We start from the raw sequence: 72,089 nt of genomic DNA on the forward strand, positions 1-72,089 counted from the left end.
TCATGTTACAAATTGAAAGGTGATTCCCCTGTATGTTGGGAAGCAGTCAGCGAGGGAACAATCCAGTACTGAATCCAGAACCTCTGCCACCACAGGAACGTCATACTTCTGTCAATTATTACGTAGGTCATAATAAAGTCTTTCTCGTCTTTCTGGGCTGGACACTGGTAGAAAGTGTAATCAGATATATTAAGCAGCCTACTATATATTGTGCATGCTGAGAGAAAAAAGTCCCGAGCATTTGAGGTCCATCAGCATTCTGATTAGTACACAGCACAGTATCTTAAAAAAAAGTGCATGTCTTCATCTACGTGTTAATTTTCATTGTGTGTCCTGTGAACTCCAACAGGTGTGATTCTCTAGAAGGGAGAATAGCTTCTGATTGCTATTCTCCTGTCAGGTCTGTTGGGTTCTGTACGTCAGTGAACAGCTCATCACGACCAGTGTTCAAAGCTGTCAGTGGGCCTACGAATAATAGTCAGGGTATTTATTTTCTACTTGTAGGCTTGAACAATACGCGACTCAGTAACCTAATGGGTAAGGGGACTAAAAGTTTTTGTGGCCACTTTACTTAGTGAAGTTTATTTGCGGATTTGATGTAAGGTATTTAAGGGATTACCAACAAGTAATAGTTTCTTGAGCAAAGGATAGATCACAGTATGTATAAATAAGGTTGGCAGTTTGCCCTTCTGGAAGAAGGCTTTAACAAGATTAAAAATCTAATAAACAGTAAAAGTACATATGGAGTCAGTACAGGCAAGACAATATGTCGTACCCTTAGGCCTTGTCCACACACAAAAGCTGCACCGGTTTAACAGAACTCACATTTAAATAAATCAATTTAGCTACAGTCCTGAAGGCCTCATATAGCTACTCTTAAATTGTTTTACAAAAGGCTTATATTGATTTACCTTAAGTAGATTTCTTAGTGACTTAAGCTAAATCAAAAGAAGCCTGTTGCAGACCAGCTTAAGAGTGTTCACAAGGGTTTGTACTGTTTAATTAAATTGACCTGCAAAATAATTTTAGTTAGAACAATGCAATTTTTGTGGTTAGACTTGTCCTAAGTAACTGCCAAATTTCATACGCTTTTACTTGCTTTTGGCCTTTAACATCAAGGATTTCTTTTTGTCATTGCAGTGTCATATATTTGCAAATGTTTGCCTTTCTACGCTCTACACTTACACACCTAATATTAAACCTCTTTGCTACTAATCTATAGTTGTTTCTGTATGTGCAATTCATACAATCAAACATTGTGTTCATTAGAAAAACCAATAACCTAAATGTCTTTTAATATTGAAACTAGCATATCATGATCCTAAAATTATAACAATCCTAAATCTGTATTGCATAATAGTTTGACTCTAAAATACACTAGCAAGCCAGGAGAAGCACACACGTGCACAGCAAAAAAAATAGGCTGCATAATTTAAGGTCACAACCTTTCTTCCTTAATCCACAGCCACAAATTTTCTTCCTTACTCCTCATTTATGGTTCAAGGTTGTGTCCTCTAAACTTGAGTATGTTTCATGACATCCATGGAAACTGGTGCTTTTGAATAGCCCCTGGGTTAGATTTCCACCTTGGTAAATTTTTGCTTGGAATCCTCTTGATGGCTTTATTTAGTGTAGTGGGTCACTTCATAAAGTAAAGGTCAGAGGCTGGCATGTGAAACTGTGCTGCACACTTTGTCGCTCCTTCAAACCCAGAGCTTACCCACAGAAATATGGGAAAGATGTCACTGAAGGGAATGTGCTAGCAGACAAATAGGCAAGGGACGTCTGTATCCTCCCTTAGTTTGTGACATCTAGTGCCCTGTAAGGTCATTCATTTTAGTTCCTAGGCTTCTTTTTGAGAGTGTGTTGTAGATGTGTTTTGACAATCAGAACTGAGAATTGTGAACTGTAAAATTTTCTGGATAGAAAAATGAAGGAAAGGATTATGCAAGTTTTGTGAACTGTACGGTTTTTGTAGGTTTTCAGAATGAGTAGGCTGCTCAGACTGGATCAGCAGATATTGCCTAATTCATTCATACCAGGTTGAATAAAAGTGCCATTTCAGAGGTTGGTACTGGAGCATTGAGTGGTATAATGGTTATTTCCTATGTAATTTCGCATTGGTGAAGGAATACTTTGTTTTTATTTGGAAGCAAATAGCTAGTTTGCTGTGATGTAAGTAGCAATACCTGCACAAATTCCATTTTTGTAATGGACAGTCTTCTAACGAGTGTTTCGCATTTCACAGACTCTTCACTTTATGGAGTGAATAGAACCAGCTGTTTTTAAACACAGAGTTCAAGTTATAGCTTTTATATCAATTGGGTACCTGGGCAATTAAATATAAGAAAAGCTGTTTCTTTTATATAATGAAACAAAAGGAACTAAACAAAGGAATACAATGTCAATGAAATTTCAAAGTGCAGCATGATTTTTAGACTGAATATAATTTTTGCGACTGAACAATTGGTAGAAATTTAAAACCTCTTTTACTTTTAGGTGTGTTTATCAGTTTTGTTCCAAAAGAAGAGATGCAATGTTTACTAGTAATGGAAATACATCTGTTAATACATTCACTATAGATAGCTAGAGAGTGGATAGAAAATATTTTACCCATACCACAAAGAATTGTAAAATTCACATCTTTTCCACTTCTTGAATGAGGATGTATTAGAGATACTTCCCTCCTCTCCCAGTGAATCATAGGCTTAGTATGCCACTCAGTGATTAGGCAATTGCTGCACCAGAAAAATGGGGGAAAAAGTATCAAAACATTCCTGCTTGCCATCTCTTCTGAAACAGATGCTTGAATTCAGGCCTTCTAGGTGAGTGCCATAGCCACCAGACCATGTAGCACTGGGTCTCTGTTGTCAAAATTATACATTTATTTACATAAAGTAGAACCAGATCCAAAATGAGAGCTTGATAAAAGGGGACCACAGAGGCTAATGTCCAGAAGGAAGACCTGGGGTATGGAAGACTTGGAATCAAATCCCTTCTTCAGACTTATTTATACAACTGGAACAGCAGACAGTGAGAAAGAACCATCCCAGAATAATTAATAGTTTTCTTCTGAGACGTGCTCCAGACTGAACACAGAAAGGATGACTGGAATCCCATTTTCCTACCAAGCACTGAATGCAATTGCTCCAGTACTGGAGAACCGGTGCTGTAATCTTGGCCTCCCTTCTCCTATTGGTGTTAGTCCAATATTATAAATATTTATTATAAATATTCTTTGGACTACAGGCAGGCTATTCCTCCAACTTACAGTTAGAATAATCACCTGGAAGGATTTGGACTGTATCTGGAGAGAAGTGTTTTGTTCTCCCTGTTCTTTCTGTTTTTCTCATTTGTTTTGACCAGCAATTACACTGTAGACCTGAAGAGTCCTTCTGGAGAAAATATTTGTTGAAGCTGGGATGTTTCTATGAACAGTTTTGTTTTCAATGGATAGAGAGGGGAAATAAAATCTCATTTTTCAGGGTTACAATTATTTGACTTATAATTAGCTGGGCCACAAAATCACTGGCAGATAATCTGAAGGTTTTTTATTAGCATTTGATGGTACTTAATGGAAGATCCTGGTATATTTCTGAATTCTGAAATTCAAAGGCTGTATATCTTGGTGGCTGATGGAGACTACATTATTTCCAACCATTTCTCATTTCTCAAAAGGATAGAACTCAAAACTGTGAGCAAGTCTGCAGAGGTGAGTCACGTTTTTAAATCTCTGCACTGTAATATCTGTTCTTGTAATGAAGGAAGGGCATTAAACCTGAGATTATAAGATTTAGGCCCTGGCGAAATATGACAGTGATGGGCTTTCTTATTATACAATTCCTTACATAGATACAACAAGCTACATTAAAAAATATGCATGTGACATAAGTTCATAGAAAAATTAAAGAACTGAGTACAAATCATTATTCTGGGTTGTTAAAGTACTACATGAAATAGGTAGCAAAAGGAGCAACAATGATCAATTCATTTTGCAGCTGAAGTGAGCAGAATAGCAAAGAGACAGCAGGGCCACTGGAAGGATAAAACTTTGAAACAACTGAGGGCCAAAATGAATTCTTCACCCTAATGACTGTGAACTGTAGAGGTAGTAACATTCCAGGAACAAAGACTGATTTTGCTCATGTTTTTTCCCCTTTGTCTTTCCTAGTACATGAAACATTAAAAGACTTTATCACTGTATGAGAGCAGATGATAATAAGGCAATTAGAACAATCAAAGCTGTCAAAGAAGCAGGCTTAGAAAAATCATGTCTCAAGATTCAAAAATTAGTAGAAATAGATAACAAAAAGTCTTTTGCCAAGAAGGCTAGTAGATGTAGTCAGCAGGAGGAGAGAGAAAGGTGTTTGTGTACAGTAGGCATAACTAAAGGAATGCATTAAATTACCTTGGGAAGATACAGAAAATACTGGCAAAATTACAGGATATTCAGACACAAAACATGCCATTTAGTGAGAGGTGTCTTGGCATTGATTCATGAAGAGGACGCAAAAACTGATAAATGTGTTTGGTTTGAACATTACTAAATTAGTAGATAACAGTGGAACAGCTACAAGGCAAAATTTACTGGGGTTTTAGAAAAACATTTTATGCTTAGATGGATTTACAAAGTCAGAAAACATCATATCAGCCAAACCTGTTGAAACAGAACAAAGAGTAGTGTGGCCTGAGCAAGCATTCATTAATAAAGAGCAGCATAGAATAGAAAATGCTAATGATCTGCATATGCTCTTTACGATTACGTTCATGGGATTACTAGTAATTTTGTTTTTGTTTTTTACTGTTTAAGTTTACTGGTTTGTGAGAGGGATGATAGAAGACCAGCAGAATAGCTCAGATTTTGAAAAAAAAAAAAGCATTGTCTTATTGGAGAATTAAAAATTGCAGATCATTTGCTATCTGATTTGTCTATGTGCTAGTGACACACACACTTGCCTTCATTTCCTGTATATCTTGCAACATCTCATAAGCCTCTTAGAAACTATTGATCATGGTGAATGGGAGAAGCAGCCAAGGAAGTATCTGCTGGAATCTAAAACAGTTAGGAATAACAATATAAACAAGCTCAGCTAAACAAATATAAATTGAATTGCTTCACTTATTCCAGCTCTCTATTTTATATACTACCACCTCAAGATGATTCATACGCTCCTGGTATGGTCTTATTACTTCATTAAAGCATTTCTAGTTTGTCAAAATCTATACAGAATGGCATCACATACAAAAAGTATTATCTCCTTGTTGGAGAGAAGTGAAGGTAACATTACTGTGATTCATTTTTAGTGCTGGGTAATGCTTGGAGATGCATCATGAATACATTTACTATTGTAGCAGAATAAACCACGCTGTGCAAAGACCTTCTTGAAGAATGGTGTAACATGTAGAGAATAGTACAGTACATTACAACTCTGCTGCTACTGTTAGGGCTCAGCTGACACTTCCATTATCCTCTCCTGATTTATTACTACTGTTCATATTACAGAAGCATCTAGAAGTCCCAACAGAGATCGTGCCTGCATCTCTCTGCAGAGCTTTTACTCTCAGTGGGTGAGATGTGAGAAGTGGGAGGGGAAACAAAAAGATGAATTGGCTTGCCCAAGTCTGAGAACCAGTTCACATAAGTGGTGAAAAAGGAGAGGGATAGAGTCTGAAAGCTGAACAACCACGTAAGCCAAGACCTGTACTTGTAGGAACTTGCTTTAGTTCTCTGTAGGCTTGTTAGCTCAGGTCTCTGGTAATAGAGTTGCATAGTTTTCAGCAGAGCACAAAGCTACCAGCAAGCAGGATGAGTTTGCACCTACCTATTTTACAACAAATTTTACACCATATTCTCATTGGCAGCATCCAGTTTAGAACTTAGATTTCCTGATTCTCATTCCAGCCATCTAACTGTATCACACACCCCATTTGGATGGATTTTGTGTTGGTCATTGTGGCCCATTTATTCCAACTGGATATGTGCCTAAAAACCAGGTCTCTTTGTTTTAAAATATTTTATTTAGATCAAGTGCTTATTTCCGAAGAAACAAATACTGCTAACATGAACTATTTATAGTAATCATTGTTTACAATGAGATTGGATTGCTATGGAGAAAAGTACTGAACAACGTATTGCTCAGTGAAAGAATAGGGTTCTGTAGATATGATAATGTGATTTTTCTCTGTCTGTTTGCAGAACATGTTACCTAATGCTATCTAGTTTAGTTTTTATATTAATCAAAGATATATTTATAAGTATCGATTTTAATCTACATGCCCAGAGAAGGCCTTTATCCTTATATGAATTATTAATACATAAAAATGCTCTATAGTCTTTTCAGAGATGCAAGGGATAATCAGTCTTAGAGCTTGCAATGAATGTAACTATCGATTTACTAATATGAAGTAATTTGTGTGATCTAAATATGGTGCATACAATGTGTGCAAATTGATTCCAGTTAATCATTTTTGACTGTTCTCCTAAATCTTAGTAAGTCAAAGCCCTGGCTTTCCCTACTCAGGTTTCTTGGTGGCTTTCAGAGGATCGATTTTCCTTTAAATCTTTGGGCCCTGATCCAGTACACCACTTAATGGCCTGCTTAGATTTAATCATGTAAGTATCCATAATGACTTCAATGAAAAAAACTTGCATGCTCAAATTCAAATCTGTCTTGACATATTTTGCTGGATGAAGGTCTAAGCTTGCATCTTATTTGATTTTTATTTGACAGTAATTATTGGACAATAATATTGTCAGCTTCATGTTGGGCAATACTGGATTAGTTTAAAAAAAAGAGTAAAATGGAATAAAATAAATTCATCCACTATACTGCACTTTTAATATGAAAGGTTTTGCAAAATTAATTATTCTGACCAACTCATAAAATTGTTGATAGATAGTTTTGATGAGAAAAAATGTCTTGTTAATCTTACATTTATCAACTTGAAAATATGAGAGAAGTATATATGTTTTTAAGGCATGCTAACAGTTAATACATCCTTTGATTATAATTTCTATAAAATATTTTTATTAAGCTATTTTAAATAGAACGGTCATTTCTGAAACATGCATAGGTAGTATGTCATAAAAAGACAAACCTGTAGATGGAATAAATTCATACATTATTGAAAGAAATGTTAAAAGTGATTATTAGCTGCACTATCCTAGTATCCTGGGACATTCCAAATTGACTTAGCAAGTTATAGTTTGCCTATCTAAAGTCTCCACTACAACTGAACTTGAGTAAGAGAATACCTCTTTGTTACCTGTTTCAAGCTACTCTTTTGTGTTCCATTGACTTTAAAGCAGACAGTTATCTTGGGGCTGTCTACATTTCAGCAATATATTAAATGGCAAGTTACCATATACCATTTTTTCTGTACCCTGATTGGGTGGAGCATAATCCTGCAGAAAGCTTTCAAAATACACACAAACACATCTAATATATGGACTTATGCCACTGCATGGCAATGTGATTACTCACATAACTTTTTCTTTTCACTTTTCAATGCATATTTGTGTGTGAATGTTTATGGAAAGTGACTGAAATAAGTCACAAATGCATATGGTACACTTACAACTGAACGCACATTTGCAAATGCTTTTGCTTTTGCCTGGTGGTGTTGGTGGTGTTCAATTTGTGATCCTATATTAAGAACTGGTTTCTATGTACACTTTCAGTCTTTAATATTACCACAAGGAACATGAAAGTAATAGAGTATTTTTACAGATTTTTGCAACTCTATGAAGCCAATAAGGTTTTGATGTTTTAGGGTCTTGGGCAAAGTTAAAATGGAAATCGTGAAAAGGGGGTTATTTTTGGTAGTTCTGAAGAGTTCAGCTCCTCTTGAAGTTAATTAATGGGATCTTTAACTCCAGTGGGATTTTGTTCCTGATACTTGTAATGCCAGTACTTTGATGATTCAGAACACCTAAACACATTCAGGTGAATAAGTAAAGACAAGAGGCAACTGTAAAGCATCATGCATTGACATCTGTCATCTCCTGCCTCTCAGGAGATGACCACCTGAAAGCAGTTCTAGAGGCTAATATGTTAGCAAGAATGGTTCTAATTTTCAAATGGAGAAGCATTAATAGAAACACAAACAAATTCTGAAATGATGTTATTTCATAATTGTGTGGAAAGGAACAAAAATTAATGTGTATTTTTAACAATTGATTGTCACTAAGTAGTAACTTTCATATAAAAAGTGCATTAATTAAGTCAGAGCATTATGGTTTTCTTTTCTGATATTGCTATGTGCATACAGTACTCTGAGAAAAGATTTTATCCCTTCCAATAGAAGGCTTCGGACCAGAATACGAAAACAATTTCCTCTGTATATAATATAGAGGGACAAGATACCAAATTCCATTTGTCATCTATTTACCCATAAAAGCTTGTTGGCTTATACCGTATCCTAAGCACAAACAGATTCTAGTCCCCTTTAATTCCCTAGGATGTTCTCTATGTTCTGGAATACTCATATATAAGTTAAACCAGCAAAGGCCCTGTTGTTGATGCAGATATACAATACAAGTGTTTATGCACTATTGGCTTTTCTGGCCTCAGAAGTCCAGATTCTTACTGAACTTGATTTGGGACAGATTTTGTCTCAAGTAATTCTTAGTACTTCTTAAATCTAATCCGTCTCCCCCTAAGATACTTCTGTTTCCAGAATGTTGGAAGGTAAATAAACAAATAAGTGTGTGCATGAGGAGGAAGAAGGAAAAGAATCAAGAAGTTAAATGAGGAGTTTGGTAAAGTTCCACTGAACTTTCTTTTGTGACAGCATCTTCTGGTTTAGGATTGCAGTGAGTTTTGGTTAAAAGTGCATGAGTAGTAAAGGACATATCCGTAATATGTCCATGCATCTCAACATCCTTCATTGTTTCTAATTTTCCAAAAAAATGCTGCATTGCCGAGCTTCATAAAATGAATGAATGGACTTAATTAATGCCTTTTCATTAACTATGCTTAATCTAACATTTTTAAAAATCTGCAACTAATACTGAAGAGAATTATATGAGGTCTGGTGGGGATTAAAATTATCTTTGATAATGCTGGAGAGTTTTTCTATATAAATACTTAGAAACTGTGCTCATATTATAGTATGATGGACACCTGAATTATTTAGAACAGAGCTTGTTTGTGTTTCTTGCTGGAGGACAAACACTCCGTTGCTCTTCCAGCATAGAGTATGTTTTCTTGTTAGTAACAACTGCTAGCCTGGGCATATATACCTATACAATTAATTATCATCTGTCAACAACAAGCAGGCACTAAAAGTTTTGTGTATGTGTGACGATTCTGCAGCAAGTGTTGTGCAAGGGTGCCAGAGTAGGGGGTGCCTTTCTAAGATATATGGGTTGTAGAATGGAGATTTATCTGAATGGAGGGCTATTGTGGTACCATTGCTGCTGGTTGGAATTCTTGCCAGCAGACCAAACATTTCCACCTACGTTCTTTAGACACGTGTTTGTCTATGTGTTTCCCAATATATCTTGTTCCCTTTTCAGCCAACACTATTGAATTGCCCTGGCCTCTGTTGTGCCCTCTGGCCTAAGAGGCCTTTAGGTTCCCTCAGCCTACTGCAGCAGCTGCTCAGAAAAGGGATGCCATTGAAATAATGTAACATTTTCTCAATTGTGTTTAGCTCAGTAAAACTCTAAGAACATTTCACTGCAAAGGCAGAAAGAAAGGTATCTTTGTCGATATGTGGCTTTTCACCTCACCTTTAGCTCTGAGTTTTCTACTGACAAGTATAAAATGATAGATGCACGTTTCAAGATTTTTTATGTCTTGTAAATGACAGTACATATCTTATCACTTTCTTATTTTTGATGGTTATTTCTTTTTAAGTTTCCTGTTGTGTATTAGTGCCAGAACACAACCTTTGGAACTCTTGCGAAGCACATACTTAGGGTAACCTGAAAGTGTGACTTGGTAACTTTTATCTTTACTCATAGCTATGGCACAGCAGAAAGTATCTGTGGTCTTTGCGGCTGAATGATCAAAGAAAGGGGCTGATCTTTCTAGAAGAAATTCTGGCAAGCCTTCTTAGCCTTTACCTCATTCCTTCAATAATAACTGAACAGTTTTAAGGTTGAAGAATGAAGCAAAAAGCGCTCGTCCGACTGACCTACAATCTCTGGTACTCTGATGATCCTGGTCATGGTTCATCTTCTAAAAAATTCTTATGCCTTGTAACCCACACAAGTTTCCATAATTCCTTGGGTACAGGGGCTCCCATTAATGCACTTTAGATGGAAGAGGGCTCATGCTAGACTAGTTCATGAAACAGAAATAACCTTAGCGTGCGTATTTTTCAAGCACATGAAAGTGGGCTCCTACCTAATTTAACCTCATTGTGCTGTGGGTTCTGAAATACTGAGCTTTGCTTTAGGAGAGAAAGGTATCTTCAGAGTCTCTGACTCCCTTCTTTTTCTTGTTTAAATACTGTAGCAGTTTTTTTAGCTTGAGAGATCTTTCAGTTTGCAACATTCTTAAAGTCCTCTTCAGCTGACTGAAACATCAGCCAGAAGCTTAATAATTCAAGTGGCAAGTAAACAGCCATAGCTTCCCTAAATGGAGGAGATGTTAGGGAAAGCATTCTCCAGCTATACTTATGCAGCAGCTATGGCATCCTATGCCATGAGTTGCAAAACCTTGAGAGACTGCCTACCTAATTGGTCACGTACAGCTGCACAGAACTGTAGGGGAAAGTGTCTGAGAAATGAAGTGGGTCAACTTGACACCAAATCTGAAATAATTTTATTCAGAAAGAAATGAGTGTTCTGTATCTAACCAGACACTACTGCTTACCCAAATAAGAGGAAAATGAACTTCGTTACATAAAAACATAGTTTTAAATCCTAAAACAAAGTTGGGTTGTTGACTCTATACAATGATCAGAATTTGTTAAATTCAAATCCAACTGTGTTCTTTCACTTAGGTTAAGGATTTCATGGAGAATGCTCTGTGGATTGCTTACATTCAGCAGCAATGCTCCATAGTTGACTGTGCAAGAACCACTGTTGTAAAACAGACATAATTACTTTGAAAGTATAATCAGTGTGTAATTCCCCTGTATGAGGATAACTAATTCCAATTTTACTTTGTCTCACTTTTAAGGCTTTACTCAGCTTAACAGTAGTCTATTTTTCTCAGCTTCCTTCTGTTTTCTTTGGAAGAACTTTTGGGCAGAGACTGCCTTCATTTGGAGTAGCCTCCACAGGTTGTCAGGTATTCACAAGTACATACAATGTATTCCTTTGCACTGCTATTCCAACATTTGGAAAACACAAAGTGCATTTTACTGCGTAGCTTTGTTCTCTTTAATGTCAGGAACAATTTGTTTGTACCCTTGCAACTCTCTGTGACTTTATCTCTACCTGAAAAAAAGGGTATTTCCATAAATGATGATGGTTTAAGCTTAGCCATCTTCTCTTAAAGACATTATTTCAGCAAAGCTAAAGCATTACTTTAGCAAAGCTATTTTTATACCTAAAATTAACCTGAATTCTTCTTTTTCTTCCTTTCATGCCTTAAAATGAAAGGAATTTCTTAAAAATACATTGTATGTTAGGAATATTTTCAGCTCCTGAATGGACTTATGTATTTTTCTAATAATCACAGAGATTGGAAGCTGAAAAAAACCTACAGAGGCCTGTTTGTAAAGCATTCAGGATACAGAACTGCACTTTTACACTGATACTTGAAATTGAAAGCATACCCTGTTTTGTTTGTTTTCTTTCCTTGAAGAGTGCACACAGGAACATAAAAGTGGAAAATATAAAGAACGCCTGGTAGAAAATGAGTGACAGTATTCTTTGCTAAATCTAATACCTGATCTTTCCTACCAGATTAGACCATCCACTCAATTTATTTAATCAGCTGAAGCCAAAATAACCAGGAAACATTAAAAATACATTCCTCAAGAGGTATCAACTTCTGAATAGGAAATTCTGCTGCAATCCTGCTTTGATCCACAGAAGCATGCGTGAGATGAGATAGTTTACTTAGGGGTGGACAGAACTGTAAAAGCCTGTCTGTGTTCCATTGACCTGAATCTCCAAGTAAACTGGCACATCCTACATAATATGGTGATTCTTTTCTTTCCATTCTTTTGCTAGATTTGCTGCTACTTCCATGGTTAAAGAGAAGCTATGCCTTAAAATGAACTGGGTTTGCTACTGGGGATTTGTACAAGATAACTTGATTTTGTCAGCAGTGATCTAACTATGTATGCAGATCTTTCACATGTTTCTCTAATGTTCATCTTAGAGTGCCATTATTACAGTTTGTGAGCAGTCAGAACAAGACATGAAAGAACTTTGCAGGTTAGCCAGCATATTTAGTTGTAACAGTCAACAGATATATTCACTACTGTAGCAGGGATACAAATAGTGAACAAATATTGGGAATAATTAAAGCATTGGAATATGGCATTCCTCTTAGCATAGATGTTTATCTGTATGTGATTAAGCATTGTTCTTTGAGGGTCTGTGTCTTTATTTTGCTTTGTCTTGCTCAGTAAGTTGCAATGCTGTCATTTGCATATCACGTTATCACGAGGAAGCTGGGCAGTAGGTCACTGTTTCTCTCAGAAAGTGGCATTGGGCTCTGAAAGGTTTCATTGTCTGCTTGAAAGCCATGGGTTTATTCTGCCAGAGTGTATAAAACATATCTCCTGTATGTTAATGAAGCTTGCTCATTAAGTGAATTCTCAATTTCACTGCAGTCAGTGGAAGTCCTGGTTTTGCAATGCAGTGCACCAGAATTTTGCTTATTCTTGCTTGGTGTTAGAACAGTGCTGTGTGTTTCCATGAAGTCACATCATTCACAGCATCTCTGGTTCTGGCCTTTGTTCTTTGCCTTTCCAGTACTAAAAAGGGTAACTGGCTAAACACAGTGCACTGTCTGATAGCTCCTTCAAAAACAGTAACAGCAAAAAAGAATATGTATTGTTTTTGTTAAAAATTGTTCATCTGTCAAAAGAATCTTTGTGCTTTTTGCATAGTTTTCCTTCAGCCCTCCATTATTTCTCATACTCACTGTGATTTCTTTGGAAAATGGGAAATTTATTTTTCCTACCATGGATGCAACTGAACTTCATAGACTTGAAGGTTCAGCTCAAATGCTATTGGATTTTTTTTTGCGTAAAGAAAAAGGAGATCAAGAGACTGAGTTTGGGTGGAAGGAAAGGAGAAAAGAACAGTGAAAAAGAAACAATGTTACACAACTAAATACACTCATATAAAAAAATCAGTATTTTTAGTTGACAGTAGGAGTCCCAAAGGCTTTTGGATTAGGGAGTGCTTGAATACTTGCTCTGTCATAGACCATCAGCCTTTAGTTCTGCTCAGCTGTCTCTCCGGGATGAACCTTTCGCTAACATAGAAAAAATCACGACTGACTGGCTAAGTATGATGACAATCTAAATAAGGACCCAATAGAGCAGCTACAGAAAGTGCAGGTGAGCAGTGTAGTTTGTTTCTGGTCTCCTATTGTCATGTGTTTGTCTTGTCTGACGATTTTGTGTAAGGACGAGATGAAAACATATAATTAATTACACTCACTTAAAATTATTATCACCTAAAGGGCTTTTGTGGACATGCTTAGAATATCTGCTATTCCTGATCAAAACAGTTCCATTAGTTAGCTGAATTTAAACACAAAGGTTATAAAGAATAGGTGAAGTAGAACTTTCTTTTGTTAATGCTACAAAATATGCCATAGAAAAATTATCACATGGGCCATTACTGCAAGGAAGATGTTTTAGGGCCATTAGTGCAAGGAAGATGTTTTAAGAATTTCCAGTGGAGAAAAAAGTAGAATTTCTATATAGTTGGCAAAAAGATATTTGGGTTTTCTAAGCTCTGTCAGCACTGTTGTATAGTGGAAATAAAACTTCTGAATTTATTTGAAGTAAAAGCCTTACAGCAGATAAATAATGAACAGATAAACACAAGATCTTAGTTTTAAGACAAAAGATAGAATTGAATTTGTAAAAAGAATTAATTCTTCAGAAGTATTCTGTTGATAAATGAAAAGTGAAAGGAGACATTTTACATGCAAACATCTGGAGACTTATGCTTTCTCAAGAATTTTTCATTCAAATCAAAGATATTTATGCCTTTTAAAAGAAACAACTCTCTTATAGGGTCCGAACAGACAAACCCTTTGGTGCCATGACAATGTTATCTGTCTCTAAAAAGATATAGAATGGAGACACACAAATTTAGTAGCTGTCTTGTATTGTACTTGAAATGTGGAGTAGTGCTAGGTCTGAAGGCAGGGGAGAGGAGATAGTGTCAGGATGTCCAGACTTCTTTTTTTTCTGCTTATTACACAAGTGAACTTCACCACTCTTGTAGTTGAAGCAGGTGATGTCTATTAAAAAGTTTGGACCCCCCCCCCCCCCCCTTAGAGAATACAATTATGCTATCTTAAGGGTTTTTTTTTTTTTGATTTATTCTGATGGCAATGTAAGAAGGGCATGTTTCTGTGAGCTTGTCCTCACAACTTCAGCCATCTGAGGCACCTTTTGACACACTCTGAATTGGAGATTTTTTTTCCCCCAGGGTGCTTTCAGATGATATGTCACTGTGAATTTTCCCAGCAGCAGCTCAAATTAGTTTGTGCTTTAATGTTACCAAGCAGCTCCAAATACAAGGATAGGGTTTCTCCTGTATATGTATCTTTAATGCTATTTACATATACAATTAAGGAAAAGAGTCACAGTAACCACAGAAAACACCCAATTATCTGCTACAGAATCTTAAATCCTAGCTAAATGGCTGTTGAAGTTAGACTTTACAGATAGCATAGCTGACTTCTTTTTTTATCCTGGCATTCTATCCTCCCTATTTCACCATTAGGTAAGTTTGTTTCTTTGCATTCTGAAATATTAATTCCTTTTGTTTTTTGCTAGTTATGAAAATTTCATGAGCAATTGGTAGTGAATATCCCTACGAGGATAGGGAGTAGCTGTTCTCAATATGTTAATTGATTTGCAAATTCAGCTGTCAAAAAAGACCCTGAGAGGAAACTGCAGTAAAACTTTGTTTTCAATTAAGCTAGCAGTGCCGTGGGCTGCTATGCAAGAGACTCCTTTGCATCTAGACTCTTGGAGATCAGGCACATCACAGAGGTAATGCTTTTGGCCCCTAAGGAAGGGGAAGAAGTCAACTGTAACATACCTCTTTTTGATGAGTCAGTCACAGAGTATCATTAGTTGAGATGACTCCAGGTCTTGCTCTTCCTCAGCCAGGATTCAAAGGTATGACAGTGGAGAGCTGGGAATAAGAGAAGGAGAAAAATCAAAGGCTTTAGCATGGGCTGTCCCACATTGTTCAGCACAATATTCTTTCTCTTTTATTTTTTATTATATTATGAAGATAGAGAAAAAGAAACAATCAGCTTTCAGAACTACCAGAGTTAAAAATCATCCAACGTTTGTATGTGTGAAGAATCAAGTAATACCGTTTTCTTTCGTGTGTGTTTCGGTCAACAGCTTTCAACATTTTGTGTGAGAGCACGTAGGATTTCTTACTTTAAGTGGCAGCTCCTGCTGGGAAAAGACAACATATTGACAGTAGGTGGCAGTGCAGCTCTTTCATTTCAGGATTTGGCAAAGTAGCATAAATCCAGCATCTCCGAACTACAGCCTTTTCCAGATGCAGGCCTCAGGGCCACATTCAGTCCTGCAATTCACTTCTCATTGCTGGGGATGTCTCATTAGGAGATTAACTGTTTAAAATGCAGTGCTAATATGAAAGTTTTAATTGGGAAATCCTGTGCATGTTAAGTTAATCTTAAGTACTTTTATCTAGAATGCCTGCTTCCTTTCCACAGTGCTTTGTATTTCTAACCACCTCACGTTCTTTTACACCATATTAAAAAACTTCAAATAGACCAACAATGCTTTTTATATTGCAGTTTGCTGAAGATGCTTTAAAAAAGCTGGTTTCTGAAGCCTCCTAAGTCCTGAAGTACCGGGATTCCTGCATGCAATGTGAATTGAATGGTAACAGTGCTATAGTATATTGACAGGCAGTTCTTGTCTGTGGAGAGAATGCAGGACAAAGGTTTCATGGGTAAGTGTGTTATGCATTAGGAAATTCTGAGAACAGCTGGGATTTGTGATTTGAAAGAAAAGCAGATTTAGCAGAAAACTCAGCTAAACATTTAGGTTGAGATTTTCAAAGCGGCCCTGGGGATTTTAGAGACTAGAATCTCGGGATGCTTATAAAATCCTCAGCCCTTAGGCCTATTTTCTTTTCTTTAAAGTGCTTGTGCAGTTTTTAATTTGACCACACCATGCACACAAAAGCCTTGATACTTGGTGGCAGGGGCGGGAAAGGGAGAAATTGAAGTTGCAACTCTGCCAAGGTATAAATTGTTTTCCAGTTTTTACCTTATGTGCACAGTTCAGGTTTTGTTTGCATGGTTCTGTTGTTACTGTTTTACATATTTGCCTGTCTCTTTGTCCTCTTCCCAGGCATTTTTTCAGGGAGACAAGTTTGGGTGCAGCACTATGTGAATACCTTTTCAAGATTTACCAGACTGGCTGGACTCAAACGCAGAAATCTTTGCACTTACTTGTATTACATTGCCCAGTGTAGAAATGTCTGAAAATTGTGAGGAATCTGCAAAGTGGATAAAACTGTGCAGCCTGGCCAGGCATTTAACATACATATTTTAGGTTTTGTGATTAAATGGGATTGTTGTTTTGGTGTGTTCTGGCTTTTTCAAAGAGCCTGGATGGCTAAACAAGCTAAGGGATAAAGATCAGTCACAGTGCAATGGGCCATTAAAGGATGGAGATGACCTGTCATTATGCAGAGTGCATGTGTGTTTGCTTATAATTAATATCACCTCTGTGGATGCTAAACTAACATTAGTATGTTTCAAAGATATGTTTTTGGAAGAGAGGATATAGTTACTTGCAATTTGAGCTACTGAATATTCTCTTTGAGTCATATTTAAATGGTGTAGCATTGAAATTACTGTGATACTTATCAGTATCAAATGAAACTATAGTAAGGCATTTCTGGATACGTGTCTTGTCTGTGAAACCTGAATTTCACATTCATCTCTTGTGCAGAATGCTTTCAAGGGAAAGAATATGAAGCCCACCCTTTGGCAGAGGAGTCAGAGCAAATCTGCCAGTGCTGAGGTTTTCATGGTGCTTTAGCAGTTAGTACTTAAAATGCAGATGCTCGTGTTTGTTGTTTGCATGATTTCAGGGATTCTGATGAAATGTTCCATCTGATCTAGTCTGAGAAAACCCAAGAAAATATGTTAAAGGGCACGATTCATGTCTAGCATTTGTATTTGCAGAGAATATGAAGAAAACATAAGCATTATTCCAAAATAGAAATCCTTTACAAATAAGTGAATCTTATCTTTCTGTGTTATCCATCTTTTCATATGTCATCTAATGCAAATATTGTGCTTTATTACTGAAGGTGGTCTAATTCTAATTATCCAGAGCACAAGATTCGTGTGTATGTGCTCGAACAGTAAAATGAAATATTAGTGAGGCAGATTTGCCTCCAGTCAGGGAGAAAATGGTTAAAGGGAGTACAGGAAATCTGCATCAGATTACATCCAGTGAAACTATGCACATATACATATAATATATATATGTGTGTGTGTGTTTATGTGTGTGTGTCTGGGAGACAGAATATAAGGCTGAAGCTTTTTAAAAGGAGATATAGTATGACAGGCTATTTGAAGACATGAGGCAAGAAGAAACTAAACCCTGGCAAAAAGGAGTATTTCCAAAGTTCTGAGACTACCACAAGACACTGAGAGCCAGGTCAGCCAGCTTTTTCAAAATTAAGTGGCTTGGGGACATTTGTAACTGAATGCTGTCTTTAGATAAGGGGAGAGACTGGGAAGTTTGAAAGGAAGCTGGTCAGTGACAAATTGCCTTGTGTAGGAAAGGAAAACAGTGAAGGGCTGGGAAAGGATGGTTTGCTAGTAGCTGCTATTGATGCCCATAAAGATGCCAGCAACTTTGTGGATAGCCTGCAACACTGACAAATGAAGTTTCACTGTAAGCCTTTTGCTTAGTGATGGACAGTTTGTGGGCATCCACAGTTTAGGGTAGGTTAATCAACTGGATATTAGAAATGATAGGTGTTCAGATGATATACAAGCGATGACTGTAGAAGAACCTGCATAAAATAGATTGAAAATAAATATATATTTATGCTAGAATTAGTAACATCTGTTAATGTGCGTCATATTTTAAGTAAGGAAACTGGATTTTAATAAATATTTGGGGCCAGGTTTTTCTGCCACAGCAAATTTCTATTAATATGAAAGAAGATATCCAAATTAACTTGAACAAAGATAAGCTCTTTCTTTGAGTATATTTTAATATAATATTCTTGAGAAGTGCCAAAGTTTGGAAATGAAGATCTTCTTTTTTTTCTAATTGACAAGTGTAGCATGCTCTGCAGCAAAGAGTCTATTTATGTTGCCTGGTCTTAGCCCTGTAACAGGGAGAATATTTACGAAGCTCACAGCACAGATCAGTCCCCGAGACTGCTTGGCACCAACACTGTACCGAACTGCCAACGGATGTATCCACGCTGTATACTGCTGTCACCCACGCTATAGACCTGCAGAATATGACACTGATCCAACCCAAAAAGCACGTGAACATGTTTTTATGCTCACAAGCTCCAGCTCGTTATTTGTTGCTTCTCTGTTGGATAAGTTCTCTCTGGTTTACCCCTATACTAACACAGCCATGTGGCTTTCAGTCAGTTCAGAGGCTGGGCACAGTTTGCTCACTTCTGCTCAGGACATGAGCAGAAACAGGTGATGTCTTTGTGCATCGTCCTAGCTAAGCATACTTTGCACAGGGTGTCACTTGGTGATGGTTCTTGTTGTATGGACACCAGAAACTAAAGTGTTATTAGTAATCTCATGTCATGTAACATGTGCGACATGAGGAACTGAGCACCCTTAGACTGCAATCATTTTAGGCACTGTTAATCTAGGCTGAGCTGGGACAGTTAGCCTAAAAATGAAAGGCTCTGTGTTCTGTTATTACTACTAATTCCCTGAGCCATACAGTCCCGCTGCTTGTTTCATTGACAGAACATTAATAACTAGTCAAGCTGAAGTATTATTTTGTTTCACTTGTATGTCAGTTGAACAGCTGCAGTGTATTGACACTTTTAGTCCACTTAATTAAACCCCAAAGTACGAAACAAAAGCAACTAATTACAGCAATCAATAAATATTAAATGTAAAGTATTGAACACAAATAAACTCATGATTCCATAGTGCATAGTAATAAAACAGATTTTTGAAAAGAGATAAAACCTGGGCTACACACTGTATTTTAGAGGGCATAATTTATTGAGAATTTAATAGCACAAATGGGAGAGAATTTCCTCTCTGGGACTACTATTAGAACTTCCTCATCTGATATGGTTCGTAAAGCATACATGAGTTTTACACTGGTAAGTTGTCATGTAAATAAATACATTATACATAAAGCAGCCAAGAAGTGGTGTGTGATAAAAGTCCATTGATAGCTATCCAACTAAATAGGCTATGCAAACAACACATTCTCATTGCATGGTAACCTGAAACATTCCTTAAAGAATCAGAATGGGTACATTTGCATGAAATAATTTGAATATCTTTATATTCAAATGCTAAATTTACCACTTACCTCTATGCTGTTTTGGGAATATCAGATACAAAAATAGTTTAGTTTTTCTGATTAATGTACTAACTACCAAATTTGTAGGGGTTATTCTCCTAAATCTTACTTCTGTAGACACCAAGTTGGATTGGCAGTTGTCTATATATCCTTTGTTCAACTTTAAATGGTTATTTTAATAATAGATCATACTGGATGTTAAAATAAGGTGGTCCTTCTTTCACTGTTAGTTTATATTGAGTTGAATTAATCACACTTGAACAACTTTTTAAAACTGTGCCTCAAGAGTTTTCAAACTATTAAATATTTTTCTGTTATAACGACTCAGATTTGCTCACTGCAGAGAATAAAGTACCACTTTTGCATACATTACACAAACATTTCATGCTTCATGAATCGACAGTAAATTTTCTTGCTGATTACTGATGTAATCTAAGGATCTCCTGCTGTTTTATGGAGAGTCTTATTAATTTCATTCAAGTAGTAAAATTAGCACCTGTAAAGAACCCTTTACAATTTTTAAACTTCATCATATTTGTAATAGCCTACTTCATTTATCATGTAACAGCTGCTTTATTTTATCTCCAAATCTATTTATTGATTCTCAGGGATTTTAATGAGAAAAAAACAATATTTAAAGAAATGAAATTATCATATCAGCAATGTTGTTTATCAGTAATACATTGAAGTATGAACACCAGGTTTGAAAGCTAGATTTTGTGTGTTGAACTTCAGGTATTTAAATGTTCCTTTTGAAGTCATACGGAGTGCTGAGACATTAGTCTGGAACCCCCAAGTCCTCTCATGCCAGTAGAAATTGAATAAAGTACTCACTGGCTAGCGTATATGTAGGCATTTAATTTGTCCTGGGAGGGTCAGGCCTCTAGTTGGTGGATTCAGTTATAGAATAACAAATGGATTGTAGAATGCAAAAGATTAATGATGAGTCTTAGAAGGGGGAACATGAGGACGTGGACAAAATTGGCCTTCGAGGAGCAGAAACCTCATCTTGCACACTTTCTTGATAAGCAAAGTTTATCAAAAGACTTTGCAGGCTTCCGCCATCTCTCTGTGTTATATTGTCTGCTTGTTTGTATGGCTGATTTCCTGTAATGCAAGTATGTATGAAACCTTTACGTACATAGGCCTAGATGAAAGAGATGCTGTGGTAAGTACTAATGTTATAATCAGTACAGTGAGTTTAGTATATCTAAGTGAACATAGATGGACATTGTGTTACTGTTTACACACAAAAAATGTCTCGGGAAAACAATATAACCTCTTTTCCATGGACTAAATTCTGTGCTTGTGGCTCGGAGGTATTTTATCCTTTCTTCTGAAAACCTCGGACTTCCGGTTATAAAGGCGACTTGACAACAAAGTCTGAGTATTGGGCATGCTCTGTAGAGGGAGAGATGATATTAGGTCTGAGAATATGTACTTCTGTATGATGGGCAGCAGTGCTTCATCAAAAAGCTGTGTTCATTAGTCATTCACTTTTTCATTAGTGTTTATCCAAGTAGGCTTGAAATAGTCCCTTTTTACAAGGCGTTTTTGTTATTTTCTGAGATGTATGTTTGTTAACAATGGAATTCTGTGTGGTTTCACTTGCACCGCATGAAATGAAAATGGTACCTTTGATTATCCAACTGGGAGTTTAACCAGTTATGTCAGGAGCAGCAGGGTCAGGCTGCAAGTAATTTGGGTTGTTCTGATGTGGGGGAAAGAGAAGATGGGATCTGCATGTTAGATGCGGGGAGACTTAGGTGGATGGTTTGGGAGGCTAGAATGGAAACGCAGCTTTGTAAAAGTAAGGAGGCACCTTATCCTCAGTCTAACAGTGACAATTGTAATGTTTATGCCTACTTCATCTAACTTATTTCTGGGCACCTTTCTTCGTGTTACTACAAGAAGTTTTTCTCAGACACTTGTGTTTGGGGATTTTTTTGTTTACATATACCTATTTGATAAAACAGTTTGATATGTTCTTTACCAAACTGAGTGATGTGCTTGAGTCTAAAAGCAGTTTCCAACATCCTTGATTTGTGTAAGAACTAAGTAAGCTGCATGTGTTAAAAATGTCTTCTGTGCTGAAAATAGTTCAAACACAACTGTTTCCTTCAAATAAGAGAACACTTATTGTGTTTTTTTCTGAAATAGTTTTTTGAAATGTGAAACTTGCTTTCATTTTCCTATGCATCTTGAGTAGCGCAATTAATTTTACAATCTGGGCCCAGAGAGTTTCAGTTTTAGATTACGAGCTATCCTCTGTTCTCAGATACTACTTTAAGCTCAGGCATGACAGCCTCCACATCTCCACTGTAACTCTAGTGAGCCCTTGGGTGAGTCACAGCCTGATAGACATGATCTGAAAGATTTATCATGATCCCTTGATTCTGTGGTGTTTTGGGATGTTCTTAATTACTTTTGGTGATAATCAGTGGCCTGCATACCCTGGTAATTATGGTGGGAATAATCATTGAGCAGAGTTGAGACTCTTGCAGATAATTAATACTCCTTTATGTTATTATTGGATTAATTGGTGCTTCAGTTTCAAATCAGTCTGTACAGCCTAATGAGCCACAGATTTTTGTAACTGTCTGCTAAAAAGTAAAGTTAGCAAAATATGCAAAGTTGAACTTTTGATCTCTTAAAATCATTATGGGCTATATTAACAATGAAAGGCATTGATTAGAGTAATTAGTTTTTTGTAGAAGAAAACACTGTTCAGAGAAACAAGTCTTTGAAACTTATAAAGGAGAAATATATTTCCCATATTTCCCATATTTCCTTTTTTATTAAGAAAACTAACATGACTTTTTACTTATACTTTATACATGAGGTACACCATTGTCTTATGTGAAGGCAATGAGCTGAAGTTTATAATAGTATGCCACTATGCTAATAATTCCAAGTTGAGAAAACATTTTACATTGTCCTTGTTTGAAAAGATTTTATTATAAAGGACTGTACTTTTGCCTATTTTTTTCAGATATTTTCCTTCCTGAAGACTTGGTCACAATCTTGTAATACACAGATAATAAATATCCAAAGGATTCTCACAAACCTTATTTTTCTTTTGTTATTTGGCCATATACAGGGCAGTAATAAAAAGCTTAATGTATGTGTATTATGGATAGACTGTTTGATTTGCTTTAGATGTGAATAAGTCTGGATGTAATGAAGATCAATTTTGTAGCCTTTCTGCCTGGTATAAAATCACAGAGGAGCTCACTGGACTTGTCTGCAGAGGTTATTGCAAGAAAGAAACATAACAGTTTCAGCATAGGTTAGCCGAGTTGCCATCGGTTTATTAAGACAGGTCTTTTTTTTTTTCCATTTGCAGTCAGTTTTACAAAATTAATTAAAATAAATCTGCATCCACTTATGTTATGTTTGACTCCAACTACTACTATTTAAGTTTTCAGCACCTTTGCAAGCAAAGATAAGAGGAATAGCCATAACTGCCAAATTTTGAATTCTTAAATGGAGCCTAGAGATATAAGTGGTATGCAATTCCAGATGTGGAATGATTTGTACAGGTATTATTTATTTAATTTATTCCACACATATTCAAGAAATATTGTATTCTTATAGCATTGATTTATTATAGCTGAAAAGTTCTGTTTTATCAAGATGATCCATCCAATTCAAAATTTTTCTGCAGACTAATTGGGAAGAAATTTACTTAGGTGTTAAAAACACAATCGAAAATGTACTTCTCATACTGAAAAAGTGGGATTCCTCATTCTGAAGGACTAACAAAGTAGAAGTGTTTCTGTATTCAATGTCTGAGGAAGACATTTTCAAAGCCAGTGAATCCAAAAACCGTGAAATATCTGGGATGCTAACAAGCTGAGTGGTTTTTATTTGCAATAAATCTTTTATATATCATGATGTGACATAGTAAAAACTGTGTGTGCATATTGCCTTCACAAAAATGGTGACCTGTATGACTTCCTATATAATAAGGACACTGAGAGCTCTGTTGTATGATTTAGACATCTTCTAGAACTATTGGCAGTGAAATGCAGGTGGTCTGGGAGTTGATTTATACTCATAGTACTCTAATGAATTGTTTATTAAAAACATGACTGAAATCACTCTGGCATTTTATGGCCTGCTGAAGATCAGCCAGAAATAGCATTGCAGGTCATCAGAGAAAAATAAATCTTAAGGCAATTAATGAAATGTACTGCTTAAATGATGTCATCAAATTACAAATTCTGTCATATCTTTAAGGGCAGAATGGAGGATTAAATCTCTCTCTAAAAAGTGAAACAAAAGCTTTCATGTTTCATGGCAAAACTTCTTTGATTAATAGTGAAGAAAAACTTCAGAATGACGCCCACTGAAAAAAGGAAAAAAAAAAAGAGTCCCAAAAGCTGTAGGTACAAATTTTAGCCTCTGCTCACTTCTCCTCAGTTGTAGACAGTCCAATCCCGTGATGCAGAAATGAAATGGTCGTCTTCCTGAACTGAATTTATTCTCTGACCTTACTAAAGTAAAGGTTTAGGAATATTAACAATGTTTGATTTTAAATGTATTCAAATATTACAGTAAAAATTTAAATGCCAGCAGTTACATAATATGATATGAATCAATTTTGCCTCAGAATTAACTTATTAATTACAGCAGTTAAGTGTAATTATTCTGCCTCTTAAGGTACCATATTATTGCTTTTTAACAATAAGACAAATTCTGGGAAAGGTAATTATCATAACAATAATTTAATGCACACTTTTGATCTTGTTAGGAATACAAGTTAATCTTCATGAAATGATCTTTTCCATGTTAATCAGTCATTCACATAGCTGTCTTTCATGTTTCTTACTCCTCTGAGAAGTGGCTCGAAGCTCGGTAATTGGAGAGGCAATGAATGACAGTAGAGAATTTATTGCTCTGTTTCAGGATCTGTTTTTTGCCAGAGTTCATAGTAAGCTGCATACTTACAGAAGCTGAATGAAATTTCTTCACAGCAATATAAATGTTACAAGTTTTAATACTTCATTTAAAAACACCTCCACTCTCCCCAGTCAAAACTCTCAGATGTATAAACCCCTTATTGAATTGGTGTAACACCAGGCATTACCAGAGAGACAGAGAGAGACTTGTTTTTTCAATTGTTTTCTATTTAAATCAAGCTGTGTTTGGATTTATATAATTTCTTGTATCTGGGCATAATTTCATGAAATATTTGACAACCTATATTTCAAGAAATTCCAACTTTGGGGAAAGTACATACAGCAACCACATGGCTTTCATTATTACCATAGGCTTTGATCTGATTTTATTTTCTTCATAACAAGGATAAGTTAATTACTAACATTGCTGTTCCCTCCCTTGTGAACACTTCTTTCCCCTACATCTGTATCCAGATGTAATAAAAATAAAGCAAGCCTCTCTGTGAAAAAGACACTCCATACCACATGGGGATGGCTATCGCTGAAACCTTAAGAATAAGTTTATTAAAGTAAGTTTTTAGTTATGGCCTCAGAGAAGTTTCTCTGCAAGTATAAGATGGGCAGTAAAGAAAGATGCATGCTCTCTTCTAATCTATGACCCTAGTGCAGCAATACTTTTATTCCATTGCAGAGCGCCTGAACAATTGTTCAATTGTCTAAAATAAATAAATACCTACAGTGTGATACTTGGTATCCTTTGCTGACCCCCCAAAATATTGATCTGTTTTGTACTGAGATCTTTGTCTGCTGTAAGTAGATATTAAGGACAAGGCATGTTTTAAATTTATAATCTTAGTGCTTTATGAGCTAAATTTGACTGATAGTGTTTGACTGCTAGAATCAATGCTTGAATTTATAAATAGTCCATTTTTTTCCCCAAAAGGTCTCATGGGATTTTTTGAAATAAGGGGTTTGATCTATAGTGATTCCTAAATATTAAAAAGGAAAAAAAAAAGGAGGATGAAAAGCAGTGTGACACATTAGAGGAAGAAGGTCTCTTCAAGGCCACCTTCTTCCTGTATCACAGTGAATGTTATGAATATTTATAGATGCAATGACTATCTGCTGGCCATGATTTTAGACCAAAGCTGTGTTATGGAAAGCCATATAATACAGAATGGTGACATTCAGTATACTTTTTTCCAATTGGTATTGTAGTATTTTTATTCATGCATTAACAAAACTGTGTAAAAGGGCCGCTTTCTGGCTGCAGCTTAGTTAATTCAGATACTTCCTATTTATAATGATAGTGATTCAAATGCCTACATCATATGGTTGTATTACTTTGACTTTAGTAGGCTAGTAGAGTGTTAATATATAAATCAATTCATAAATATATTGCTCAAAATAGCATTTATATCAGGTGTCTTTTGGTCATTGCAACACTGTAGTTCTATTTCTAATTCAAGGTTTGATATATCCTGTTCAACTTTCCAAACTGTTTTGTTGGATTTCTGATGGGATTTTCACTCTAGAGATTTTTGCTTGTATATGGTATGGGCTGATACTTTATTTGTGGAATACATATACACAGTGCATTTTTATTTAGGGATTTATGCTATGCATCTTTCTCTGCTTGTTATACTGTAAGCGTCTATAATGCAAAAATATTTTTCAGGTTTTTGGATTTTGTTTTTCATAATTATCTGTGCAAAGTAAGTAATGGCAAGGATGCAGAGTGATATACCCCAAATATGGAGCAGTTATAAAAAGTTTGACAATACTAAAATTTTCATTCCAGTGAGGCTTTTTCTGCAACATAGTTCAAGCAGTCAATTAGGCGTATTTACAGAAACAATGGGAAACACTATTTATATTATTTTACATTTTTAAGTTGTGAACATTTAAGAAGTACCTTCTATAAATGAAATCCAAATGTTAAATATTTGAAATGTTGCTAGTGTGATTGTGAAAATATAGTTATTGTAAGTATGATATTCTCATTACAGAAAATTTATAGTTAGCTTTTTGGAATAATTCAGTGAAATCATTATGTAGACTCTTGTGATTTTTCAAAATGTCTGGAAAATTTTCAGAATTTATTCTGGCCCTGCAGATGCCTCAGAAATATGATGGTCACTTCAATAGTTTATCTTCTGTCTGATTTATTTCCAGTTCACCACACCACCTGGCTTATTGTGGCTGGTACTTTAGGCTTTCTTTCTGTGCTTTATATACCTATACATTTGGCCAAGTTGAATGACACTCTGGCTTGTTTTGCACAATATGTTAATTGGGCTATCATTAGATCACTGAGCTTTGGAATGGACAAAGTTCTATTGAAAATAAAACCTGAAAAGCCATTTAGGCTCTAGTAAATTCTTATGCAGTACTGTGATTTTACAGATGAAATATGTTCTCATATATGTGGTTTTAAACCATTATTCAGAGCTCCCAGAATTTAATCCACTCATGTGAGTGATACTGAAAAAATATACAAGTGGCATAAACAGTAAAATGAAACTTACATGCAGGAAAAGAGAAGACATAATACAGCATGTAAGGAGGATATTTTCAGTTTCCAGTCACATAACTTTCACTTGAAGCTGTTTTTTTTTTCTGCTTTTATGTGATATTGTTTAATTTTTATGGTATTTGAAATGTTTATGAGATGTAATGTAGCTTACAGTCCCTGTCATCTGGCCACCCTCTCCTGAACCTCTCCTGAAGTATTCTCAAACTCAGATTGTGCTCTTTCTTTTTTTTTCTTCTTTTTTTAATGAAAGCAAATAAATACATTTGAGAACACGTAATACCTTTCCCTGCACTTCTCTGTTTTTAAATCCCTCATTCAGTCTTTCTGTTTGGTGATATCTAGACTAGGGGATGTCATTCAGCTCAGGTCCTCTGACAGTCCAGCTTAGGAGTCCAGCTAGAGCACATTGATGTCCTTTTCAGTAAGAGTGGAGTGGATGCAGTGATGCGTGAGCTCATCTCATCCCACAGATAATCTGGATACTGCAAGATGCATGCATTGATTCCTCAATTCAGACTATGAGATGAAAGATTGTTTTCAATACTGTGTAGCACTGACTGTGTTTTGAACACGACTGTAATACTGAAAAGCAGAACTGATTTTCGTATTTGCTTTTTAAAAACAATAAAACCCCTAACAGCCTATCTGCTTGTGGAGGTTATAGTAAATTATATGCTGCCGGAGCAGCAAAGTTATAGTGATGTGAAAGTGCAAATCTGAATAGCTCTATTCAGGTCATCTGTAGGAGTGGGCTATACTATGCCAGCCATTCTGTCATATCTTCCCCTTCAAACTGATGGCACAGCAATGCCAAATACCAGAAAATGAATCTGAAACAACGAAAAACAGATCTTACTAAAACCAACAGAAACTTCATTTGTAACTTGTAAATTTGTAAGTCTAGAATTTCATCTCTTTGGGTGAATGGTATTTGATTAGCACACGGCATAGTCACCATTGCTTCCGTGGAAAGGAAGATTGGAACTGTGGTTGGGTTAAAGGCTTTTTTAAATTTCTGCATTCTTTCTTGTATTTTTAAAAGAAGAAATTAAAATACTAAATAGCTGTCTTGGCTGAGGAAAAGGTGACTGGCTGCCAATCAGTTTAAGATATTCCCTGTACATTTAAATATTATTAGGAGGACTCCCTTAGCAAGATAAAATCTATCCTGAACATTTCTAGGAACTGTAATTATATTCAGCAGCATGGGATTGTCAGCAGATTCAGAGGAAGGAATGGAGGAAAGTTCAAAAGAGAGGGATGAAGAATTAGAACATGATTAACATGCTACACTTAAAGAGTTTAGTGTCTCTTAATAGTAAAATCTGAGCAAATTCTGCATTGTTACCACAGTAGGCATTAACATAGCTCTGTTGCTCTACATAGGAAGTAAGGTGGCAGGAATTGAGTTGAAACACCATTACATTTTTAGATTAAAAAAGAATCAATAGTATTCAGCATAAATATATCAGAAATGACAGAGCTGTGTTGAAGAGGTGAAAGAAGAATCCTTATTCTAACTTAAGATGGGTAGCCACTTTTAGAAATAATGAGAAGTGATAATGTTGGGCTGATTATCTTTTCTTTTTGAGATGATTCCAAATGAAAAAATTGCTGTATTAAATAAGAAATTATGAAAACTGCAGGATGATAAACAGAATAGAAAATGTGTTTGTATCATCTTTACATCTTTTATTCCTAAGAATCAGACTTTTGCTTTAATACATGCTGATATCTGAGAGGCTGACATCATCTCTGAAATATGTGTAGTCTCTTTACATAATACACACTAAGGCTAGATAAGAAACAGATTTTTTTCTCTGGTGAGACTTTTACAAAATCTGGAAAGGTCTGTCTCAGTGTGATCTGAAATGAAGAATGCCATTTCAAATTTAGAAAGTTAATGGAACAAAAATAATATTTCCTGCTCATCTTTATTTCTGAATATCTAACACTCTTTTGCTTTCATCTATCTGTGCAGTTTGATTGTTTCTATAAACAGAATCCAGAAGATTCATTTTTAATGATCAATATAATAATAATCAGGATACTCAGTAATACTAGTAATTAGAAAAACAACTACAAATGAAAAGAGATAAGACTTCTGAGAGCCTCCCATATCTGATTCAGAGGTAAAAATAAATAAAAGGGTTATTAATTACTTTAAGTACATGGTAATAAAGGAGGAAATATTCTACAAAGTTTTCTTTCTTGGCTACAGGCTGAATAAGTCAATTGTGCTTTAATTTCAATAATGTGAATAATGTAAATGGACTGGGTTTTTTTCATAACATTACTCATAGACCAACATAAAAGTCATGTTCATCTTGCTTCTGAGGTTGTCTTATTGTCTATGTGTCACCATAGTTGAATTCCTGTTTTTAAGGGAAATATCATAACCCTTTTGTAACTCCAGCTTGACACTGAATTAGGTTTGGCTGGTCTGATGAGGTTGCAGCAGTAATTATATCTGCATATCCTTTTTGATATGAAATATTTAGTTATTATGCATTGTTAGCTACTTTGGCCTTTTGAGAAGAGGAAGCCAGCTAACAATTCTAACAGCTACTTCAAATATCTAATTGCTTGATGCATATCCAACTCAAGCCTAAATGAGGACATTGGTAAACACCCTTAAACATTTTGAGAGAAGTTTTGAAGTTGAAGGATTACTTAGGATAGTGTATCTAACTGAACTGTTAGCATGTAAATGGTTTTAACAGTTCTGTATTTTTGCTAATCCTTAGCATGCTGGGTCCTCCTGCATGGGACTCATTTATAAATTATTAAAAGGGCATCTTCATTTATAATATTTAGAAGGTTGCATCATTCCTCGTTGACGTTGCCACATACTCAGAAGTCAGTATATTACTTTTTTGAAAAGAAAATTTTATGGAGCTCATCACAGCATTGGCCACTCTTTGCCTGGGTGTATAGATAGATGACTTGATTTTGTGTAGAGACGGCTTAAGCTAAACACTAGATCTGAATGACTTAAACTTAGCGAAATATTAATAGAAGTGTCAGAGAGATATCTAGAATTCGTATTTTGAAAGAACATAATGGCTTTATTGATCTTCCAGTTTGTTCTTTATGTTGAAATGGAGTAGCAAATAGAGTGTAAACTCTGAAGTGTATTCTGTAAGTTGTAATTTGTACTATAATCATATTTAATGGCTGCATTTTTAGCTGTGCTTGATAGCAAGCTCAGTGAAGAGGCAGAATGGGTGTTTCTAGGTCTTCATACTTCATGTTAGTAATTTTCCTCACTGAGAGGAAGCAAACCTGTGTTTGGGATGGGATTTGTGGTATGCACTGAGTGCAGTGTGTTGAGAGAGCTGGCACCCAGACGTCTTGATTTACGTAGTATCAGCTGCTAGACAAATTTATGTTACACTGAGCCAAACATTCATCATGCTGTAATTGAGTTGATTTACTGATATGAGGCAGAGAAAGAATGTCCATCTTCTGCTATGCAGCACAGGTATCTTACAATTCCAGATGTGTTATAAAGAAGAACTGACTTTGTCTTTGCAGAAAAATCATGAAAGATACCTAAAAGACAAAGGTATCATCTACAGCACACATTTAATTTTAAAGTTCCAGTAACTCAGTAGATAAAGGCTTAATATGATCACTGTTTGCCGTGAACTTCTGAGCAGCAGTACTCTTCAAAGAAGAGACAAAGAAAGCAAAATTAATTTCTCATGCATCTCTCTATATTGGGAAGTTTATTCATTGAACAGGTTTGGCCTATGAGACAGAGGATCACGCGAGTTTTTTTTTGAGATTTGATGGTTTGAACAGTTCTTTTACCAAAATAACAAAAAAATTTCTGAAGAGTTAAAAATTACAGAAAATTAGTGGGTGATAAATCATCATTATCCAGGTTGTTTAGAGTCCTGTGATTTGTTTTTAATTGTCTCTCATTTAATTTTATGCTTATACACTCTTTTCATAAATAAATTATGATGGGTCAGTTTGTGCATAGTTCACTATGAATACAGGATTTAAAAAATCGGACATATAAGTGATATGTCTTTGTTTCAATTATGATATTTCTCAAATCAGATTTCTAATATAAATACTTGTATTTGTTGATAGTGAACACAAATTTAAGCTGGCTTAAATGAGCCAAATTCAAGGTTTTCTGTTAATAGAAATAGACACAGAGGATAAAAAAAAAAAATTGTGGCTGTTTTAAATTTGCAGTCCTGAAACACACTTTGAATCAAACATGGTCTATAGGTTAATTATTACAATATAAAATGAAATAATACTTCACTTTTTAATTATCCAGGATGCCTTCAGAAAATGGAAACAGACACTTGATTCTTGTTTATTTGCGTTCACTGTAAGATAACTTCAAGTCCACTTCATTTTTAAACTTTTTTTTCCAATAAATATTTTTCTTACAAAACAACCCTCTTATTAGTGCCTGTGTCAGCGGTGACACTGACTGTGTGCAAAGCTATTTTGACTAAATACGAGATAAACAAATGATCATGTTTTCTCTCACAATATTCCTCAATTTTTGTGAAATTGGGAAGAATAATTTTGCCTGGCTTAGTTTTGGAGACCACATTTGAGGGAGAGGCTACACAATCTCATATCTTTCAATGGCTTTTGAAATCCCAGAGTGATTTGCAAACATTTCAGAGAATACATGGTATAAAGTCAGCAAAGCAGCCAGGGTGGAACAAAGTATGAGCCAAAAATTCCATTAGAGCTTCTAATCTGGAAGTTTGGAAGACACCTAAAGATGTTTGACAGCACATAATTAAGTCTGTGCAAATAGAGGGCTTTGGGGGCAAGTTGGGTTGCCAACAAAAAAGGAGGAAATTCTGTCTGGATCAAACCAAATCAACTTACCAATGCTGCTTTGATGCAAAAACGCTAAGATCCTGTTTTAAATGTACTGCTGTAAGCATGTGCCAGTGTGATATGAAACTAAGTAGCACATAAGCACAGGTAACCTAGTTCTGTTTAGTTCTTCAAGTTCCAAATCCTCTCTTAATATTTGTATCCTGTATCCATGAGAGTTCTCTGAATAGTACATACTATCTGAAGATTATTTACGGATTGAAATCTGTAATAAATTGGCTGGAGACATTTTACACTGACAAAAAGTGATCAGTGACATGAATGAAGGTGTCAAAACTTGATAATAACGAGTCAATAGGAAAAATCAGTTTCCTAGAGCAAAAACACAAAAAACATTTTTTTCTTGACTATTACTTTCTTTTCTCAGGTTTACTAAAAAACTACAGTTGAGTTTACAGTCAATCACTTCAAATCTATTTTTTCTTGGTATTCAAATGCCTAACACTGGACAAGAATTTAAGTGGTTTGAAACAGATCTTGGGTTTAGAGAAGTGTTTTTGAATGATAGTAGTATTAGCTGACTTAAAAAATCTTTGAAGGTGTTGGTGCAGAAGCCCTGACTAGGGCATCAGAGAGCTGGCTACGCAGTGCAGAAGGCTGCTGATGTATGGAGAAAGGTGCAGGGTGCTTCGGTGGGAGCTTTGGGAAGCAGGAAGGACCTGGAAGAAGGCAAGCTGGCTGAGACAGAGCAATCTTTACTCTAATACGGTGTGTAAAGAGGATTAGGGCAGGCAGCGTAGGTTGTGATACCAGAGGGATCTGGGAAACTGAAGGTTGTAGTCTGGGGTTAAGGGTGGGCCTTGACAGTTGGAACCTCACCTAAAATGGTGAAGGTTGAACAAAGGCTTACTGAAAAATTAGATTGCATTCTGCAAAATGTCTCCTACTTCCATTTATTACAGAGTTACCACACTGATTATATGTTTTATTTTGTGTTGATGTGTTAGCTGCTTTCCTACCATAGGCAGCATGTTACTGAGAGGAAGAATGTAAGTTAAGCAAATAAGGAAGGCAAACAGAGAATGAAGGGACCTCTTGTATCCTGTTGCCGGTATGTTCCGTCTTCTGTCATGAGAAAGGATATCCGCCAGAAAGGATAGGTGACAGCTGTATTCGCTGTTACAGACAGCTAGGTAGATGCTAGGAATGGTCACCCAGACTGACAGATACTGAAGAGGCATAGATAACATCCTCTTTAGCTTCAGAAGTCATACAAGTGTTAGGCATAGAGCTACAGTAGTTTTAAGGTAACTGCCCCCAGTGCGAAATATTCCTAGAACCGACATGTTCACTCCTAGCAAGAATAGCACTGACCCACATTTCTAAATAATGATGTAAGATACCTTAGTTATACTGTTTGCAATTTTAATTAGGAAACTGATTATCATATTTAGGTTGTATGTTTCATTAAAGTAGGAAATGGTCAGTCAATAAAAGTTTCTCAAGTACTTTGAGCCTACTGCTATTTCTGAACACAATAAAATTTTTTAATTTTAACAAGCAAGAGAGAGACAACTTTCCATGAGATACTAATCATTAGATTTTAGGAAACCTCTAATATTGATTTGAACAATTACTGGGACTCATGTGAAGATGCACACATTCACATATATTTGTCATCTGGCCATATGACTCTACTGTGGCAAAGGAAGTTCACTCGGCTAGGCAGAACAGTTTCCTATTTTTTTTTCCCCACAGTAATTTAACTTCACAGGCCAAAATTTAAATAAATGGATGTGAGCCAGCTGGGTAGCCAGGTATAGTATCTACTAAATGGGAATGAAGGTGCTTGATTTGAAGTAAGAGGAGCAAAAGGCAAAAGAAAAATAAAGAACGAAACTTTGAAGGCACAGTAGAATAGTTTCTAGTTACTCCTGTGTTTTCTTGACTCTTGTTCCTTTAGGATAGCTGAGGCAATTCAGTGTCATTGTTCCCTGAGTATCTCATGAATATTTCCGTTCCAAATGGTTGAATGTTGTTTTTATTAGTCCATTTAGATTGCAGCACAAATATATTTTCCTGCATGTGGCTGAGATTTGGAATTAGGGAATATTTGTAGCATGAGGCAATAAACAAAAAGAAATGCAGAATGTTCAGTTCAATTCAGTTGTAACAACTGAGTGCTTTTTAAAGTTCACACTCGTAGTGCTTCACAGATCTGAGATTTGACCTACCATACCTTTTATTTTATATTTTAATATTCATTTCTTGCCAATAGCACTCTCTACTTCTCTCACCCTGAAAAGTCATCAGACTGTGGGAGAAAGACAATTCTCATACTCCATTTCTTTTTATCTTTCCAATGCAGTTTTCTTGTTTCTATTCTGCAGCTATCCTCAATGTACAAGTGGACATCCTTGAAAAGAGCAGTTCTGCTGGGCTGCCAGCAAGAATCATTTGTAAAGCATATTCCTCATGCATAAGATTGATTACATTTTTGTAACTGATACTGTACACAAAAGTAGGCTAGTTTCCTATGAACAAATCAACACACAGATCCCTGTCCAAAAGAGCTTATAACCTGAATTGTTAACATACCGATGGGGGGGGGGGGAAAGAAAAAAGGAGATCTGTTGTATATCTGCTACAGAACTGGTTAATTTGTCTTTGCATAGTTTTCTTTTCTTTTTTTCTCTCTCTTTTTTTTTAAACTATTATACTTACCCATTTGTTAAGTTGGTGAGGTTTGGTCCTTTTATAACTAAGGCAGATACAAATCCTCAGATTTTCCTTCAGGCCAGGTTTCCTGAAATGTGTTGCAATGAATAGGAAGTATCACTGTGATTTCCAAAGAAGGCCCGTTTTAAAATATTTACATTGTTAATGAGAGGTAGGGTATTACAAGGAACAAACTTCCTTGTAGGAGGCAGCCTGCTAGAATTTAGCTCAGAGCAGTTTACGTTAGATACTAGCATTCAGTCTAAATAATCAAGTTACAGAAATGAGGAGAAGATTCCTAAAGAGTGGTTTTAGCAGTGGAGATGTCAGGTAATGACAAGACCCAGAGGCCAGAAATTGATAGATACTGTTCCAGCATCCAGAGATATTTGTTTTGCTTCTAGAATTTCTTCTGGGTCAATAGAATGTAATTAGGTTGCTGACAGATTGCCCGGTTTGCTGTGTTGACCTTGATCCCCTTTGGGGTTTGTCTCTGATTCCAAAGAATTAGAACACCTTTGTCTTGGACTGGTACAAAATATTCTGTGAGTATCCCCTGAGATTTAGGCACAGAATGCTTCTTTGGTAAACAGTCTTCACCCATTCTCCTAATCTTTTATATACGCAGTGCAGTGGCCCTAGGGACACATCATACTTACACACCAAGCAGCACCTGTTGGAAAATCAGAACTAAAATCCACAGCGTCTCTGTCACCAAGAGGAAAAAAGTCATGCAGGTTTTAATATGTGCATGCATAAGCTAATTCTTTAGGAAAAGGGCCTTAAGCCATAGATGTAAAAAAGAACATCAATGGAATATTGTTACTGGCAATCAAATCAGATGTCTCTGAAGGGTGTCCAGCCATGTGCATTGGAAAGAACATTATTCTTTCCTCATTTCCTTTGCTGGCACAAGCAGCAGTCTGCTGATTTTCAGATAATTAAGGATTGCATGATGAAGGCAACAGGCATATTATTTGATAGAAAGGCTGAGATGAAGGTGCCAGCTAAGTCTGGAAGATTCTGTAATTTGATGTGACTGCTGTCAGGAACACAAACTTGCTGAAATTAGATCTACTGGCTACCACCAGAGTAGCTGGTGAAGTGAAAAATGTGCATGCAGGGCTTAGATGGGTTTCCTGGAGTCACTGACTGTGTATTTTCATGCATCACTCCTGGGCTAAGGAGTACAGTATTAACCTTCTGTGTACCAGAGCTGATGATTTGCATCTGATGAAATTCTAAAGCCTCAGTAGTTCTTGCCATTTTTAGCCATTGTTTAATTTTTATGGTATTTTGGAACCTGACTGCCAAAACCCCCCAAAACTTACACCTTTCAAAAACCTTGGCTCTTTGCATCCTTTATTGATCTTTCAGCACTGTAAGCAGAGCATACCTAACTGATAGCTAACCAGAGATGAAAGTAATGTGATTATGCAGGACGTTTGTGATCACTGTTTTATGCATCTGATTATTCTCAGAGGATGTGTAGAGAGAAAACACCTGATGCTACAGGATATCCAATAATTCTTTTTGTGCAAAAAAACTGCCCAGTTCCCTCTGCATTCTCCTCCCCTTCTCTTGTACATACCACCTGAAAGTAAGCAGTGAAATGACAGCCACGTAATCTGTAGACCTGTCTGACCCAATCCCCTGCTTTTAATTGTACAAATCCAACACAAAAAATTAGGATGTTCTTTCTGCACTGCTCTGTGTTTTTTGGTTTCAGGTTAGTAGGATAAGCTGTAGAACTGCCACAGTAAGTCAATGCACAGCTTATTGGCTGAGGGTGCAATTGAGGAGAGCAATATGTCTGTTTTTTTGGTGCTGGTTTTGTTCTGTTTTCTTCTGCTGGTAGACGAGGACCTGGCAGGGGGTTGAGACCACCCCAGAACAGTCATTGTGTTCTGGTAGCTGTTAATTGCTTCAGCCTTGGCCTGGATTCAGCCTGATGCTTTTAGAAGCAAAAGGCCCCTTCTAACTTTCCCAGCGTTCAGTTCTATGGCAGCTAGTTTCTCGACTCAAGAGTTCTTTGGCATTGTTTAAAGGGTAGACACTCAGCTTGGCTGAACGCAGCATGCAGAAACTCACTCTGGGCGAGTAATGGGCAATGGCATTGGCCATCCAGCATAGCTAGCATACCCAGCACTGAGCAATGAAAACCAAAAGCTCAGGCATATCATGACTCCCCGGTTTGAGGGAAAAATTCTAGTGGAATTCACAGTTTGCTTTCTTGCCTCTTCCTGGCTTACTACAAATACATTACATCCCTTTCTCAAAACTACTGGTAAAACTCAACAGCTTGTGGACTATCTGCTAGGAGTCTAGAGTCTGAATATTTACTTAATCCACATATGCTTTTATGTTAATACTGCAGGAAATTAAAATGTTCACATACTTCATTACTTGTTAATAGGCACATTATGATTTACAAGAAGCTCACAGTTTTCATTGCTGCATGTGGCAACATTTAATTATAAAAAAAGTTTTAAACAAAATGATAAATTAATTTCTGTGAAATTCAGTGATGTTTTCTAAGCTTGACTGAAACCAAAAGAAAAAAAGGAAAAGAATATACATATTTTTTGAAACTTCATGCAGGTGATTCCTTCAGCCAGAGAGGAAGGGATACGTCAGCATGCAAAGGCTACCATTACTTCATGAAGCTATGAGGGGATGACTTAAAAAATTTGGAAGGCAGATTGGAAAAGTACAGTAAACTGCCCATTAACTGCCTAATTACTAATCCTCTGAGTCACATATAGCTACAGACTTAATGAAGGCAACGAAATGTGTGCAATTTGTATCTAAGGTAATTACAGAAATACTGCAATTTTCCAAATATATTAATTTTATTAATCTTAGGTATGCTAATGTACGCAGAAAATTTGTAGAACAAAAGCAATGACAAATGGGATCAATAAAAATATATTAATATACCATTTCAACTAGTGCAAATATTTGTTTTATGAGCCTCCATTTTTCACCCTGAAATTCATTTGCAAGTGGTTTACTGAAGCTAACACTCTTACACGGGCACTGCATATGTAAAACCAACACTATGGAACTTAAACATTTGTAAGATTAGACCAGATTTCCTTGTAGTTGGAAGGTAATTCAAAAATGCAGTCTTACAGTTGCATAGATCAGCTACTTATCAATGAAGCTTAGATGTTATAGAAAAATTTACTATTCTATATCACTGCATGTCTTAAAAATGGTGCGTCTTATTAAAATAGGTCATTACAACAGCATTTTTTGCTTTCTCTTTTGTCTTTTTGTTGTTTTTTGTTTTTTCTTTTAAAACACTTTTTGTTTTCCTTTAAATCAGTGTGTATTCAGATGAGGCTTTTGCATGTATTCTTCTCACAATCCATGTATCTCCCAAAATCATAAGACATGCACATGTATGTAGTATGCATAATTTACAAGAAAACATGCTTCTAGCAGGAAACTGAGTTTCATTGCAACAAGTGCCAAACTTCTTGTCTACAGTGGTAAATATGGTTCAGTCACAAATCCCCCTCCTAGGCTTCCAGATGAAGATTGTAAAACCAGATGAATGTGGCTGGAATTCTGTTATATTTTCGAACAAGCCGTGGAGGTTACGGAAGGCGCGGGTTCCCAGAAACGGAGAGTAACACTGTTTAACTCGTGGGCTATATCTCTGCCATACCTCCATCTGGGAGATCCCCATTCTGTGGCTATCTCCATTTATGAATCTTGAAAGGACAATTGTCCAGACCCTAGTTTTTTCCTGTAGTTATTGTAAAGGAAGAATTATTCTTGATTATAGAACAATAACTAATAGAAAAAGGAAAAAAAAATCCAAACAAAAGGCTAATAAACATAAAAAGCCTGAAAGAATGTTTTCCAAGTGTTTTGATTAGGTAAATAGTCTATTAACTCTGAAGACCTAGCTTGATAGTTCATTAAACCATGTATTTTTTAACATTGTTCTTGTTAGGTATTCTACCGAGGCAGATGAATTCAAACATGGCCGCAGGCTTAAGAGTATTTGGAACACGCGTCCATTAAACTGACAAGCGACTTGCCAGATGGAGCCAACAGAAACCGCTTCTCCTGACAACTGTAAATGTTGCACAAAGATTGGAATAATGAGATTGAGCTGCTGCACTGGCTGTAGCCGAGTGCTGAGTTTCCATCTGAAGAAGGTTCTTATGTATGTTACGACAAATGTCTCTTTATCGCTCTACGCAGATCTTTAGACTGTGAAGAAATGAACAGTGGGTAACGTGGGTTATGAAGTTAGAATACCCAGGTCAGTAGTAAATATCACAACTTAAGGTATTTTAGGTGTTATCAATATCCTTGATTTCATAGTTGTGGTATTTTATTATATGAAAAAATTGTGACACACTGAAAAGCAGATCTTGAAGAAGTATTATTTAATGAAGTATTGAGGCAGAACTGATGTAATCACATTCAAACAGAAAACTTAAATTCTTATATAAGTTTTTCATTATTTCAGTCTTTAGCAGTAAGTGACGTTTTTTTCTTAGGGAAACAAAGAATCTTTTCTATTTCACTGTTAATGGTGACCTCAGAGTAGAGGTAGCTGAAATTTTACATGTGGAAGTTTTCCTATTGGAAATCTATTTGGATTGAATTTAGCCAAGAAAAGTAAATTCTGACTAGAAAGTGGGCTTTTCAGTGGGAAATGTCTAAACAAGCACATGTATGTTTAACGGAACCATCATAACATAACATTGATATGAGAAATGTGGGAATCTAGGCAGGCTATTTAATATATGAAAATTACTTTTAACATTGCTTAACATTAACATTGGTTAATGTTTGTTCCCTGAAGTGGTTGTGTTTTAATTGTTCTTACTTCAAGCATGGCCATAATGGGCTTTTTCTCCTCATTCTTTTAAAATCTCTCCTCATTCTTTTAAATTCACTGTTTATTTTTCTCCTCTTTGCATATGATAGGTAAATTGATATACTAACAAAGAAAGTTGTAATCCTAGCAGTACTGTTTTAAAGACAGGCTACATAATACCTTATCAGCAGGAAAGCATCTTTTTCATTATAGGTCCTGTATTTTTATATTACTAAAATATAAAAAAGTAAAAGAACTTCCCTGTTGCCCTGAGAGAATAGGTAGTACCAAAGTATGGAATTATAATCCATGTTTGAAATACAGGCCACTGACAGTGGTGTAAATCATAATACCTCCATTAAATCTATGTAGTTAAATTAGTATACAGTCAATGAAATTGAAATCAGAATTAGGTTCAGCCTACACATTACTTATTTAAATCCCTTCATCATTATTTTTAATTTCTTATCTAGACCCATCTAAAATCAGTTATGTGACTGCATATTGAAAGTAATGACTAGGGTTTTCTGGGCACTGATATAATAAAATTGGTAACTGAGTACACCAAAAATATGAACAGTTACAAATGTTGTGCATTAGAGCCTAAAGTGAAGAGGTGAATGAAGCCTTCTGCTATTAGAACGATTTTATAATGTGATGCTTACACAAGACTAATGCTTAAAAATGGACTTAAATTCTCCCTACAGACGTCTTGCATAGTGTATGGGTATTGTGTATGTCCTAACAGAAATGTAATTTAACTGCATGGGACATTCAAAATTAGGTTCAGTTGAGCTTCAATACAGGTGAAGCACTTCATCTCAAACTACCAGATATGGTACATACCCTGGTAGATGCAGGATACACTACTCAGAGTGGTCCCACACAGAAAAAAAATGTATTACCTCTTGTCTAGATCCCTGAATTCAGATTTATGATGAGGAGTTTAATACAGGTATTTCTAAGTGTGCTTAATTTGCATTTTTGAATCTTATTTGGTGACCCTAGAGAAAAGTGCCTACGGCCTAATCTAAAAGTAAGGGCTGGAACTAGTAGCTATTATGCTCTTTACAGTAACAACCCTTTTATTTATGTAGGTTCTATCTGCTGTTGCTCAAGTAATGTACTTGGCTCCAAATTCAGAGCCTCAGATAACTGAGCCAGAACTCTAATAACTGAACATTTAACTCAGAAAGTAGTAATTTTGCAGTCATATATATAGTTAAATATGGTGGGCCAGGTTCTTTGCTATGCTGTCTGTCTTTATATAACAGAATGAATTTGAAACCTAACAGCATTGTTCTTTATTTACAGATCTCCATGCTTGCAACCTCCCCACCAGTGACTTTCACATTAGACTTGCTCCCAGGAGCAGCTTTCCATTGGCTTCGAAAACTCCTGCAGCATAAAGAGAGTTCTTGAAGATACTTCTGATGATAATTAAGATTTCTTACAACTACCAGTTTTAAGGTAAAAGTATAGATCTTACTGATAACATGTTCAGCACATTTACTAATCCTGCCCATATGTTATTTGTTTATCAATTATTTATTGTCTTGTTACTCAAAAAAGAAAAAAAAGAAAAGAAGAGATAAGTTCCTGACCATCATAAACGTGCCTTGGTTGCATACGGAAGAGCCTTATTCAGTTCACCAGTGAAATTCTCTTTGCAGAGGAAACAGTGAAAACTTTCCTGCTTGTGTTTCTGGAACTGATGACCATGATAATATGTCCGAGACTCCTTTCTCAGTTAAAAGAATAAGAAGAAAGAGTTGAGTTTCCCATCTGTTACTTCTTACATCATATGATATTGAGCATTCCCAGAGAGAATGTCATGAATAAAAGGCTGACTGTTTGGTATATGTGCAATAGAGCCTTTTTGATGCTCTATATAGTCTCTATAAGAAAGAAACTACTGAAAGCCAAAAGTATAACTGATCCCATTCTTCATTTTAGAACTGTGCAAGTCAGTATCCATTAATCACTTAAGAACTACCCAACAAGCAAAAGTGAAATTAGTTAAAGTATGTTTTAAACACATTAAGGAGAAGTTACAGAAATACCATTTTAAGCAGTAGCAGTCTAATCCGTTCAAAATTTTCTCAGTCTGAATGCCTCCTTTGGTAAAAGTGGTGTCTTACAATAACCTTTGATCTTTTCCACTAGACAATGTGAATACCTCCAATAATATCTCAGTGTCATATTTGTTAATATTTTATATGCTTTAGTATAATAATTTCTAAAAGTACCCTTATTTATCAGAAGTTCCTTTTTTCCAGTTGTTAGATATAGTACTGATAGATGTGTATTAACATGTGTTTTAGGATTTTTCTGGTATTATTTTAATGAACCTCTCATCTCCCATTGTTTGAACATTTGTTGTAAAAAAAATGTTAGCCTGTTTCCTCCACAAAGCAGCCTCTATGAATATAAGTTAGCATTTTTGTCAAAGCCTTTGCTTTATAAATAGGAAAAGTTTTCTTTTCTATGGGTATTCACAATATTTTTCATTGTATTCATGAGTATTTGCAACTGTTTGACCCTTTTGTTTGGATAATGATATTTGGGGCTTTTTTATTAGTGTCTGTACAATAGTTTCAGTTTCCACATACATTTGTGAGACTTTTCCATACCAGAAAGATTTTTGCAAATAAACTGACTTACCTGAGTAAGCAAATGAAGGAGTCCTTAATGAAGGGGAAGAAATGAACAGCTTTTATTTTTAAAGATATTTCTTCCTTTGGCCTAAAATCGACTTGGGCCAAAGCGTTACAGAATCCTGTATAGCCTACATGTTCTGCTTCCCAGTGCCTTGTTCAATGGTTAGTGTGAACTATCTGTTTGATCAAGGATAAAATCAAAAGAAAATGATTATGATATCTGATGACAAACCAATAAGTTTTGTAAATTAGACCAGTGTTATATAGTTGGCCTATACTTAAGCTTCTCTTTGAGATACAGGTTTCTAAATAAAAACAAGCTTCATTTTTAGAATTGCTGAAGTCAATCTGAGTTGCAATTGAAGAACAGCACTAAAAATCAACCTAGATATTGATGAATTACATGTGTTTAGGTATTCAAATATTGGGCTTAAGTTATTTGGAAATGCAAGGAGGTATTACATTAATACTGCTTGTTGAAGTGATATGTAGTGACCCAATTTTCCAAAAAGCCCACTGGAAGTTAATGTAATACATATGCCAAAGTACCTGACTTTCCTCTAAATAGACAAGAAGCTCCTAAAGCTCTTTGAAAAGAAATATGTAATGTTTTGGTTTTAGTCCAACTTAAGTTGTAATATATTAGTTTTATTAACGCAAAAACAAAATTGAATTCACCAGACTAAAGTACAATGCATTTATTTTTACTTTCCAAGCTATAAACTAAGTAAGTATGTACCTACTTTTCAAGAAGTTTTTAATAACATGATGATAAAATTAAATTGTGCCACACATTTTCTATGTGTCATTCTTCAGTCCAATGAAACTATAATGTGTTGTGACAAGACTTGGTTTTGTTGTGATTGCATGGCATTCTTGGAAACTTTTCACTCAGTGTGCTTTTATTGGAACTGATAAATCAATGAAAATCAGTAAACAGCTTCTACTGATCCTATTTTGATCTGTGCAAATCTGTAATGTAAACTGCATGGATCATAAATCCCATATTTGCTACAGAGTGAAAAATCAGTAAAAAAGAAGCTAATGAACAATATAAAAAAATGAAAAATGCATAGATAACCTCCTAAACTCAGATAAATATTCCTGACAAGTTCAGTATGACTTGTGAAGGTTAGCATAAAGCATTATGCCTGACTTGAACAGACAAGCAAGAAACCTTGCACACTGTCTTGTAAAATGAATAACATAATAAATTACAGAGTAGCAAATGAATGGTTAATGACTGAGAAAATTTGACTGACAAACACATGAAGCATGAATAAGAGAGAAATGAATCTTACAAGCACTATATTAAGTTAGGTAAAAGAACCCAGAGAGCCACTGTTTTACTTTTCTGCGTATGTTCAACCTACCTGGCCTCAAGAACCTGTTTTGAAATGCAGAAGTTTGTTGCTATTCTGTTTTCAACTCAGCTCCCAAGGGAGGTGTTGATCAGGCTTTATCCACACTATTCACTATCTGCAATATTCATGGATGATTCTGTTAAAATAGAGGAAAAATTAGGGATGAAATTCCAGCTCCACTGAACAAAATTCCCTCTACTTTCAGTAGTAACCAGAATTTTTCTCTCTGATATGCACTGTGCAAGCAAACTAGAATTTTGATTTCAGAATTGTAAGTGTAAATGTCCAAAGATATGGATGCAAGAAAGCTCTTGTATATACTGATTTGTAAACTCAGGCATACAGAGCTCTATTTTAGAATTTTTTAAAAGGCCACTTGAGAACTCAGCACATCCATATCATTAATTAATTATATTTCCCTTAAGCATGAAAAACACTTTCAACTTTTGTGCTTTTAAGTTTTATTCATAAATGTGTACACATGATGCAGTTCACAGAAAAAATGAGGCAACCCATATGTAGTTTTTTAGGTCTTTTGTCAAATAAAAAAAGAAAGGAAAAAAGAAATGAAATAAAGGAATTCAAAGCAAGCAACTGTCAGGGCCCTGATGAGCCTTAATGTCACCAGCACTGGGACCCCCCCACCTGCCCTACCTGCCCAGGAGCCCCTTTTCAGCTAAGTCCCTGTCTGAGCTAGGTTGTAGCTCTGCCTGTCTCCAGCCTTGTCTCCTGGATGGACCTTGAATCTGCATTGTAGGTAGCCTGCCTCCTGGATGGACTTTGGACCCATGTTGTAGCTTTGTCTCTAGTCCTGTCTCTGGCCCCATTTCCTGCTGCTCCTGACTGGACTCTCCTGTTGCACCCTGAGCCCTGGTTCATCACATGCCATGTCTGGGGCTGTTGATGGACCCTGTTACCAGTACCTGGCTCTGCCTGCCATGTTCAGACCCTGTGGGATGGTGCCCGTCAGTGAGGGCATGGCCCGCACTGGGGTCTCCCTTGTCTCCCAGCTTGCCTAAAGAAAGAAAGAAAATTTGAAAGAGAGATAGCTCTTTCATGTAACCTAGGATGAAAGCTAGAACATTCTGTTATAGTGGGGTTATTGTAAATATAATAGATCTGTAGAATTCACTGCAGAACAGAGTAACACAAAATACATGTCATTTTTGTTACGTTAATTTAATACATAGATATTCTTTAAATTAGTATATTACCAAAATAATATAGTCATAAAAAGTATGGACTTCAACAGAGCCATAATTCCCTCCAAATGATTGCATTTCAGATGCTTATGTTAAAAGGACCATGTACCACTCTGACTGACATCAGTAGGGAAGTTGCTGCGTGACCTATGACTGTGCTCCCAGGCAGGCCTCATTTCTACTGTAATATTTATTAGTTACTTTGGTGAGACACATGGAGACCTTCAAGCGAATCAGGACTCTATACTACATGACTATAGTAAATGATAGTTTCTGCTCCAACAAATTTACAAACAAAATGTTGAGACAGAGTGTCTGAGGAGGCAGAAGGAAAGAAGGTAAAACATCTGCAATAGTGGTGTGTCTTAGTTTTGGTAAGTTAGCTCTTTAGGTGAATTATTGTGAAGATGGAGCATCAGATGGAGCATTTAAAGTTGAATTTGAAGGAGAATAATGAGGTGGCTTTGGGGATTTTAATAAAGATTCTCTCATATAGAAGGACCAGAGTAGGAGAAAACATAAGGATGCTAATGAGAAAAGTCTTCCAAAGAGGCTGGCAAGGTTTGCGGAAAATGTGTAAAATTAAAAAAGAAATATGCTAATGCATTGATGTAATGGCTGTATGAGTCAAGGGCACTGGATGTAACAGGAAGCTGTCATTGCTTTGGTGGAAGAATGAAAATCCACAGAAGAAAAATGAACCATAAAATAATCCAAATATCATTTAAAAGAATTTGGAAAGACCACAAAAGCAGCAGTAAAGATTGCATTTGTCCAGATGCAGAATGGCAGGTTGGATGTTGATGATACTGAGCAGACAGAAGTGACGATTTACTGATGGGTAAGCTGTCTGGATGAAAACAGGGCTAAGTCAAAGATGAAACTGAGACCATGACTCGGAAAAACAGAAGGCATGACAGTGTCTTTGCAGAGAAAAAGGGGGGAAAGAAAGGGTTTGGGAGGGAAAAAACTTTAGGAGCACGGTTTTGGCAATATTGCATTTCAATTGATTGCTGAAAATCCAAAGGAGCTACAAGAAAGATAGACTGGTATTTGAAATGTAAGAAGAGTGTCTGTGAGGGGACAGGTCAGAAGGATCTGATTTTAGAAGTTTTGGGCCTGAGGATGAAAAAAAATTTAAAGGAATTACCTGAACGAAGGAGCTCTGTTTTGCTTAAAAATGCCTAGCCAGCCAGAGAGTTAGCTTTTTTTTCTTTCTTTCTTTCTTTTTTTTTTCTTTCTTTTTTTTTCTTTAAAAGAAAGGCAGGTAGCATCTGGGACCTCTGTCATCTTTGATGAGTAAGCCAAAAACCTTTTCAAAGACAATAGCTTACAATATCTAGTGGCTAGAAGTTTTGTCTGTGTTGCTGAAAATTTGTGCATGACAAAACATGTTCATGTTGTATTAGGACTATCTCTTAATATCCATTTTCTTCAGCATGCTGAACATCTCTACTTATAATTAGTGTGCTGTTTGTGGTTTTGTCAAGTTTGACTGTTCTGGCATGTAGAGTTTCATCACTTTAGCACCTCAGTTTAATGCACACACACACACAGACACAGACACAGACACACACACACAAAAAGAGTGTGTTATATGAAAAAAATAGTTTCAGAACTGTGAAAAAGCAGAATATGAGGCTTCATTATGGTGCTTACATTCTGATATTTGTGACATTGTTAAATGGAATCATAGGTCACAAAAGTAAAAAATGTACTGATTCTATCATAAAACTTGTGGAAAGTCACTCATGTTAATTAGTGTGACTATTAAAATCAATAAAACTATCCTCAATTTTACATGCCAGCCAACTCATTCTAAACAGGCTTCTTGCAGAATTGTGGGGAACAATATATACAACATTTGGTCAGTTCATAATTTTTACATGACTGTTAAAGCATACATATATGTACTTTGAATTAGTTTTTGCCCAAGAACACCCTTTTACAGGACACAAAGAGAACTATAAAATCCTGACAAATCCATGGCTACCACCCAGCAAAGAATGCACAAAGCTTTTATTTTTTATCACTTTTATATTTTCTGGATTACTGCCTTCAAGTCTACTCTAACTTGGTGCTGCAATATCAATTGTCTTGCCATGTCGGAAGGGAGCAGAAAACACACAGGCTGCTCTTTAGAATTCTAATTCACTTTACAAGGATATAGTAAAAGATAATAATTTAAGTAAGATTGCTGAGTCTGCAATAGCAAAGTCAGTGAATGGCAAATCAAAAAGCAGTGCTCCTTCTCTCCAAAGGAGAGGGAAGACCTACTGCAGACAGGCAGTTGTATTGATCAGGTATGGGATTCTTAACTGGGGATGACAATGATAGAGCAATACTCTCTCGGTTCTCCTTTGTTCCCATTCTTGTAAGGGTTGTGACTGTCTTTTATCCCTTCTTGTTATATCCTTACATTTTTCACATATATGGGTTATTTTACATATGTTGGCTACATTTTCTTTGTTCTCTTTATTATGGCCTAAAACCATTTCTATTCAGCTCTCAAGGTTCCTTTCCCTTATTAATGAGTACTTGACCATTTGTGATTTATATTTATATCCTTGGGGCCTTTGCTATCATCCCATGCTTGAGCTCCCAAGGGCCCCTGCTACAGGAATAATTATCAGTGGTGATTTTCTTAGGAGATTTACTGTCTTTGCACTAATGTAGGGTCCCAAGGTATTACCACAAGAAATAATACCCAATAGAGCAGAAATATTGGCTAAACTCATGCTAATAGTAGTTTTTGGATATCCACAAGCACTCAGTGGATCTAAACTCAAGTTCATTCTTTGCTCTGTTCAAAAGATCTGCACACAATTTTGGAACATGATACTGCTCTCCTATAAACCCATATTGTAAATAGAAACACATAGACAATGTGAAAAACCTTGCACATGTTTTTTGGTTTCTTTGAGCCTAATGGTTTTTCTTGGATTGCTAGTGAGGGCCTACTGATTTTGGAGTTGTACAGGTTCTTTATAGCTTGTGGATCACCAAAGTGTCATGGCATCACTATAAAAACAGTTTCCTCTGAACTTCTTCAGCATCAAAACAAACAGTTGCATTATTTGTATCTTTGCTTGCCCATACTTGGGGATAATTTTTAAATTTAGAATGGTTCCCTGATATGGCTTTTGAGACAACTAAACCAGTAGTGGCACTAGCATAGTTAATACTATGGAAATAAATGTATGTGCAAAGGTGAAGAGGAAGAAAAGAGGGTGCCAGAGCTGATTAAGCCAGCTGTACCGTCAGAAAAATGCTTGAGGTAGCTTCTCCGTGAGTGCATGCCTTCCTCTAACTGTTGGCTACTTTGTTCTGCCTTGTCAGTCTTTCACTTACTACTGACTCCAGTCCCATGCAGGTTTAGTAGCTGAGTTTGTCCAGACATCAGGTAATCCACTGTTTGAAACCATTTCCTCTTTAAGAGCTGGCATTTGGGGACTGATGGTTGTTCTGGCTCTAGATCTGATGGAAGTCTTGTCAATAACAATGAACTGGTGTCAACTGCATTCATTGCACAGCAGTCTTGGCAATGGGAGCTACATAGTAGCTTCATAATATCAACCAAAATTAACAACCGTGCATAGATATTCCAGATAATTTTGTAGTATGTCTTTGAGTCCATAGGTGTGGAAGAGTTACTACCTGTTAATTGAGCATTGCAGTAACATGAAGTCAGCACCTCTGAATATTAGTTTCCTGGAATGTTTTATAAAGATTTTGTGTTGTTGCTGAAAATAGATCAGACTAATACTATGTCAGCCCTTGACAGGTTACTAGCTAAGATGATTCCTTGTTCTACTATAAGTATTGATCTGTATAATTTATTTAGTAGTGGTTGATCAATGAAAGGGGAATATTATTTTGTGTGAACATCCTCAAGCCAGTGTATCCCACTACCAAATGTTCAAGTTAGCCTTCTTAATTGACTTTTGAGCAACTATAAACAGTTGTTCTACTGCTGATTTGTTGACTCTGTACACAGCCCCTAATACGCTTGGTGCTTTTCTACTTGCTTGTTTACTTGTTTCTTTTGGAATAAAGGTACAACTTTAAAGCAGAAATATTTTCAAAGTAAATTTCTCTTAGTTATACTATTATAGAGAAATTTAAAATTTAATTATAAGTTGTTTTCAGGTCACGTTTAGTAATTCTGCAGTCTAATGACTGCATTGCTGAGAAGTCTGTGTTGATAAGCTCTCAGATTGATAGAATAATCATAATCTTAGTTCCTAGGTATGTGCTTTATGGCTTAATTGTAGTACATACAAAGAAAATAAATATGAAAACCAAATTGGGACTGAAATCATGCATTTGGCATATTTCACTTCAAAGTGTAACTAGGTGCTTAAAAAAATACTAAATGTAATCCTCCAGATATCACAACAACCACACTCTGCCTCTGTGTGGGCAGCATGTGCTTTCTATTGAACAGAAGTTTAGAGAGATCCATTAATTATTTTTAAATATTTAATAATACTTAGTCACTGGTGGAGGAAGATTACAAAAGGGGAATAATGAATCCAAAGATGAAGCACATGACTATTTCATAATTTTTAGACATATTGAGCAGAGAACAAAAGAAAAAAAAAAACAACCCCCAAACCCCAAAACAGACAATTTTAATTCCATGACTAAATACTGCCAAAATTTGAAGGGGCATATGCAGTAAATACAAGGCTGAGGAGATGAGAAATATTGATTAAAAATTACTTTAGTGTATCATTAAAACAAACAAAATGCACACTGTTAAAAGCGATGAAAATTTCAAAAGACATGAGGAAAAACAATTAATTATTTAACAATTAATATTAAATTAATGTTAAATATAATAATAACAATTAATATTTAGCATGTAACTTTGATAGTACTAATGTCTAATTAGAGGGTATTTCCAGTTATAAATTTCTAAAGAGACTTATGTTCGTTATGGAAAATGTGATCTTTAATTAATCAATTGGATATTAAACTGTGATTCTGTCCTTCCCTAACTGTTAAGAGCTAGACTTTGCAATGTAAGTAAAGATTTTTTATGAAGATGTTTCTTTAGAAATTATTTAAATCACAGATTAATTATTATAGTTGTGCTTGACATGTAGAGAAATGTCCCTATGCTTTAAAAGCTACAGATATAATTCTGCCAGCCCTAGAGTATGTAGTACTTACTTCGAATAGATCCATTGGTTGACTTAGCAAGCATCAGCAAAACTGTGTTCTGTAGCGTGTATTCTGTATAGTGATATAATCGGAATGATAAGGAAGGAAGAGATTTTTCTGAGTAGTACAAAATTTATATATAATGTACAAGGATTCAATTTGTATTGTGGCATGTGGAACAAATGATGCAGTGCTGTTATACTGTACTCAGCTATAGACACTTGTCTATAACTGAAGAAAGAGAGAAGGTCCATCAAATGTTATATATATACGCGAGATATATCATATCTACAACAGAATAGATTAAAGGATATGATAATGTGGGTTTACCCTATTAAATACACACGAGTTGTTTCTTACTATTATTACAACTGCCTATACAATAATTGCATTTTTATTTCAGATTTTATTTCAGATTCTGATGGCTCTACTCTGACACCAATTTTACGAATTCAGCACAGAAACCAGATAGCCTTTCACCTGTGTAGATGCCTTCGAAGGTTTTTTCTACAGGTAAAGCAACATTTACCTAAAATGGACATGCCATAACTGCATGATGTTTAAGGCACAGCTCCATTCAAATTCGTTCTTGTTCTTGTGGTTAATTTACTAGGAGATTGTTGATGACCCTTTACACATAGATAATGATATTTTACTTCTAGGTCTGTATCTTTAATTGATGACAAACTAGAGTATGACCTAATGTTTTTGGAATTGGCTTAGGAATGATAGAAATCATGTCATTTCTGCGGAAATGGGCATGATGAGTCAAAGTGTCTATAAACTTAAAACTGTCCATGTATATTTAAAAAACCCATGAGTAATATGCTCTATACATGTATCAGGTATAAGATTCTAGAAATATACATTTTCCTTTGATTTGGATAGCATATATGCAGTGCTTGACATTCTTGCAGTATTGCTGAAGTATGGGATAATTAACAAGGAAAAATTAAATGATATGTTGAAGAATGTTGCAGGAACTTTGGCTAATGTACGGGGCATTACTTTTCAAAAAATATCCTGTGCATACCAGTGTAGAAATGAATTGCCCATAAATATAATATATACATCTGCTTTATCTCTCTTGCTTACTTTAGCACTGACAATTTAGAACTGTATTTCCAAGGGTGGTGCAGAAACAGAAACCAGTTTAACAAGACCACAGGGAAAGTGAATCTGTGACTCATTGCCAACCTGTTATTGAGAGTCTAGACTTTTCATCTGTGAATTATGTTGGATATCCAATTTAATGTGAAATTTACACTTTTTAGGAACAACAGTATCTAGCTGAATTTAATTCTGTAAAAGTAGTCTGTGTTTTTAGTTCCTTTAGTTTTAACCCCCCTGCCCTCGTGTATAATTGAAAGGTGTCTTCCTCTGGCAATTGGTAAGAATAAGAAGAGATACAAAATTATAAGGGAAACAAAAATAATCCTATAAAAATGCTTTTCTGCACTTAAGCTGTGCAATATTCTCTTTCAATTAAAAAGGAGAACCTTAGTGTTTTATGACTGTGGTGTTTACATTCCAATTGAAAACTAAATCAGTCATTGCTTGAATTATACATGTGATCCTTTTAGAGTTCATATTTATAATGTTCTTTTATTTGCCGTTTTCCCATACTGCAGTCTATGACAACTCCATAAACCTATGATTAATCCTCTACAAAACCTATGATTAATCCTCTACATATGGTTTACACAGTTTTTGTTTTAGTCTTTATTAAAATTGTTATAAATTCTATGGTATAATAAAGTAATATGGAGATTTATTTTAAATCAATGGTGCCTTAGGCCAATTTAATCGACCCAGTAATATCATTTAAATTGACCCAGATAATCTGATCTACATACAGTGATGCTGTGCTCTTTGCAATGGAATTATCATTACATTTTACCCAGTAGCAGCAAAGATGATGACATTAAGAAACTGACCATTAAATAGAGCCCATCTGCAATGGACTGGAAATAGGTTTTATTCATCATAATAAAAATTACATGTATAATGTTTGATAGCTGCATAAGGTGAAATGGCCATTAAACTTTTCCAATGCTGTGTACTGGGTTCATCAGCACAAAGAGCTTCCTTTCATCACTGTCATGGTCATGCATGGCATAGTCTATAAACCTCTTAATTCCTGGAGATAAACTGTTTCTCTCAGATGCATTTTATGTAGTTCTGCATGTCCCATATCACTGAAGTAAAAAGAATTAGCCACTGACCTGCTAAGTTAGTAACATTTTTAAAGTCTAGAGTCTCAGAGTCCTGAGAGTCATTTTGATATTAGCAGATGTCCTTTATGGGTCATAAAACAAATCCTTAATGCATTTGGGGAAAAAATATATAAATATGTATACATATACTCACTAAAAACTTAAATTATGTTTGTATAACTATATATTATATATCAAGCAGCTATTATATGAAATGCGGAGGTGTAAATAGTCATATACTCCGACATTCTTCTTTCTTCCTATACCCTGAAAACCCCATTGATAGTAAAAACAAAATAGCCCATCTCTTCCTCTCCCTGGCCTCTCCCCCAGTCACAATATTTCAGGGAAATGAACTTTTCTGAAGCAAAAGAATGGTATGATTTTATAGTTTTAGACTTAAACAGCCAATGGCTTCATGAAAGGTGAAAAACATGATTTTTAGTATACCTTTGAATTTAAATGTTTTGTCCATTAAGGAATGGTATTTATTCTGTTAGTTTTCTGAATGAAGGAATTCACAAAGCAGATGATTCAGAAGAAATGAGGGGAACCCCTCTATCTAAATCTTCTGGATTGCTCCATTTTAATTTTATACCTGTGGTTGCTGAGACAGACGATTACTTTTGGGACTAACCTAATTCCAAAAAATGTATAGGAACATGTTCTGCTCCATATAAGATATTTCTGAAGTGTAACTGACTGGAGGTAAGGATGCTAATGGAAAATACAGTTCTGAGACACAAAGTGTGATCGAGAATGAAGTACGGAGATTAACACTGCAGGTTAATGACATTATTGACATTGTTGCCAACTCATATTTTCTACTCAAGGGATAATAATCTAACATATACTGTACACCAAAGCAGCTTTGTGGCTTGGGGTGTTCACACATCAATGACACACACCAATGTGCCTGTGAGGAAGACCAACCTGAATTCAGCTGGGCACTATTCGTGTGCAGAAAGTACAATCCAGTATTTTTTTTTTACTTTTATACAGTATCCTAAAGATATTTGCAAACCTAACTTTTAAAGATCTTGCTTGCTTTTCAGCATGGTTAGCCAAGTTTTCACATCATCTACTTTCAAAAAAGGTAGATTAGTTCTTTATAAGGAAACAGTGCTAACAACTTTTAGTAGAGAGAGAAAAGAAAAAGTGTTCTCCTGGAAGAAAGGAAAAGAGAATAAGTCTGCTCAAGTGCTGCCCAGTTAATACATTTCTGTAAGAATTTATTTTTTGCCCAACATATTTTGGTGTGTTTACTATCTCTCTATGTTCTTAGAGCATTCATTTGAATATTTTCCTTATTCTACTGTATCTATTGTGCACATTTTACCTTACCCAAATGTATTTTACCAAGAAAGAATATTGTTTCTGTGCATAATAATTGTAATTTTTCCTTTTCACCCTGCTAGAGTGACTTCTCCCATGTACAATCCATCTTGAAACTTCCCCTCCCTCAAATGCAAGTTCTGACAAGTGAAGTACCCTATTGACATAATATACTGAAATTCTTAACTACTTTTGAATTGATACTTGTGCACAGGTCTTTACAACACTTTGTTGTCTCAGGGCTGTTGTAGTCACAGGACCTCCTCTAGTTCCTTTTCATCTATCATCAAATTCTTTGCAAGTCTGACATCACTTGTTTCTGATGCCTGTCTGTAAGAGCATCATAGAAATCATGTCTGTTGACCATCTGCTGCAATACATTGGAAAAAAGTAAAGCCAAATGAGGCACTGAAGCCCCTGATTCTAACCTGTAGCTCTTTTCCATGGCTTTTTAAAGCTAGAGTCACAGCATCAGTCCATTTTTAGTTCTACTTGGCTCTAAAAGTATACTATTCATCTAGTTTTCACGAACTAGTAATATGTGAGTTCTGGTAGCCCAGAACAGTATGAGAGCTGTATCTGTGAAAGTTGCAGAGTTTAGTTAAAACACTATTGCTCTTCAACTGGACAAGGAGTGAACTGATAGGAGAGGGGAAGAATAAAGAACAGGGCCATAATTTCTGTACCATGCTCTTACGTAGATCTAAGGCACCATGGAACGCACTTTCAAGGCTGTTTAAAATGTGTAACAGTTCCTTTCCAAGAAGTGGTACTAATGACACTTTCCTCAGGCTTAGCCTCCCTGTAATTCCCACGTGGACCATGCCATGTATTGCCTCTTATTTAAGACTTTGCATTCATCACATATAGTGGAAACCAGAGCGGCTAGAGGATAAGATTTGGCTTCATGATGTGTGGGCTCTAGGAGGGCTGAGAATGCCAGTGGTCTGTGCACAAGTTCAAAGTCTGTTACTGTACGCTGAAAAAGTATTCTTTTGAATTATAGCTCTTTAGATGATGACTGATACAAGTAACTCCCTTTTGATGAAGATCACTATTCATATAAATATTGAATTTCATACTTTCAGATTTCTCTGAGATTTTTTTCATGTGATCAAAAGTGTCCGCTCTCTTCCAAAGGTTTTAGATGTGCATTTGTTAATTGCTGTCTCACACCAGTTCCTATATTGTGAACCAAAATAAGGCAGTTTTCCTTAATTGACTAGTAGCTGTCTAGTTTGTGAGACTGAGCAAGCCTGAGCTCTGAGAGCTGGCAAATCTTTCTAAACCTGTCTCTGCAAACCTTAGTGCATGCCTTCAAGCAAGTTGTGTAGCTCCTCAATGGCACAATTTCTCCATCTGTAAAATCAGGGAAATTGGATAGCTGATGACCTGATAAGAGTGTTCTGAGAATTCAGTGATGTTTTTATAGTGCTCTGAAATTGGCGCACTTCAGATTATATTTCCAGATAAGACTGCATAAATTATTCCCACAAGTAAAAAGAGAATTGAATGACTCAAAAGGAGTTTTAAGCAGCAGTGTTATTTATATGCTGGGGCACCTCAGAGGGCTTGGAAGGTAAAACAGCAGAAATCTCTCTTAAAAAATGCATTTGGACCTCTTCAAGTTTTGTATGGACTTAATTCCACTTGATTTTAGAGCAAGTATATCGAATTGCTTCTAAGACCACTGATGCCATATTTGAACTACTGAAAATTCACAGTAAGATTCCAATAGTAAGTGCAGCTGGGGAATTGGGAACAGAGTTACAATAGACTCTGGATTTTCTGGCTTTGCAGATGGAGTTCAACCCCCCCAAAATCTTTCAAGAGCAATGTTCATCTCACCCTGCTTCTGGTAAAGCTGCTAGCAAATATATCTTTGGCTCTTCCTGAATGCCTTCATAGCATGAAGCAGATTATTCAAGAGAAGTCATTATATCTTCATTGTGGTGATTAGCATTGTGTATTTCCAGTCTTCAGCTGAAGGATGGCAAGTACTTCAGAAGGTTCTATTTGAATTGTCTAAAAAAATAAAAAGTAAAATGCACGTATAAGCAAATCATACCATTAAGTGTACACAGCAATTCTTTTTCAGCTTGTTTCATAGTAGAAAGCAGATAAGAAACTGTTATACAAGAAAGCCTAATTCTTGCTTGCTTGCCTATGAATTTATCCAGAGACCTTCATTTTAAAAGATACTCTGAAGCCAAATACAGTGGATGTGACGTATATAATCCATCTAAAATCAGAATAAACTCCCATTGACCTTAACATTGCCCAGGTTTCCCCAAAGTGCTTCTTAAGGATACCAAAAATGCAATAAATGCACTTCATATGCTAAATATTATGTGGCAATGTTTCCACTGACTTCATATGGCTTTGATACAGGTCTGTGAGTAGCCCCCCTCAAATCAGTGTCATTACAGGGAAGAAATGCTTGCAGGCCTTCTTCCTACTTCTGCAAAGCTGGCCTCATCTTTTTTTCTAATATTTAAAAACTAAAAATGCAATATTTATACTTTGTAATTAATTGTAGCATCTTAACTGGATTTTTTCTTCTTGTGTGAAAACTGAAAATAAATCAAGCAAGAAAGAGATGCAAGCAAGAAAGATTAAGAAAACAGATTTTCCTTTCAGCTGTAGACTTTGCCTATTTTAAAATAAGAATAAATCACTTCTTCATAAATACTTGTTGAGTAGAAGCTTGCGAAGCGTGCACTGGGTTTTATTCACTATGTTTAGTATTTAATAATTTACACTTTGCAATGAAAAAGACATCTTTTCAATGTATTTAGTTTCTTTTTCATATGTTTTCTTGTCACAACACTGGAACAGGAAGTGGGGGAAGTCCCTCAAGCTGTGCTTTAGCTGTAAAAATAAAAAGCAGCAACAGGAAAAGGGCTCTATATGTTGGATTATACATATCTACATCAGCAAACATGGCTGGAAGTTGAAGGGAATCACAGATATTAGTAGATAAGACAATGTCTCGATCCAATATCGGGAGGGTTTCGTTACGATCCCAAGGACGAGATTAAGACGCTAAAACCGGTCAAATATCGTACAACCTTTTAAATTTATTTTCCACAGAGTGGGGAATAAAGGTGGGGAAAGGCAAAGGGGAGGAGAGAGAGAAAGAAAGAGAGAGAGAGAAAAGGGGGGGAGAGAAAGAGATATCACCACCCGTGGATCCAGCGGCGTCCCGTTGGTCCTCTTCACCCTGGGTGTAAATTTTAGCGATGCGCGTGCAGTAATTACAACTCGAGCAGGGTCCGACCCTAGGTTCCCGCTGAAAAGTTCGGAGCCAAATCAAGGCAAATTAAATAAATAAATTGTAATGACACGCGTGCAGTAGTTACAGCTCGAGTTGGGTGCCTTCGAAGAGGGACCCTGAACAAAGAAATCCCTGGGCAATTATAGCTTTTTCAAATTAAGTTTCCCACCCCTCACGCGGTAGTTCAGACCAATAGTAATTTTTGGGTCTGGGGTCTCCTGCTCCCTATTGGGTCTCATCATTGTTCCTAGGCAGGCTGCTTTTCTCCCTTATCTTTACTGTTGCGGTTTCTGCTGACAAATGTGTTGATTCCTCGGGTTCTGCCCTTCTTTCTCAGGGCCCTGACCAACAGGCGTTGTTCCAGCAATTAGCACTGCCCCAGCAGTGACAGTAGGTGTTATCTTCCAAGGTCCTGACGAGGAGGATATAATCCAGACCCCCCCTAATTAACACTGTTTCAGCAGTGAGGGGAGGCTTTGTTTCCCAGGGTCCTGGCGCCCAAGCAGGCCTTATTTCAAAGCCTTCACTTCCTCCCTCCTGGAGTGTGAAGCATAGGAATGCAAATTGCTTGTAACTCCCTTATCTTTCCAGTCTGCACCAGCTCTGGGGCCCTTTCTCACTGAACTAGGGAGTGCGGCTAAGCAAGTTTTATAAAAGTTGTGTTAAGCAGCAGTAATTTGCAGTCCAGGTCCCAAAGTCTCTGCCCGATCGTGCCCTGGTTCAGCGCAGGCTTGGTGTGTCCTGGGTGGTCGCAGGGAGACCATTTCGGGGGTCGCAGCAGCTCAGTCCTGTTTCTGCTGGGAACAGGTGGCTTGTTTGGGGTTATGGTTTGCTTGCACCTTATGTACCAAGAAATGTTTAAGGCAAAAGTTCACTCATCTGTCCGCCACAGACAAGAATTTTTAAATTTAGTGAAAAAGCAGGTACTAACTTTTTCTATAGATTAGAAATGGTAGTGCTCATTGATTGTTATTTTACTATTTAATATAATAACATTATGAACATGTAGATATTTTTTCAATTGCAATTTGCAGATATCTTTCTTTGTAAAGAAGCCTGAACTGCTACAAATACCCATGCAAATATTTTCCATGAGTCATTCAGAAATTTAGTGTTTGTAAAACCATCTTAATCTCCATGCTGATTTAACAATCATCCAGTGAGGACCAGAGATAACATCAAGTGACTTAAAGGAATAATTGGACTGTGTAAATAACAAATTATGAATAATTAATGTTTTGAAATCCAATTAAATCCCTTTGCAGAGAAGGAAGATCTTCTCAAACTAACCTTACTTGTGTAACTTCTGTATAGATGAAATCGTAATCTATTGTACATCAATAAGTATTTTTATTTTGTTCTACTGTACTTGAACAGTTTTTACACTGAGGCAGGAGGAAAAAACACCTAGTCATCAAACAGATATTTTACTAATCTGGAAGGGAAGGGACTCCACTTGAAGTTGCCAGAGGCATTGGAGATAGAGCAGGATCGATATCCGCTGCTCCTGAAGGTGGGATCTGATGAGCAAAGATCTCAGCAGTAACTATAAACCATATATCCTGCCTCTTGTCAAAGGCTGCGTCTTGCTGGTTCTTGGCTTCCAGGCCCTGCTGAATTCAAATCTCCCTGGGATCCCTTGTCTCGCACAGAAGGGGAATCTTACCGCTGTAAGAGATAACTGCTTCTAGTTACACCAACTGCTGATTTCAGGGACAGTCTTTGTCCTAAATAATTTGAACTCTGGATTTGCCCTGTAACATAACTTTGAAACCAGATCTGAATGATCAGCATAATACTCTGTTTAGTGGAGCTTTTGTTTGCTTTGTCATTATAGATGTCAAAATACATTGCAGATCTTTCTGCAGAATACGTAAAAAGGTTGGTTCTGAAACTCTCCCCTCCCGGCTGCCATAACTGGAACTTTCCTTATTAACTTAAAATGATAACTTTGCTAAGTGCTGCCCAATTCATTCAAGGCAGTATCTTACCATTAGCTTTAAGTGTGTATGTTTTTCATTATGGCAACTCAAATGTATTTTTTGTAATATCAATTGCCACTATTAGAGGCTTTTTAGTAAAGTCAGATGGGTCACTTAGAAGCAACAGACATACTGTCTCCTTTGCTTGGTGTCCTGAGATGCTCAGTATATTCACCCCAGTTTTTCTAAAAGGAATAGTGCTTTCAAAATCTCTTCAATGGACTTAATGTACTCACATTCAGAATCTTTTAGGTTTTGTGTTTTCTTTTCCTTTCCTTTATTTTCCCCCACCATATTTGAGAAATAAGGATCTCAGCAGTTCCTAAAACATCCAGAGATTGAAGCAAATCTGTCACTTTTCCAGAGATAGTCTTCATTTAGATTAGATGTAATCTCAAATTAGTTTTAATGAGCTCTTCTGATAAAAGCATGCATTCTTCATTAAAGTTATGCCATGGTTATATGTAGAAAGTGGAACTAAAGGAAGTGTAGCACATGACGGATATCATTTCAGTGATTTCTGCTTTCAATGTTTTCTACCCATTAAATTTTCAAAGTCATTGTGTTTTTAGTCAACTTTGAGGATTTTAATTTGTAGAGCATATTAATTTTTCAAAGGTATTTTATAATTTGAATAGAAAATAGAAGTGTGTAAAGTGCATGAAAATCATGTGCTTAATGGATTTACCTTTTGTTTAAATTCCTTTTTCTCCCCACCCTGCAAATATAATGTATAATATGTGTATTTTAGTAATGTCTTTCCTGCTCCTCACTCTTCTTAGGACACTACCATCTGCTAGCTAATTAGAAGCCTTCCTGCAGTTCTTTTACTGCTCTTCAAGAAGTTACTCGTCTCCTCACTTCTCATGTTTTTCATTCTGATCTTTAGTTCCTGTTTGCTTATTATCATTGATGATCTTGTTGCCTGGCTAACAGATAAGTGCAGTTGCAAATCACATCTCTTCTGTAGTTTGTTCTTTTGGAATACCAGCCTCTTAACATGGAAAGGAATTAAAGAGAGTTTCCTAATTGAAACAAATCATTCCAGCAACACTGTTCATTTGCACAAGATGCTGTGTAGAGAAGGCACCTGAGACTCCAAAGAGCAAGCCATATATATAATACTAATCTTAATCAGAGCTAGGATTTTGGAAACTTAATGATTTAAAACTGAATTGGATTATGCATTTTGGTGTTGACATTAATGACATTAATGAGGGCCTTGGCTGCTTTGGGACACAGAAGATTAACTCTAGCATTATGAGCTGTTGGCACCTACAGGCCATTCTTTAGCCAAGCCAGGTAATTAGTGGGATAGGTACTCTTCTCTTAAACTGGGGAAGTGCAGCTCATTGCAGTCCTATTCCTCATTTTGTCTTTAGCACCCAAATCCCTCTCTGAAGAACCTCCTTAGAAGGTTAGGGCTTTTTGGTCTTTTTTGCCCACTCCATCTGGCTGTTCTGTATTGCAGTTTCTCCTTTTAACAGTATTATTGTATCTGCACTGTTTCAAGTTTAGACGTCAGGCCTGTAGCTGGAAAAAATAAACTTGCACTTCCTCTCATGGAATGGGATGGTCTAGAAGCTAAACTGTTGGGTCTCCTGCACATTGAAAATTTTGAATGACTGATTTTGTGCAACTTGCCCAACTTGCCCATCAACTTTTCCCAGAGAATCCACCCAACAGGAGCTACTTTTGAGAAAAGCTGGAAGGAAGTGTAGCCTCATCTACACAAATAAAAATCCCCAGCTCATAGGACTGTTATGTATATCTTTTTTTAGGGGGAGGAGGGGGGGAATACAGAAGGGAAAGTGGAAGGAATGAGAAAGGAGGGGATGAGGAGTGTAAAGGGTTCTAGTTCTTTTTGGAAGAGATGAAGTTTCAAGAGAACTTGAGTTCAGGAAACCTGGCAAATTTTATCAACTGGTGTGAGTTATTAATATTGTAAAGTGTTGAGCAGGAGATTTGCAGGACCTTTATATTAGTCTCTTATCAATTAATCAAAAATATATTTAGTGCCCAGTAATTATTTTCTCTTTGACCTTTGCTAAATCCCTTCCCCCAATACATTTCAAATTCTTCTCCCAAAGATTTTCAGAAGTTATATTCCAAATTTTCTTCTAAAAATATACCCAAAGTAATTGGTGAATCACCTGCTTTGTTATAGTGCCAGAAATAGGCAGCAATCATTCCCATTGGCCTGAATATATTATACAGCTGGTTAAGTAAGAAAGAAGTGTGTGAGTTACACTGAACCTGACTTTCCAAGGCTTTTAGCTGCATTTTGCTACAATACATAGCTGTAATTCTTAGATTTTGGATTCTGCGTGGATTTGGTTTTACAGTATCAAAACCCCTTTTTGAAGTGCATAGGGCTATTTGTAAACCCTGGGTGATGAAGAAATTTAGCACAGTGTTTGGAGTGACAAAACTATGAGACATTTAAATTTTACTTTTCCTATAAAGAGAAAGCAAACTGTCAAGAGGGATGGAAAACAAGCTTGACTACATGCAGTATATTCTGTATAAGAATAATACAGAAGGTCTGATATTTTGATATGCCTTTCTTGTGATCTGTGCCTTGATCTCAAATAATAGATCAATCCACCCTGAATATACATATCTGACTGAATATTCATGTGGCATGCATTTTAGAGATGTTCAGCTCCCAAAGTTCCACTATGTATCTCTGTAAATGCCAGCTAATAGTGTGTATTTATGTGAATATGTTTCCGAATTAAGCAGATAACACCTATTTCCAGCTTCCTAATTTGTCATAGTAGGAGCTGTAGGAAAAGCTAAAAAAATCCCAACTACCCACATGATCTGAAGCTATTATATAAAACCTCTAACACCAAACACCCTGCTAAGATCAATCCTCTAAAAGAAAAAAGAATTAAGCAATTCTTTTTTTATTATTTCACTGAGTCTCAGCTGGTTCAGTTTCCCTCCGTCTATACTCTTTTACAATTTTTTTCTGAAGCCATTTAAAACAGGGCCAGAGTATCAAATGCAAGCTGCTACTGTTCAAATTCAGTAAAGCAGGCACTGCAGAACTAAGAGATGAAATCAGGGAGCCATATCTCAGAATGTAGGTTATAGATATACACAAGTGTTAATTGGAGTTTGTAAAACTTTTATAATTTCGTAGAGTTTAAGGTCAGCAGGGAGTATGTCATCTAATCTGACATCTTTTATATGATAGGCCATTATTTTTCATACTATGTGAAGCCCAGAGATCTTAATTACACTAAAGCATTCATTCCTCAGGACACTAAACTGAGGCAACAGAGACCACAGAGATTTTGGAGTCATCAAGGCATCTGCCTTGGCAGGAAATTGGTTAGGTGAGATGTACTTAGATGATTTCAGCAGGGAAGCAAATCCCATGCTACAGAATAATTTCTAAACCTCCAAGTTTTGTTATACTCTGAAAATTCTTTGTCTGAGAAATTTCTTCCTGACAACAAAGCTGGCAGTCAGTGCTTATACACAGATTAAGCAAAATCCCCTGACTGTCCAAATGAGTGGATCTGTTGGTGATCCCCATATGCATTTGGAATATGGATAAGGAATATTCCCTAAACTCAGGAGACTGAATTTCCTTCTGCACAATAAGTATTGCCACATAGACTGTAAGCATGTAAGAAAGCCAGATCAGATAGAAAAACTGAAGAAAACCCCAGAGCACTTCAACATCCCTTCCAAAATCCCATTTTCAGCTTTGGCCAATTTGTCTTGCTTCAGGCAGAAAAAGACCTCATCCCTCCCAGGTAAAATCTAGCATCCAGACATAGAAGTTTCACTGAAGATGACAGTGTTAAACTGTGATGCGGAGAACCAACAGTAATTGTTTTCTTTAATATGAAGTCACATGTATCATAGGCATATGAGATAGAGGCTGGCAAACTTCATCTTCCTAAAGTCCAGGGAAGGAAAGGATTAACAGTAGGACTCATCAGTACAAAAATTCCAAGGCTGCAGCCAGCCCACCTTTTCCATGTATAGACATTTGAATTTTTCAATTTCAGTTCTGATTTTTTTTTTTTCAATTTCAATTCTGAAAAAGCTCCTAGCCTGGCTGTGAGAGGGGCATGCTGAAGAAGTCATCAACTGATGCGTATACATTCTGGTCCCAGCAGCTGTCTGTTGCGGGTCTGTAGTGGTAGGGGGAGCAGGAGGCATCAAGGAGGGGAAGGAGAATGATGGGGGTGCTGGGGCTGACTTCCAGGCCCCCAAAGTATATGAGCAGGTTACGAATTTACTGGAAAGCTCTATCTATGTTGGTTTCCCCCTTACCTAAGAAATAGTTACCTTATTAATTGTCTAATTTTAAATACCTGTTATGTCTTCATCAGCAAGCATGTGAAGTTCCTCATTACTACTTTTTTTCTATGTACAGGTATGTCTTCTCTGTCATCTCTCAGCTTTCTTTACAATAAGCTGAATAACCAGTGCTCCTGAGGCACTATGTCGTAAACCCACCTCTGGGGACACCTGGATGAACTTCCTTCAAATCTTTCCTAAAATTTTCACAGCCTTACGGAAGTGTGCATGTAAAACTGTACTATTTAACATAGTGGTCTATCCAAGATTGGGTAAGAAGGTATTGTTATTCCTCTGTTCTTTTTTTTCCTCTTTTATACACAAGAACAGAGGCATTTTTCTTTTTTTCCACAGCACTGTACTGAACATGCATTTATGAAAACTTCTCTTACACTGCTTTCTGTGTATTCTCATCTTTGAAGTATTATCTGTAATTCGTATTTTCCTGGGTTTTGTTGGATTACAACCATTTCATTAGGTGATTCTGACTGATAGAAAACCATGAGAGAGGCAATATTAAAGATTTCTTCAGCCTAGTATCCTGTGTCTAGGCCAAAATGAAATACTTTACGCTCACGGATCAGTATAAAAAGGCAAATAGCAGTATTTTTCAGAAATAGTCTGCAAGTTTCCAGCATTTTGCAGTTTAGAGAGCTAAAGATACCACTTCTGTGTCAGAGTTTCCTGGTTTTTTCATTGGTGAATTTGCCTAGTGCTTTTTTGGACCCATATAGACTTTCACCACACACAGAATCCTGTGTTGAGAAGTTATATTGTTTAAAGATAGGTTTTGCTAAAAACCATTTCATTTTGTTTTGTGAATCTGTAGTTTCATTTGATGCCTCTATTTCTTAGCCTGAAAGATACAGTCAGTAGTTGATCTCTCTTTACCTTCTCTTCTCCTCTCAGTTTTATATATCTCAGCAACATTCCATCCAGTCACCTGATTAATTAAGTCATACTTAATTAATTTATATGGGATAGTCATCAGGCTGATCTGTCTGCAATTCCCTAGTGTGATTCTTTTTATAAGTTGAATATATTAGGAAGAAGTTGACAAGACTAGGCTGTCTTTGGAATATTTTTGATTTTCCAAGACTTGTTAAAAAGTGATAAATCTCCATTCATGCTTTATCAGTTTTCTAAGCTACTACAGTTAAGACTCTTGGCAGTAAGTTTTTCAAGCTGTTTGTTGGAAAATATTTTGCTTTAGCAACACCTAGATTCTCCTTTCCTTTTGCGCAGCATCTCAGGGATGGATATTTCCACCTGCTATTCCAGTGAGAGAACAGAAGTATCTGCTGAACATGTTTCTCCTTCAAAATTTCTACTAGTTGCAAAAAACATTTGATCTCTACAAGCCTGAGAATTTTCTTTGTTTCAATTTGTACAAAACTGCTTTTCAGTGAGCAGCTTCAGAGCTATTTTTAAAAGTTAGATTCAGTTCAAAGACTGAGCATCGCTCTTAAAAATAAAATTCATACAATTGATAGAATCCAAGCATCTGAATTCCCCTATCACCTTTAAAAATGTGGGTTAGGAGACAGACTGACTCAGATTTTGTATCGCAGGGACAAGAAGCACATAATTTTAATTGCAGTAGAACTTCACATGTTCTTTTATTCACAGGTAAAATGAGAAAAGTTTTTTTTTCTTATTTTCTGCAAAAATTTTCTGTAGCTGTTAGGAAACTATTAGCAGAAAATTTATTCTCAAGTACAGACTAAAATACAGTTAAAGAAACTCAGAGAAACAACTATTCTGTGCTGGAGAAGCACTGTAGAAATATACTACTTCCCTTTAGTCTACTAAAGCATCCACAAAAACACAAGTTTTTGAACACCTGATATGATTGTACTACATTCTGCTGTAAGAAAAAAAAAAACCCAACCTTCATCCATCCACAAGATTCTTTAATTGGTGTAGGAGTCTGGGATGAAGTGATTGATCTTGCACAGCTGTTTGTAGCAATGCATGGCAAATATGTTTGCAATTGACAGAGATGGATGACACCATAATTGACAGTTTACTTTTCTTCTATATATTTTTTTAAGCTAGAAGATCAATCAGACATCTCCAAATTTTGGAAAGGAAAAATAGATCTGTTTCTACTTCCAATTATTTTTATTCTGCATGGCATGTTGAAACCTGTCACAGCTCAGACCAGATTGTCCAGTTTTAATTTGGTTCACTCTCTTTCATCGAAATAACTTCTATTACACTTTGTCAAAATAAATGACACTGCTAAGGTGTTTGGAGGCACGTATCTCAGCTTATTGCAAGCCTGGAAAACTCAATGTAGAGAAATATCCAAGTAGCTTCTTTACCTTAAATTAATCATACAAACACATTATATAAGACGGGAAGCTTTTGTAGGCAAACAAGTGTCCTCTTTTCATGAAAATCTCTCCAAAAACAGTAGCACCACTGGGAATTCCAGAGCATAAACTGGCAGCCAGCTCCAGCATTGTTATCACTGGTCTTCTAGGCAACAGCCTCAAATCACTGAATGGCAGTCTGTGTATACTGGATATAGAAGTGCTGATCTTAATTATACATGGGGCATGTGATGGTAGGATAGTGGTGTGCAAACATACATGAACTCAGGAAGTAAAATACAAAAATCTTTTCCTGAAGTAGCAGCTGCTTCTGATTCCTTCACGTGGTCCAAGTGTCCTCTAAAAGGTCTTCACTTTACTCAAGCTGCATTAGTTGGCAATTACACATTATCAGGCAATGCATCTCTTCTCCCTAATTAACTAATTGTAACTAACGCCCCTGGTCCAACACTGACCAGCAAATGAAGCTGAAGAGCAGAGTTAATGATTTTGCCTCCCCAGAGAAAGAATGAAGAACCACTGATATTCCTCTTTGTGTTCATGTGATGAGTGTAGATTTTTTCATAGAGTCTGACAGTGATTGCCCCTCTCTGCTTTTAGGGGATCCCTGTGTCTGTGTGCACACGTGTGTGTGTGTGCATGCGCGCACATGCATGTAGATGTGGATGTGTGGGAAAAAGAGGTGAGCTTAACAGGTTAATGGGGGGTGGTGCATGGACAGCTGTATTTTTCGGTCTGCAGAGTCCTGACAGGAACTGACAAAAGTATACAAAAGAAAGGATGATTGATGTGGAAGGCTAAAAGGGGGAAAGAAGAGAATGAAAGCAAGCTGTACAGGAAATGAGAAGAAAAGGGAGAAGTGGATTAGATGGTAAAAGATGACAAGATAAAAAAAATGTTAGCGTAATAAAAATTTGAAGAGAAAACAGAAAGAAGTGAAGGTAGAAACAGAAAGTTAACAATGCAAAAAATGAAAAAGAGAAAAAACAACATATTCAAAGAGATGTGGTGAGAGTTAAAAAAAAACTATTGAATGAAAGCTTGAGGCAAATATGTTTTCTCTGTTTTTAAATGTTAACAAGGAACAGATTAGTAAGATGGGGATAAGAAGACTTGTAGCTTGCCTGGGGCAGCAGAGCCCAGGGCTTATATTAGTAAGAAACATTATTTAGTAGAAATTGGTGTTTAGAAAGTACTGCGATTTGTGGTATTGTTAAGGAGTGCCATTGTCAGGGAAGAAAAAAGGAAAGATTATGTTCTTGGCTAGAAGATGGTGCAAATCCAGTAGCTGTTTTCAGTATCGCTGCTCTTTGACTTCATCTGCAGGATCTCATGCTATACCAAGACATGGTTTTCTGGGATATATGACTGTAAAGCAGAAAGCTGGGAGGAGCTGCAGTGGTTGTGAATGAATAATGAAAGCCAGAGTGGGAAGATGATGTTTTTATTTTTTATGCTTCTAATAGAATTCATTATTCTGGCACAGGTCTGTACTTGCAGTTTTTCAAGTTCAGATTATAAAGGTAAAGATATCGTTGCAGACACTGGACTAACTTAAGGGTCACAAGGTCTTACACTTTCGAACCAGCCATGGAGACCCACTATCTTGTGAGTTGGGGATCCTCCTTCCAAGCTATGTTGAATAAATAAAGATATGAGATGTTGTCTGCTTTATTTATACCATGATATTGTTATAGAATGCAAATTTCTTATAAATCAGTGTTTCTCTGAGGGATAGAAGGGAGAGTCACAAATGCACTTCTGTGAAAATGTTGAAAAACATAAGGTTCACAGAATCACATGGTTGATGTTGGAAAGGATCTTTAGAGATCACCTAGTCCAACCGCCCTGCTCAAGCAAGGTCACCTAGAGCAGGTTGCGCAGGACCATGCCCAGACAGCTTTTGAATATCTCCAAGGATGGAGACTCCGCAACCTCTCTGGGCAGCCTGGTCCAGTGCTCAGTCACAGTACAAGTGTTTTCCTTAGATTCAGACAGTGCTGCCTGTGTTTCAGTTTGTGCCCATTGCCTCTTGTACTGTCACTGGGCACCACTGTATGGAATCTTGCTCCATCTTCTGTTGAACTTCATGGGATTCCTCTCTGCGCATCTCTCCAGCCTGTCAAGGTCCTTCTGAATGGCAGCACAACCATCTGGTGTATCAGCCACTCCTCCCACTTTTGCCAGTAATTATTATAGTAATGCATATTGTTACCTTGGAATTTTTTAGAACTGATTTTACATCTAAGTATTTTTCATCCAACAGCAAAGTAAGATAGATAGCTGTAAACTGCAGCCCTGAATCAATACCGTATCTAGCAGCATAAGGCAAAAAAAAAAAAAAAAAAAAAAAAAAAAAAAAAAAAGGAAATATGTCATATACTGACAAATGGCAATGAATATGTTGAAGAAAAAAGAATACATTAACGCTTCTCTCTTTCTCTGCCTCAGTGTCCCAGAAAACTGTATATAAATGAAAATATTACATATTGGTGGTTTGTTGCAGCTGCTGCTCTCTGTTTTGTGTCAGCTTAGCTGGTCCCATTTTATGCTCTATTTTCCTTTCTCTTTTGTGCAGCTCCAAACCCCAACATTATACTCTTTATTAACAGTTTCCCTCAAATGTCTGCACTTTTCAAAAAAATTACAGTAATTCTAAATCTATAACTCATTTAAAAAAAAAAAAGCAGTGTACTATGGCAGTATAAAATTGCCTTTTCTTATTAAGCTATTCAGGTGTCAGTGCAATTGTCTTCACCTGGGCTGCGATCATCACAGATTATTGCTGTTATGTAAAAGGATGTTACAAATATGATTATAGTTACAGGATTTTTTCCATTTTCAAAGTAAAAGCACATTAAAATAGGCATTAGAATAGTTTTTCTCTGTTTTATATTTCTTTCAAAAGCAATAATTATTAGCAGAGATTTCTTGGAGGCTTAGTGATTTAGGTTTGTGAGTGGGCACCCATCAGTTGTGAGGCTTGCTTCTGTGTTTGTGAAATTCAGCTGAGAATTTTTACAAAAATTAGGAAATTTTTGTTTCCTCTCTTAGGCTTATAAACAAAAACAGGAAAAGATGAACTTTCCTGCTGGAAAGCTGTTCAGATACCAATCCAAACAGCGAGTTTGGTGAGGAAAACACATGGAAATATGTCAAACCATAGTTTTTTTAATAACTTGAATTAGCTTTCATTTGGTATAAGACCGAGATTAGTTTCTGACATATACAAATCTGTTCCAGCAGAATTAGGTCCCATAAAAATGACCCAGAATTAATTCATTATTTGTGCTAAGATCTCTCTCAGGAGACCTGGAGTTGAGGTGTTCTTCCCTCTACTGTTTTGCTACCAGGCAGGTTTCCCAGATAAAAGTGGTTCGTGGAATACACTTTCACATAGATCTCAGTGTTGCCAGATATTCTATGGGCCCAGGCAGCCAGTGGTAGCTTTAGCTCTCTGTTGGGATGTTGGACATAACCAGAGTATTTCCAATACTGTGTTTTGATGCCTGCTAGTGAATATCAGATTATCATTAACATAGGGCCAGGTTAAGGAAGAGCACATAGAAATGTTTGCTTATAATGGTGGAAAATAGGTAACTCAGTTACTAAGATTTATATAGGTTTAGGTGCAAGGAGTATGAGTAGACCCTATATAATCTCTGTATTTAAAAATAAATTTAATATGGCACAGACTATTCTATTTTCTGCCAGTGGTCACAAGCTCTACTCACAGAAAAGAACCTAAGGAACAGGTAGTTTTTGAACAATGCCATATTTCAAGGGTTACCTTCAGGATATGTGTTTATGCTGGAGCTTGTTCTTATGATATGGAAATAAACCCTCTTGTCCCAAAATATCTGTATGCCCATACTTCATCCTCATAAATATATATTTTTTAATTCTCAGGGTATTTTGTGACTATATTTATTACTTTTCCCTCTCCATTCTGTTTCTTGTTCATACTGATGCATCTGTTTTTACTTCTTGAAAATTTATGTTGTTGTGCTTTATTCTTTTTTAAAGATTTGTATTTAGAATGAGGCTTAGCAAATGAAACTCTTCTACAATTCGTAAGAACTTGTGATAATCAGTTATCGACTTCATACAGCAGAAAGTTTTATGCCAGAGCACACTTCGATACATGTTAGTATGCATTTTAAATATATAATGCAAGCTAGCTATTGGGAAGTCAGTAGTGATATGTATCCTCTGCATTGTAAAGTGTTTTGTATTTTTTCCAAACCTTCTAAAAATAAGACAGCACAAAAAGTCGTAGTCATTCCATTCCGTAAATGTCCTTCCTAAAATGCAAAACAATGCCATTAAACTTCACAACCCTATTGCAAGACTGACCCCCATGAACTCATGTACTTTATGCGGTAGGCCTATTCAGCTTTCTGTTTTCCTGACGCCAACATCCAGAGCAAATTAATAATTAAGAACTCATCAGTACATTTAATTTCATTGATGGAAGTGGAAGCTAGCACATGGACAGGAAAAATTCAGTCTCCCTCCAAAATGGATATACTGGCTCACCTTTTAGTTTCTTTAAATATGGAGTTTTGGAGTGCATGCTCAGACAATTAGATATAATTCCTTTCTTGTGTGGTGGCAAAGCCTTGAGAGAAGACAAGTTATTTCTTAACGTGGAATTTTGGCTTATGTTGGTTTTTAAATGTAATACTTCCTTCCTCAATATGGGTAGTTAATATTTCAGTGGAGTAAAGATACTGATCTGTAGTACTCTGTAAAAGTATATTTAAAAGAATTGCTAAAATTAACGATCAAATGTATCCATGCTTCCTCATCGTGCTTCTCTCTGCCTTTAAGAAAATCACTTTCTTTGTGTAAGTCAAAATGCCAAAACAAAGTATAAAATCCTGCAATGTGGCAGGGGAAAACAACAATAAAAAGTGTAGGTATTTTAAAGCATTAGTAACGAATTCCAGTAACTGTATAGCTAGAATTACTCTGTAGCCTGAACAGGGACATAATATAATTGTTTTTGTTTTTTCCTTTTTACTGGAAAACAGAAACAGCTTATCAAACCTAAAAGTTATGTATTTAATCAAACAAGCAGTTTTGTGTGATATCTTTGTTTACTGTTGCTGGTGTTTTTTGCAGTGCAATATAATATAGCCACGGAGAAGCAAATGCAATGTGGAGACCATCAAGAAGGAGCTGTGCCTGTTTCAGAACATGCTGTTTGGAATTTAGACCCCTATCTTGGGAAGAGTAGGAAAGCATGTACATGCATGTTGGATAGTTATGGGAGAGTCATTTTTCCATAATTTTTATCTGTGTTAGAGCCCTGAAGTTCGATGACTTGTATAAATGCTAACCAGTGCCTTTACAGTATTGTGGAGTGCTCTTATTCCCTAAAATGTTTGGGGAACAGAATCTGGGAGAGACCACCAAAAATGTAAGGCGCTTTAAAAATAATCCTATGCCTTAAAAAAAAAAAAAAAAAAAAGAAGCCATTAAACAGTATCCATCTGCAGCAGAACTATGGCAATTCTGCTTAATATCTATCCTTAAAACACAGAATCAGCTTTTAAATGGTTCCTAAAATACATGGTCTTCAGCAGATTGGTTACATGTGTATTAGATCAATACTGTTGTTAGGTATGTTCTAAGTGTTGGGTCAGGATTGTGGGAATATGTATGAGTAGAGTAGTAATGATGAAACAGTCAGTTACAGTAACTGCTGCTAGAATCTCCAGTTTCCCAGCAAAGGGTTCTGTATAGAATTGTTATTGCATGAACAGTACATAGTAAGATCAGTATTCTGGTTATAGTGATGGGAAATGGAACAGAAAGAAACTGGCAATAAAGAAGTCCCCTTCTGCACTGAATCAACCTGAAGTGTAATATTTTGTCTGTTTAGAGTTGTCCCTGTGTTCTATGGTCTGTACTAATGATGTTATTTCCCAGGAGTTTATTATCTTATGACTGCATCCCATCATAGATTGTTCTTGGTGATCTGAGTGCTACTGGAAAATACTATTTTTGTAACACCTGCTACATCCCTCTCTCTCGCTGGGCATTTACTTTTTCCTTTGGCTTGATGCCTTGCTATGTTTTCCACAGTCTGTGTGTTCTTTTCTGTTACAAAGACAATTGGGGTTCCTCTGTTACAACTGTACAGGGCTACTGCTGCTATCAGCATTGTCTTTCTCATTTTTCCTCTATCAGTGCTATCTGATGAGGTGTCTTCTCTGCTGCTAGTATATAAATTACATTGTTGATGCTTTATGGTTTCTTGCACTCTGAATTGAGTTGTAGCTTTTATAAACATGTGATCCTGCTCTAAGAGAACACTGACAGCTTGCCATTCCTGATGCATGTGACTGTCTTGTCTTGCATCTTATAAGGCCCACTATTTCAGTGTTCAGAAAGAGTATGAGCTACTGCATTAACATCCTCTACTGGTATGTTCCTGGTTACATCTGTCAATATTTTGCCAAAGCGACTTAGGAAAGTTTCTGTGGTACTTCTCCTTCCCACCTAATTTTTTTTCATTTCTGGTTTTTACTCTGTGTTTCTCTGTCATTGCTATGGGAACTGCCTATTCACATTTTTATCTATTGGGCAAACTGTTGTATTTGTTTCAAAATATATCTGAGATAAGAAATATATTTTTAAAAACAATATAAGAAACAGTATTTTTGCATGTTTATATATGCCACA

General features: G+C 36.2%; 2 long non-coding RNA genes across 7 annotated transcripts; both read right to left on the minus strand.

Annotated features, from left to right (window-relative positions):
* Window positions 1–3,814: 3,814 nt before the first annotated feature.
* Window positions 3,815–15,653, minus strand: LOC135328383 (uncharacterized). The gene is made up of 3 exons (XR_010389212.1): window positions 15,489–15,653; window positions 15,206–15,301; window positions 3,815–5,053 (listed from the first exon to the last, which is right to left on the minus strand). It is a non-coding gene; the product is annotated as an uncharacterized LOC135328383 (long non-coding RNA).
* Window positions 15,654–20,321: 4,668 nt separating this feature from the next.
* Window positions 20,322–57,272, minus strand: LOC135328188 (uncharacterized). Of its 6 annotated transcripts, none has more exons than XR_010388953.1 (6): window positions 56,659–57,272; window positions 55,321–55,497; window positions 43,560–43,686; window positions 42,191–42,363; window positions 34,687–34,768; window positions 20,322–21,099 (listed from the first exon to the last, which is right to left on the minus strand). It is a non-coding gene; the product is annotated as an uncharacterized LOC135328188 (long non-coding RNA). The 6 variants fall into 6 exon arrangements; XR_010388954.1 differs by lacking the exon at window positions 20,322–21,099 and adding an exon at window positions 31,008–32,681; XR_010388955.1 differs by lacking the exons at window positions 20,322–21,099; window positions 34,687–34,768 and adding an exon at window positions 40,965–41,267 and having other exon boundaries at window positions 56,659–57,270.
* Between the last annotated feature and the right edge of the window lie 14,817 nt (window positions 57,273–72,089).

This window comes from Dromaius novaehollandiae, chromosome 4, assembly GCF_036370855.1.
Source record: "Dromaius novaehollandiae isolate bDroNov1 chromosome 4, bDroNov1.hap1, whole genome shotgun sequence".
NCBI classification, from domain to species: Eukaryota; Metazoa; Chordata; class Aves; order Casuariiformes; family Dromaiidae; genus Dromaius; species Dromaius novaehollandiae.